The sequence below is a fragment of the Chenopodium quinoa genome, unplaced genomic scaffold (genome assembly GCF_001683475.1).
Source record: "Chenopodium quinoa cultivar QQ74 unplaced genomic scaffold, ASM168347v1, whole genome shotgun sequence".
In the NCBI taxonomy this organism is placed as follows: Eukaryota; Viridiplantae; Streptophyta; class Magnoliopsida; order Caryophyllales; family Amaranthaceae; genus Chenopodium; species Chenopodium quinoa.
In genome coordinates, this window is record NW_018743602.1 from 101340 (window position 1) to 173428 (window position 72089).

Here is a 72089-nt window from a genome sequence, read left to right on the forward strand (position 1 = left end):
CATAAGCTGTGAAAGTTAAGGTTTTTGCATAGAATCGATCACCTAATGGATATCCCTAAGTTACACTATCGTCATAACTTAGTTCAATCCACCCAATTACAACACATGATTGGCCATTCACATGGAGTAATTAGTAAAACATGGTTACAAGGTATATTTAATCACATATAACAAACATTTGTCTAGCCTAATACATTCAAGATTCACCACATGCTATCACCAATCCCTTAGTAAAGGGAATTACTCACTAATCATGAACAACTAACACAAAACCCAACAAGAAGAACAAAGAGAAGCAATTAAACTAAACAACTACTCTAATCAAGCAAGAAATTAAGAAAGAACAATAAATGAGATAGAGTTTAGAATGCTCATTGAAGTATTGAAAAGGAATCCAAAACAATGTCACTTTGCATCTTCATCTTCTTCAATCCACCATTGAAGCTCTTCACTTTCTCTCTCTAAAATACCCTAAATTACTCTTAATCTACATTGCAAAGTATAAAAACAAAGATTAAAACTAAATCTAAGCCTAATTTATGTGAAGATTGATGGAGAGATGTTAGGGTTTAACCCCTCAAAGAGGAGAGAGAAAACCCCAAAGAAACCCACCATCAAAACTTTTTTAAAAGAGGAGAGGAAGAAGCGTTTAAAAGACCCGTAGCTGCTCGTGCGCGCCCGCGATATTTGCCTGCGCGCCCGCGCACTGGGATTGGCCTGACAGCGACATTCATTTTCAAACGGCCATAACTTCTGTTCTAGGAGTCTTCTCTGGGCGTGCAACCTACCGTTGGAAAGCTCTTTAAGTCTAGTTTCCAATGCAACTTGAATCACCTCAATCCAATTTATAGATCAAAAGTTATGGCTAAAAGAGTGAACAAAGGTTAGTTTTGGAGTTCAGGCCCTTGAGCGCCCGCGCCTATCTTAGGAGCGCCCGCGCCTATCTTAGGCGCGCCCGCGCCTAAGCCGCGCCCAAATCGCGCCTACATTCTGCCTCCTTCAATATTTTCAACCCCAATGTTAGGCACGCCCGCGCTTGGTTTGGCGCGCCCGCGCCATTCTGAAAGCACGACCCGCGCTGTCCGTATGGCCTTGCTTGCTTGCTCCTTAACTTCCTTTGTAGCTCTTCAAATGAACTCCAATTCTCCAAGCTCTTCATTCTCTCAAAATCAACTCCAAAAGCCTATAAAACACGAGGAAAAGCACAAAAACATAATAAAGAGAGAAACGGAGCAAAAGGGGTACAAACAAGGGACAAACGTAGAAAAATACCGCGATTAGAGGATTTAAATAGTGGCATAAATGCCACTTATCAAATTCCCCCACACTTGCCTCTTGCTTGTCCTCAAGCAAGAACAAAAGCAGAAACAAAAAGAAAGATAAAGGATCTAATAACACTAAAAGGAGAGGGGTGAAAAAGAATATACACTAACTCACTTTCGTAGGAATCACGGTTGTTTTTAGCGTAAACAACAAGCCATTTAAACCTCAAAGTCGCCTTTGAGGACGAGTGTGCTCTCGTAAGGGTTTCCAAAGAGTTTAACCCATAACTCTACACATAAAGCAACACAAACAAGGCAATGCATAGACAAATAAAATAAACACAAAAACAAGACGTTCTTGGTGGACTTTTTGGAACGAAACAAGCACCAATGAATGCACAACTTTCTAAACAAATAAGGGTATGCACGTTCCAAGATGTTTAGGGTTGAAAGAAACATAGACTAAGCTAAGCATAGAGAACTAAGAGCCGTACAATTCACCTTTCATCCCAAACTAGCTAGCCGCGTTCTCTCCACTAGCTTCAAGTCAACCATTAGGTGGGCTTCTCATGGTTCCTCGAAGGAACCGGAAAAAGATAAAGAAATGAAAACGATGAGAAGGTTATCCCGACGTCTTGGCTATGCACTCTCTCTCTATAAGCTTGACAACTATCTTCCTCCATCGATAAAGACTAAACTCTATAGGGTCTAAAGGTCTTTTATTGGTTGTAAGGGTATGCTTGGGGTGTAAGGTGGGAAAAATTTTGAAAATTTTAAAAATTTGGTGGTATTCCCCCACACTTATTCAATAAACACACACTTACAAGACTAAGAAACAGGACTCCCCCACACTTGAACGGAGCATTGTCCTCAATGCTCAAACACGAGGGATATGAAGGTTTTTTTTTTTTGTTTTTTTTTTTTTGTTTTTTTTTTTTTTTAACACGAGGGATATGAAGGTTTTTTTTTTTTTTTTGGTCCTTACCTTATTTGAGTAAGGACGGCTTTTCATAAGCATTTGCTCTTATTTCACTGAATAGAATCACAGTTTACTCACTTGCTTGACCAAAGAACTACAACTTTCTCATTTGCGTTCAAAATCAACACAAAACAATTCTCAAACCAACATGCTTCACATAAACAAAAGGTTTAGGGGAAAAAAAGGTCATTCGGTTTGTAATGTGGCTCAAAATCAAGAAAGGGAAATAGGCTCAAAGGGTTAGCAAGAGGGGCAAATTTAAAAGAAAACCAATTTTCTAACAAAACAAAAAGAAGGATAAGAAAATGAAAAATGCCTATGTCCTCCCTTAAAGGGTTCGGTCACGATCTCGGGTAGATAGAAGTCAAACTCTGGATTTGAAAATGCATAACCAAGGATCCAAATATGCCACTCAACAAAGTTGATGAAGGCTAGAACAAATAAACCTCACACGGGATTTGTATAGCAATTACCGACCTAAGGGGTTCATATCCACCATGGAGAGCGACACCGTCTTACCACATCCATGGATTAAGGCTACAAGTATCCCAAAGTTCTTAAAACCGCTACCTTAGCATTAAAATATGTTTAACTCAACCCAAAACACTCTCAAACCGTGCATACCATTACCAATTAGGAAGGAAAACATTCAAGGACACAAGTTCAAAGTAGTAAGACCAAAACAAGAACGGATCAAAACACATATGCAAACTTGCCTTGTTTTCAAAGGAAAAGTCGCTATACAAACAAATATTCACAAAACGAGAACAACTTGAGAATGTATATACAAATTGCGCTAGAAAAGAGCATGATCAACGACAAAGCCATGCATACCAAAAGTCAAGTCAATAAGGCACTCATGGCCATCCAAATATAGAATAACCAAAGTCAAAAATAAACCTTGGTATGTATGGGGGGTAAATCAAGCAATCAAGAGACCAAGAAAGGGAAGAAGGAAACAACAAAACCACAAACATTTATCTTTCAAACCATATGAAAATAAAAGGGTAAAGCAACAAAAGAGAGGAGATGGAAAGAGTGAACCAAAATGTTAGGTGGGTGTAGAAACCCGCAAATTAAGTCATTTTCCTCATTTCCATTAAATTGCTCTTCTTTGATGCTTCAACTTCCATTTACAAATATTCCTTGGTTTTCTACTTCTTATGGTTCTCGGTCAAAGGTCATGCGCAAAAGTATAGACATCAAGTACCTATATACAAAGATAAACAAGAGGAAAACAAAATTAAAAGATATAAAAGAAAATTAAAAGCAATATAAACACGGGTTACTTCCCGAGAAAGTCTTGTTTAAGGTCCAAGATTGACCTTATTAGTAAATAACCGGACAAAGAACGCAAAAGCTTGTCATATGCATCGGAAAATATTTCATGAAAAAGAGCATAAGTGATGCTCATATGACAAGCAAGCACAAAGTTGAAAGAAACTCTATGCTTGAGGGGAGGGGGAAAAGAAAAATAAAAAGAATCAAAAGAAAAATCAAAAGAAAAATTAAAATAAGAAAAAGAAAAAGAGGGAACAAACTCATTTAGTTGCATTTTGGAAGGTGAAAGCTCATCATTGAAATCAAAAGTAAGGCCATGGTGGTATAGAGAGGCAAGGGGCTCCTCAATTGGTTTATTTTTGAGAAAATATGGTAGTGAGATGGGAAAAGAAGGAATATTGCTAAACTTCCTTGAAAAAGGGATGTAAGTTGAAGGGGTTTGAATTGGGATCGCACTCACCACCTCAATTACACCACCTAGCATTGAATCACAAGCTTTCTCTTCCAACTCATCTTCAATACCCTCAAAGATTTTCGATGTATTCTCAATCACCAATTGGGATATTTCACTCTCAACAAGAGCATGATCATCATTGTTAACATTCCCTAAGTCACCATGAATGAACATCGGTATCTCATCATCACCTAAACCAAACTTTTCTCTAAGCAACCTCAAATCAATGTTTAATTGCATCAATTTTGTATCGTCAATGGGTTGCGAAGAGTTTTGAGGCTCAAATTGGGTGGAGGGGTTGGTATTCACGAAGTCATGAAAAATCTCACCATCCATACTCCCTCTATCACTTTCAAAATCATCATCCTCAATCACATTCTCAAATTCCAAATGAGTTGTCTCACTCTCTTGATTACCTTAGGCTCACTCAAATGGGAGGAGGGAGAAGAAGGAAAGGCATCCTCTTGGGATGAGGCTAGTTGGGAAATTTTACTTTCCATCATTTTAATCCAAGCTTCCCTTTCATTCCTCTCTTCATCTTGTTTTCTCATAAACTCCTTAAGCATCTCCATACACTCTTCTTCCTTCGATCTCCCCACTGAATTACCCTCACAAAAAGGCTCATTAGACACATAGGGGAACTCATTAGGAATCGTGTATGAAAAAGGAAAGGAAGATGAAGAATTATGCATTTGAGAATTTTGGGTGTGTGAAGCATCATTGGAATTCATGCACATAATTGATGAACATTGAAAAATATCATGAACATTATCAACATTGGGATGCATCTCATTACAATTAGCATACAAAAGGGAAGGGTTGCCATCATGCATCAAGGGATCATCATGGGGAACATAAGAATCATCATTAGAGTTTATGCAAGAGTTAGAAAAATCACGACAATTATCATAATTATCTTGCTCATTGCTATCCCGAGCAAACCACAAATAGAAATCCCAAGCCTCATCCGAAGATGTGGCTCGAAATTCACCATTAAATTTGTTTTCAACCACCCCCCTAGTGTACTCATTCAAACCCCAATAAATTATCTCACAAGACTCCCATAAAGAACAACCAAGGTAATTAGAGAAGTCTTCAAACCTATTAAAGTATACCCAAAAGGGCTCATATTCAAATTGAGGCAAAGAAGGACATGACATTTCATTTTGGACAAATTGATCCATGACTCAATGAGGCAAAACAAATAGCAACCAAATAAGAAAGCTCAAATATTTTTGGAATTTCCCTTTTTTTTCTTTTTTTTTAAACAAAAAATAAACAAAAAGAAAAGAAAATATTCGCAAAGACCTAGACTTAATAAGGTAATACAACAATAATGGAAGCCGTCCCCGGCAACGGCGCCAATTTGACAGGCGGTATTTTAGGTCGTCACTAAGACACCTCTATCAAATGATATTTGTAGTCCTAAACATGCAACTAAAAGAGTATAGAGGCAAGTTAAGGGTCGAACACAGGGAAACGATTAAGCACCGCTATTTATCTCCTAATGTTAATCTAATTCGATCAAGAAGTGTGGTGGGTAAAGTAATGACTAAAGGGGATAGAACAACAATTAAAATAGGTACTAGGGGGAAGGATCAAACATGCTTTGATTTCAACGAAGTTAGGCATCGGAAAATAGGTTTACATGTAACCCAAGCGACTCATACAAGGCAATATCAAGAATACTCTCCAATCACCTATCGGGATTAAGAGCCTTCCTAGCTAACATACGCTCACACTATCGTCGTAAGGCATACAAGCTAAGGTCATGCAATAATCAATCACCTAATGACTATTCCTAAATCGCACTATCGTCACGATTTAGTTCACGTCATTCAACCACAACATGCATATGACCATAAACATGGAGTGACTAATAAGTATAAGCACAAGGAAGATTTAATCACAAATATTCCAAATTAACCTAGCCTAACATACATCAAACTCAAAGTATATCTTCACCAAACCCCTAGCAACAAGAAACTACTCACTAGTCATAACTACAACTACAATCATGCTAAGCAACATTATAACCAATGAAATGGTAAGAAAGACAAAGTTTTTATCAACTAAATTAACAAGAGTAGAAGCTTTAATCATAAAAGCAAGAGACAATAGAGAAATATACCAAAACCTTCATTGAAATCCAAATAAAGAGCCACACATCATTCAATCTTCAATCTCCAAGCTTGACCATACATCAATGTTGCAAAATTACTTCTTCAAAAACTAAAAGTAAAACTAATGTTGATAGACAATGAGAATTACACTAAAAGCTATATGATTGTTCAATACAAAATTTTTCTAAAACAAAGACCTAGGAATTGATATTTTTGAGCTCTCTCCTTGGGTTTCTATGCTAGTTTTTTTCTTTATCTTTTTTCTCTGCCCTTTTAACTTGGGCTGAAATTGGGATTTGAATCAGCAGCAGAGAGGCGCGCCCGCGCCCAACAGTGGCGCGCCCGCGCGTTATATGATGGCGCGGCCGCTCCTAGAAATGCGCGCCCGCTCCAAAGAGGGTATTTAATGGTTGATCCCGCTCATCAGCGCGCCCGCGCTCTATAGATGCGCGCCCGCTCCTTTGGTTGCGCGCCCGCGCCATTCGTCTGGTTTGGACTTCTTCCTGTTTTGCCCTTATCCCTTCCATCTCTGAATCAACAGCATACGCCTGCAATCATGGAACATGAAGGCAAGGCGTGATACAACGAAAGGGGAGGGGAGTATAGACTACCTAAACCACATGAATACACATTACGCGCCACAAAGGTAGAATACTCGAAATAGGAGGATCATAGCAAAAACATACTAAAATGAACTGAATTATTACTAAAACTACTAGAAAAGACTATCCTAAGAGCGACATAAATGTCACTCATCACAAGAACACATTTCTTGCGATTTAGCATGACCTGGTGCCCCCTGAGTGTGGCGAATGTTTCTCGGAGATATGTAAGATGGTCCGTTTGGAGTTTGGATTTAACAATCATATCATCAATATATGCCTCCACATTCCTTCCTATTTGATTAATGAAGACTGTATTAATCATTCTTTGGAAGGTAGCAGGCGCATTCTTCAAACCAAACGGCATCACAGTATAGCAGAATAAGCCTTGGTCAGCGACGAATGTCGTCTTTTCCTGATCTTTCTTCCACAAGGGTATCTAGTGGAAGCCTGAGTAGGCGTCCATGAAGCTCATCAAGGCATGGACGGCTGTAGAGTCGACCAAACTATCGATCTTTGGGAGAGGATAGCTATTCTTCAGACATGCCTTGTTCAAGTCTGTGTAGTCTGCACACATGCGCTAGGTTCCATTTGGCTTCTTTACAAGTACAACAGGGCTTCTTTCTTCACCATGGTTCCTCTTCTTTTGCCTTACTAGCTTCTTTTTAGGATCAACAGCAAGTTTATGGACGGCTAAATCTGGGCTGATGCCCGGCATCTCGTCCACTTCAAAGGCAAAGATGTCTTTGAATTCAGTCAACAAGTGGTGCAAGTCTGCACCGAGTTCAGCAAAAGCAGTCGTCCCGACCTTAACAGCCTGGTCGGGACGAGAGTCATCTAGGACGATGTCCATGTGTTCACTAGCCGGCTGGGGACGGAGCTCATCCGGCCTTTGACCGGTCAGTGATTGCTATTGCCTATCTCTTTTCTCGGCCATCATTTGGTTGGCCTTTCTCTTTTTGCCGGCTACTGTTGCAGCAGGCGCGGCTTCCTCGACGTGGTCAAGGTCAGTAGTTTCTCCACTAGGGTCGGCTGCGACCATAGTGGCTTGACATCAGAGAGGTAGCACTCCCTGGCCATCTTCTGATCTCCTCGTAGGGAGCCGACTGTTCCATCATCCCTCTCAAACTTGAGAAGCATAAGAGAAGGGATGATAACAGCTTGGATTCATTCAAGATAGGGCGCCCCAAGATCATGTTGTAGGCCGTCAATTCTTCAACAACTAAGAACCGGACCACCATGTGGCGTCCCTCCCCTTTCTCGCCCAGACGAATGGGTAAGTCTATTCGTCCTACCGGATGTACCACACCACCCCCAAATCCTACTAAGGGATGAGAGACCTGGTGCATACTCACGGGCTTGTACCTGAGCTTGGCCAGGCACTTGTGACTGATGAGATCAGACGAGCTCCCAGTGTCAATGAGGATCCGGCCAACTCTTTGGTTGGCCACTTTGCATTCGATGACAATAGGGTCATCATGCGGCCTCTTGATTTTGCCCTTGTCCTCCTCAGTAATAACGACGTTGGGGAAGTAGTCCTTAGACGCCTGTCCCTCATCGACTGAGTTAACATCGAGGCGCCTGACATAGTCTTTATTGCCCCGGATGGTAGGGCCGCCTCCAGCGAAGTTTCATCCGTATCCGAGCTATTAGCAGAGTGGGGCTTCTTCTTGGACGACTGTCTAGGGTTAGTCTGCAAGGTAACCTTGGACCTCATGATATAAGACTTGAGGACTCCTTTATCAGCCAGACGGTCCAACAGCCGCTTGAGGCTATAACATTCATTGGTGTCGTGGCCAATATCCTCATGGTAGTGGCAGTATTTGTTTTTGTTCCGATTTTTGGCGGAACCCTTCATAGGAGCCGGCTTGTCAATAGAGACCCGGTCCTTAATCTCCATGAGGATGGAGTAACATTCTTTATTGAATTCGTACTTTGGAGAGTACGTCTTCGCTTCTCTCTTTTTCTTCTAGGACGGCTGTTCAGAGGATTCAGCCACCCAGACTTGTTTTCTTTCCTTTTCTTCTTTCTTAGTCGGCCTTGATGGCCGACTCTCTTTTTTGTCAGACCTCTTTGAGTCCGATAGCTTACTGATGTTGCAGAGCTCGGTCGCCTGTATGTAGGCGTCCGCCTCCATCAGTGCCTCTTGGAGGGTAGCCACCCTCTTTCTGACGAGGTCGAACTTGAAGGCCGACCCGTCCTTCAGACCTTTGAAAAAGATCTGTGTAAGCTATCTCATCAGGCAACCCTTGAATCTGAATTTTCATCAGATTGAAGCGCATGATATATGAGCGCAGCCCCTCCTTCTCTCCGTGCTGTATGGCTCCCAAGTCAAGACTTGTCCTCTTTACAGGGATATTCATTGAGAAGTTTGACGCGAACAAGTATGCCAGCGTCTTAAAGTTATTGATGCATCCGGCGGGCAGGTTGCCGAACCATTGCTAGGCGACGCCTTTCAATGTGGCCGGGAAGAATCTACACCAAGTAGCATCATCCAACCCTTGTAGATACATAAGGTTGGTGTATGCCATCAGGTGATCTTCTGGGTTTGAGGTACCATCATAAGTGCCTAACAACACATTCTTCACCTTGGCCAGCTGTGCGGCCTCAGTTATTTCCTTAGAGAAAGCTGAAGGCTGTTCCCCAAGTTTTAGCAGTCGGAGCTGCCAATCCAAAGGCTGGATATTGGGTGCCGCCTGCCCCTCGAAAAGGGTAGGCTGCATATAAGGTGGTCCATAAGGCATGTGTGGCTGTTGAGGCACATACGGGGCCGCCTGGAACATCTGAGGACAAGAATGGGCGGACAGGTCGCCTGTCTGGTCTTCTTGGTTTGATGGAGAATACCTCAGCGAGGCATTCTAAAAACTGTCATTGAAGTTTGACGTGGAGGCCGACTCCGACAGTTGCATATTCTTCTTTTGCTGGATTATCATCCGAGTATCGGAATATGTTTTCTTGGAACCATCCGGTTGTATATGCCGGATGGCCTTCCTCTTCCCTGGCTCAAGGAACCGAAGTCCGGCCAAATTTAACAAGGGCTTCTGTCCCTCCCTCGGTTTAGGGTAAGGAGTGGCCTCTCGGTCTTTGACCGGCTTTTTCCTCCCAGAATAAGAGGGCTTCTTGGCCGACTGTTCCTTGGTAGGGACAGTCGTCCCTTTATCAATAAGATCCTTTATCTCCCCTTTGAAACTTGTCATGACGGTCATGATCTCGATTCTAGTGATGGGGGTGGATCCTTCGGCTTCCTGAGACTGACCTATCGACTGGCCGACTGTTTCACTAGGGCCTGCCTGGTCGGTGTTCTGTTCCGTCCTTTCGGTGGGTCGGATGCGGCGTGTCCTGAGGGACCCGTCAGGGGCCGTGTGGGTGGCAACTTCATAGTCGTCATCGGTATCTTGGTCTAAGAAGACCTGGACGTCGGTCGTAGGCCGTTTCTCATTAAGAGGTGGTACAGGTTCTTGTGAAGTCATCTTTGAAGTACTCTCCCCACAGACGGCGCCAAATATTTCGGGGTTTTTTTATGTCCTTTGGGAGGGTTACAATTGCAAGACTGACTTCTGGACGCCTGTACCTGCAAAACAACGGAGACTCCGATGGGTTGGAGCTCCGCCTCCAACGATCAAGTTAGAACGTGTATGAGGAGTAAAGTGCGGAAAGTAAAGGGTCTCTCTCGGATTCCAAGAGAGAATCTGCAATGTGTAATTGCTCAGTTCGAGGTATCAGATGTCTGACTTTCTCTAATGAAGAGTTAATGTGAATTGAATATGTTTTAATAGAATGTTTCTAAAAGGGAAACATCTCCCTTTTATAGGGTGTTGGAAAACGTGCCCAATACTAGGTTTCAGTAAACCTAGGGCTGATTGGGCTTTGCCTGGAACTTTGGGCCGTAAGAGGCCAGCTTTCCTGTTTGGCAATTTGTCTGCCACGTGTCGAGGCCTGATTGGTCCACCTTGGACCTCTCACGAGGTGACACGGGGCAGACTATGATTGGTCCACATGGATGACACGTGGCAGGACTTGAGTGGTCCACGTGGCGGGGAAAAATCCCCTAATCAATGGCCCCTCACGGGGGTGACGTGGCATGCCATGTGGCGCCTGTGATAGGTGTCACGCCATGATTGGCTAACGGTTTTTACCTTTTTTTTTTTTTTTTTTTTGGCTTTTACTGTGGCTTGTTCATGCTAACGTGATTGCAATTTTTACGCTTTTGATGATTATTGCTTTTTCCTTAGTTTTAATTTAATTGTTTTCTTTAATCTCATATTCTTGTTTTTATTATGTTTAATTTAATCGCTTAGATTAGTTTAGTTTTAATTATGCACGAGTAGTTTAATTCTAGGGTTCTTGGGGATCCATGATTAATACTAAGGATGATTTATTTTGTTGATTGTTAATGTTTTGGGTTAATTTCCTATTGATTGTTATAATGCTATGCAATTAGATTTGTGCAGGTTTAATTGTATGAGTTATGCAATATTGATTCGAGATTTGACAGATGAGAATCGATGTTTAGGCTTAGTTTCAATAGGCATTTTAATTTATAAATGGTTAAGTCAAGATTCGAGAGATGTGATTTAATACCAATAGATTAATTCTGTGATTATAATACGTAGCGAAAGCCCTTTATAATCTGGTTAATTTATGCATTGATAATTGATTGTTATGTTTTATCCCGGAGTATTAATTATTGGTGAACCTGTGACCCTAGAACTTTTATTATTGATTATTTCCCTTAGTTTAATTATTGTCATAGTATAATTCTCATAGTTCTTACTCGTTTCTTGATAATTTAGATTATAATAATTTATTAGGAATAAAGGAACATTGTTTTCTTGTGGATTCGACCCTACTTCCCTATCTATTTTAGTTAGTGGTTTTAGGAATTACTTTTGATTAGGTGATACGACTTTAGCCTGTCAAGTATAGGTGGAGATTGCCTTAAAGAAGATGAAGCCTAAGAAGACGGTTGGCCCCGATAGTATATCGATAGAGGTGTGAAGGTTTTTGGGTAAGATTGGTATTGATTGGTTAAAAGACCGGCGTCTCTAACAAGCTATGGGAACTACAAGCATCCCACAAGATTGAAGGAAGAGCACCTTGGTCTCGTTCTATAAAAAAAATTAAAGGAGACGCAAAATATTGTTCTAACTACTGAGCGATCAAGCTTATGAGCCACTCTATTAAGTTGTCAAAAAGAGTGATTGAGCATAGGTTGAGGGCTTGTACAAGCATACATTTTGGATAACCAATTTGGTTTTATGCCTACTATGGAAGCAGCCCATTTGATAAGATAAATGATGATGGAGTGTTATAAGGTAAAGAAGAAGGATCTTCATATGGTCTTTATTAATTTAGAGAAGGCATATTACAAGGTGCCAAGAGAGGTACTTTGGTGGGCAATGTTGAAGAAAGGTATCCCACGAAGGTACGTGGATTTGGTTAAGGATATATGTAACGGGATGTGTGGAGGGTTGACAAAGGATTTTCCTATAATAATTGGATTGCATCAAGGGTCTGCATTAAGCCCTTTTCATTTTGCAACGGTTCTAAATAAAGTAGTGAGACCAATTCAAGATGAGGTTCCATGGTGTATGATGTTTGTGGATGATATCATATTGGTGGATGAAACTAAAGATGGGGTTAATGAGGCAAATGTTGGAATCTAGCAGGTCCAAGCTAAGTTGGAGTTAGACTGAATATTTGATATGCCGCTTTGGTACTCAGAGGAGGACAAGCGATGATGTGGTGAGTTTGGATGGAAATGACGACTTGTCGAATCGGAGTAGCTCTTTTCGAACAAAGAAGAGACCATGAGTGAACCTTTTAAATATATTGGGTCGATCATCTAGAAAAATGGTGACATTAATCAAGACGTGGCCCACAGGATTAAGTTGGGATGACTTAAATGGAGAGCGGCCATGGGAGTGTTATGTGATCGAAGCATTCCCTTACAGTTGAAGGGGAAATTCTACAAGACTGCCATAAAACCAGTGTTGCTCTATGGTACAAAATGTTGGGCTTCTAAGAAGGTGTACATTACAAAGATGGAGGTTATGGAATACGCATGTTGAGGTGGATGTGCCGGAACACTCTGAAAGATAGATTCAGAAATGAGGTTATTCGCAAGAAAGTGGGTGTGGCAGGCATTGCAGACAAACTAAGGGAGACTCGCCTGTGTTGGTTTGGGCATGTAAGACGGAGACCCGAGGGTGCACCGGTATGAAGAGTGGTAGAGTGGGACCATGGAGGGGTTAAACGAGGGAGATAAAGATCGAAAATGTCTTGGTTGGAAAGAGTTAGGAAGGATATGAAGTATATGGATTTGCATGAGAATGAGGCATTTGGTCGTAAGGGATGGAGGAAGAAGATTTGTGTTGAATGACTACACATAATAATCACTTTTGGTTCATGTAGCCGAACCCACTTATGAGATTAAGATTCTGATTGATAGATTGATTAAGGTGTTGCTTTATGTAGTATTTTCTTTCTGTTGCTGATCCAATTCTGTGACTAGTTTTGGTTCTTTTGAATAGGAGAAAGAATAATATTCTAAGAAAATTCTAACTGAAATTGTAAAACTAAAAAAATGATGTAGTTGGGAATAATAGTACTCTAAAGAAAATTCAAATACAAATTTGATAATTATTATTTGAAAAACTATAATCCATACAGTGCTGTAGCAAATATGCATTCAAGGAACAATCTTAATTCCATCTGTTTTAGAGTCTTTATTTGGCTCTTGGGAAATGATACTAATGATGTATTCAAGTTCCTCTGTAACTTCTCTCATAGAAGGTCGATTCTTCCGTTGTTCATCCACACATGCTACAGCAAGAAGACCGAATGCTTTCATAGTTTCCAGTTCTAGGTTGTTGGCCTGCTTTGTAAGTCCTGCATCAACGGCATCAAACAGTTTCTCTTTGTCTGCCAACTTAGTTACATAAACAGCAAGGTTCACATCATCTTCCCTGTTAAAATCTATAGCCTTCTTGGAAGTAAGGAGCTCTAATAGAACAACCCCAAAGCTGTAAACATCACTTCTATCAGTTAATTGGTAATTCTGATAGTATTCTGGATCAAGGTAACCAAGTGTTCCTTGAGCACCGGTAGATATATGGGTTGCCTCAGTGTCGACCAGCCTTGAGAGGCCGAAATCTGAAACTTTGGCATCAAGTTTTTCGTCTAGTAATATGTTACTTGATTTGATATCCCGGTGGAAAATGGGTGGCTCAGCAGAGAAATGGAGGTATGCAAGACCATCAGCTGTTTGCTTAGCGATGAAGAGTCTTCTTTGCCAAGTTAGGGTCCCCCATTCGTTGGAGTAGCGCCCATGTAGGTGCTCAAAGAGTGTTCCGTTAGGAACATACTCATACACCAATACTGGCATGTCTAGGTCAAGACAGCAGCCAAGCAATCTGACAAGACTCCGATGATTTACTTGGCACAGGATGCAGACTTCATTTAGGACTTGGTCCATTCCTAGAGTCTTTCCGGGCTTTGCCTTTTTAATTGCAGCTAGTTTTCCATCGTCTAAATTACCCTTATAGACTTCACCAAATCCACCTACACCAAGAAGATTTTCCTTGGAGAAGTTGTTTGTTGATCTCCTCATCTCTTTACCAGAGAATAATTTAGCAGCTTTCCCATGGTTGTGGGCATTTAATACTTCTTCACGTTGCCTGACCAGTCTGCGATGAGCTTCTCTTTTGATGAGCTTCTTATGCTGCTGAACTAGTACAAAAAATATTACGATGATAGCGATTCCACATGCTGCAAATGTTAAACCTGAAGCAATAACATTCAGCACATAATCTTAAATATGACTTCACTGCAGGGAATGGAGAGTTGGAGAAGTAGGGAGAGGAGAGGTGGTGGTTGTAGGAGCATAATTATGTACCGTGATATATTTTCTTTCGGTTTATGTGATGAGGACAGCCTCTTTTCTTACACTTCCTGACTGAAATAGCAATGTGACCTGGTGTTAATTCATATCATTTAAGCAATAGAGATAGCATAACAGAGAAGCAAGTAGTAAATCATTAGTTCATGAAGAAGTTTTGAAGATGCTCGGGAAAAAAGGTAATATTGTTGAAACTATTAGCTAATGACTGTTCATTATGACTGTTTCCTCTTAATGTTATGTTAAAATCATTATGACTGTTTCCTCTTTATGTTATGATAAAATCATTCTAGATTACTGGTTGTTCCCTAATGTTTCGTATTAATCTGCAAAATACTACGGAGTAATGTTTTATTCAATGGTTTTTGTTTGAAGAGCCAACACCATCAAATAAGCAATTCTTGGAGGAATAAATCCCATATACAGAATGTGTTGTGGTAAACATAAGTTGTTTTCATAAATATGTAGCTAAAAAAAAATATGAAAGAAAAATGATGCAGCAAAATTACTCCTTTTCATTTGAAAGTTCAGGTCTAATTTTCTTTTAACTGAGAAGAAAAATGAAAGACTGTATGTTTACCGATTTTTCTTTTGCAGAAATTTAAGATACTTACCATCACAAGTTCCTTTGATCAGATTCCATTGAAGTCCTTTATTGCAGAAACACCTCTTCTTTGATCCTGCAACAACACGATCAGGCAAACACGTTGAATTTTCCAATCCATGGCAATCTAAAGACGATGTGCAGAGAGGTTCAACAGGTTCATCCCATTGTATCTGGACCCCAGATTCTGGCCACTTTTTTACAGGTAAAGTGGAATCCAATCTAACAAAGCTCTCATATGATGTACAACCAGTCAAACCAGTGTCTGAAATGTCAAGTCTGTAGGCTGTTTTGGAACCCCCAGTTGTGTATGAGCAACAAGGTAAACCTTTGCACCTTGTATTCTTGTTAGCATTGCACAGACTGCCTGACGTGCAATCCATAGACGATAATTTCACAGTTGAATTCGTGCAGTTCATCATCAGGATAGTATTAGTGTTACTAATACTAAAGGGCAGGCTTTGATTAAGCCAGATTCCCCCAGATTTTAAGTCCAGTCTTGCACACCTATTTCGGTAGTACTCCTGTGGACGTATCGTTAGTCGTTGGATCTTTGGGGAAATGGATGTGATAAGATACGATGATCCATTGAGAGTATCAAGCCATAGCTTTCCTGTGGTGCACCTTACTTTATACAATTGGTCACCACAACTTTGTGAAGTGCTAAGAGGATAAGGTACCGCAATTTTCCTACAATTTGGACACGAAAGTTTGGCTTCCACTTTTCGAGTAACAGAAATATCAGAAAATAGAAATACTGTAACTACCAGCTGCAACAATAACAGCTGTCTATAATTCTTCTCTGCATCCATCATCTGTGTTACAGTATCAACAGAGTGCTGAAAAATATTGTACTGCTTCTTCCGAGGTCATGATTTGAGATGTAAAACATGTTACAGTATGTTTTACTTTCTTTGGTGGATAATGGAGAAGGTTTATTGAAATTCTATGATTATTCTGTGTTTAGGCATTGTCAAAGGTGCTCGTTCGACTGATGGAGTTCAGACAAACAGACCTTATTTTTCCAATTTGAAGTTTACATATCTAATGTATCAGGATCAGAAGTTAAATTTTTACTAGTGTGATTAAATAAATAGTACATAGGGACTAGGAATCCAGAATCCTATTGATAACAGATTAGCTGTATCTTCCTAAGTATTAGTATTAATATATCCTTGGTATCATGATACTCGTATTAGATATAATTAAAATTTATTCTACAAAGAAACAAGGTTATCACCGATGCTTGTTGATCAAATCCATGTCTTGGTTTATGTTGTATTTTCATCTTCGCATTGAAATCAAAATTAATGCATAATATATTGTCCGAGGATTAGTTCTTGCCTTGGTACTAGCATATATTCTTACAGCTTCAATGTGTTTCTCTCGTTTAAAGAAAAGTTGTGACCCCAAGAATCTACTGTATGTTGGCCATTTCCTTCATCTTCTTTTTTCCTAAGTAAAGTTTTGGATCACGAGACACGTTGGAAGCTCCATGTCCTATGGGTGCAGGGGTGAGAACTAGCATTATTCCTGTAACCCAGGACTAAAATGCTTTGTTATAACTCTACCTCAGAGAACATAATTTTTGACAGTTCAAAAAGATTTGCACTCTCATTAAAAGAGAGCTTCTGTCTGCTTATGCTAACAAGATTTTGATTGTTAGCTTAAACTGCAAAACGTAAACAAGAGTATAGCAGATGACGGGATAAATTAAACGCGTTCAGTCACTTCGTCTGGAACTAATGATCAAAAAACCCTTTATAATCTTGAGTAAGATATTATACTGAAATTAAATATGTTTTTGACAAAAAAATAATTCAATTTTTTCAAGAACCTTGATTTAATTATAAAAGAGACTATATAATCGGACAATTCGTAAATGCTTCCCAGCAATCAATTTTTTCAAGAACCTTGATTTAATTATAAAAGACTATATAATCGGACAATTCGTAAATGCTTCCCAACAATCAATATGTTACATGCTAACAACATATTAAATTTTGCATATTGTATATTGAATTTCAGAGTAATCTTTATATCTTGAAATCCGAGAAAAACAACTGTATATATATCTGTTGAGCTATTTTATGTTGAGCGTTATATCAAGTATGAGCATTATACGTTTGATATTGTTTCAGTAACATCGGAACGCATTACCATGTTCAGTGGAATTTCAAGATCCAAGGCTAATTAACCTTTTTTTAACTTTCCCTTTTCTTGTAATACACTAACCAATGAAATCACACTTTCAAAGTACAAGTATTTGGATGAGTGAAGGCATTCTAGTTATAAATTTATGCGATGTGAATGTCATGCTATGTTTAACAGAAACATTGTCGCGGGGATTAGTTGTCAATTAGAATTTGAACTGTCATACCGACACCAAAGGCAAGATTAATTGTTAATGTAACACCAAATACTACATCAAATTCTTGACTACTATCTTACATTTTCACCTGTGAGTTCTCTAATGTAACAGCAAAAGTAGAAGTCATTTTATTTTGGATATATAACAAACGTGTCAAAAATGTGAAATACAGAGTTTACTTGGTAAACCGAGTTAAATTATTATAAATAATCGTTGGTTATGCTAATGAGATATGATCATATATGGATTATTTGTAGAAAACAGACAAAATCCATGTATTATTTAAGAGATTCTACTAAGCAAACATGATGCTTTGAGGCCTTTGACCCAAGTGTTCATCTTCTGAACTGAAAAAAGTATTCAGCAAGATCTGCTGTGTTCAATTTTATTTTGCACCTTTGTCTTCAATGATGTGAAGCATATACTCTATCTCGTCCGTGACCTCTCTCATTGAAGGACGATTGTGCCGTTGCTCGTCCAAACAAGAAATGGCCAGAATTCCAATCAACTTCATAGTTTCCAGCACTAATTTGCTGGCTCCTTTTTTCAGAAAGGAATCTACTGCATCCAGCAGTTTTTGCTGATTTACCATTTTCCTCATGTAGGAAACAAGGCTTACATTTTCAACCTCTCTGCTAAAATCAATAGCTTTCCGTGTTGTAAGTAGCTCTAGCAGAACAACACCAAAGCTATACACATCGCTCTTGTCTGTCAATTGCATGTCGCGATAGTACTGAGGATCAAGATACCCCAAAGTCCCCTGAGCACAAGTAGTCATATGTGTTGCTTCGTTATCCACTATTCTTGAGAGACCAAAATCTGAGATCTTGATATCTAGCTTTTCATTGAGTAAGATGTTGCTTGTCTTAATGTCTCGATGAATGATAGGAGGAACAGAAGAGAAATGCAGATATGTAAGGCCTTCAGCTATCTGACGTGCCATTGCCAATCTTTGTTTCCAATTCAAGGGTGCTTCAATGTGATCACTAGAACAAGATACGTGTAATCTATCATAAAGCGTTCCATTGGAGATGTATTCGTACACCAGAACTGGCTCCTCCAACTCAACACAACACCCAAGTAGCCTGACCAAACTCCGATGATTCACTTGGCATAATATCCGTACTTCATTTAGCACTTGATCATTACCTTTTGTGTTCCCAAATATAGCCCTTTTTACTGCTATTACAGTGCCATCTTGTAGGATGCCCTTGTAGACTTCACCAAATCCTCCCGAACCAAGGACATTTTCTTTTGAGAAATTTCCTGTTGATACTCTTATCTCTTTTGCTGAAAAGAGCTTAGCTGATCTCCCACTTGAATTGTTTGCATTTAAGATCTGTTGACGCTCTCTTACTAATTGCTCACGTGATTTTCGCTTGATTCGTTGAAGATGGATGTATACTAGGATTGCAAATGATCCTAGAATTGCTATAGTACCTCCTGTGTATGTTAAACCTGAAACAAAAACGCAAATTTTTTATCTTGAAATATAAACTGAACATGATTAGTCAAAGAAACTCCATGTATATTTATAATTCTAGTTGACGTATTTTGGTGTGTGTAAGTTATTTAGCACACATTGGCAAAACTCATAAGTTCATGTACCTGCAATCATCTTTTTTCGTTTTCTTTCTCCGCGACATTTGCTGGTTTCACACTTCACCTCTGCAATAGATCAAGAGTCCAATATCATTAGATGGACGTTTAAGGAAAATCTTGGAACAAATTCATCAAATGGTAGTACCTGACATAATTGACATTTCAGTTTCTTATTCATTAATTGAGAGTTATTGAATCTATTAAACGATTCCTATGTAGCACAATGGAGCTTCATCAATCAAAGCAAATATGATGCTTCTGTTGCAGCACGACATGTAATTAAATAATCGTAGTTTATACAAGGCTTACTGTGAAACTAACTTCAAAAGTCAAAGATTAGAATAAAATTTATACTCCTCCGGTATATATTCCGTAGATATATTACTTGATAGTGTCATAACTCCTAAATTTGACTTAGTTATGAAATTTGATTTAATTATGATTAATTTCATACTCTACATTGTACAACAAGTTGCATAATTTATACTCGAGCTCTGTTTCACCATATTAGAAGTTAAGAAAGATTATTTAACTTACTAGAACACGCTCCTTTAATGGGATCCCATTTATATGGCACTTTGCAGAGGCATCTCTTCGGTCCTTTTGCAGCGCTAGGCACACATGATGACTTTGGCAACTTCTTGCAGTCTATATCAGTTGAGCAGACTGGTTCAGGAGGCAGAACCCAGTTTATTGCTACTCCAGGCTTTGGCCATTTACTTACTGGCAGTGGAGTATTCAATGACAATCCTACGAAACTTGTGTACACAGCACATTTCTCCGGTGCTAACTTTATGTTGTGATCATTTTGGGAACCTCCTCCCGTAAAAGAGCAACATATATGTTTATCCTTACATCTTGATGCCACCTCTTTCTTTTCTTTCATATACCTGCAGAAAAATAATGAAGACTAATTTGTAACTACGACAAAAATGCCTAAATGATCAGAGAGGAAGTAGCAAGATCATGCCTGAAACAGATACTACTGGACGAACAGTTCATAGCTGATATAAAAGCAAGAGGTTGACAGTTCAGTTTAAGAACAGTGTTGTCGCTGCTGATATTAAAAGGAAGCTTCTCGTCGAGCCAGAGACCTCCAGCATGATAATCAGTGGTGATGCAGGTACTACCATTGAAGCTTGGAGGATGGATTATCAGCTGTTGGCTCTTTGGCGTTATCGAGGTTATCACGTAAGATGAACCATTTAAGGCATCAAACCATAATGTTCCTTTTGTGCATCGGACCTTATACAATGGACTGCCACAGTCTGGTGAAGTGCTGAGTGGAAATGGTACAGGCTTTGTGCCGCAGTTGGGGCAGCTTAGCGTCGCAGTGGCTGAGCTGGTGATGGGGAGAAGCAGTGCTAAGTTGAGCAGTAGGAGATGAATGGAAGAACTATTTTGCATTATGTGGATCGGAGCTGAAGAAGGATCGTGTGTATGAGTACTGCGCATAGTGATTGCTATTCGTAAACGGAGCTTGCAAGGCAAGTTGTCACTTGTAAGATTAGTGTACTCGGAAGTTGAAACAAAGTGCACAAGTTTCTTTGTTGTGTCAATCATTCTCTCTCCCTCTTTTATTGCTTTCGAAGCTTCTATCATAGTCATCAATTTCGGTAGAATATACGGAGTAATACCAAGAGTACTCCCTCACGCGAAGGGGTATTCACCGGTCCAAAACTGGATCGGACCTGGACCGGACCTGTTGGGATCGGGACATAAATTAGGGGATTTTGAGGACCGGAGACCGGACCTGATTCAACAGGTCCGGTTCTGGGTCAGACCTGAAAAATCAGGTTCGGTTCGGATTTGGACCTGAATAGACCTGTTTTGTTATTTTTTGTTTTTTTTTAATAAATAACCTATTGGACCTGCATATGGACCTGTTTTGTGATTTTAGATCTGTTGCATAATTTAATAATTACATACAATCCCAAATTATCAATTACAATTTTTTTTTCTGATTTTTAGACCTGTTGCATAGACCTGTATATGGACCTGAATAGACCTGTCTTTGATTTTTGAATTTTTTTTTTTCTTAAAAAAAATAAAATAAAATACAATTTTACCGAGTTTCAGGTCCGGACCTGAAAACCCCGGTTTTGGACCTGATCCGGACCGGAACCGGAAACCTTGAATTTCAAGGACCGGGACCAGACCTGAATCTACAGGTCCGTCCCAACAAGTTCGGTTAGGGTCGGTTTTCAGGTCCAGTGCTGTTTATGCACACCCCTACTCACGCGTGTTTTTTTAAGTGTTACACTTACCAAATGCGACCATATTTTTTTTAATACACATCCCTTTTTAGCAAAAAACTACATTCATTACTTTGTATATCTCTCTTCTGTTGGCTCTCACCTAAACCTACTACTACTAATTTTAATTTTTATTATTTCTTTCCTCTAACATTCACTATTTTCAATAAACTATTAACCACATTATCCTTGTACAATTTTTTTAATACTCCAACACCCCACTTACCTCTTACTCCCTCCGTCCCCGAATAATTGAGACGCGTGTTGGACTTTTTTACATTATTCATATATTAACTTTGAATATAGTTTTTTATTCACATAATAAAAATATATTTTATCATAAATTATGTCGTTAGATAGGTATTGATATGAAGTTTCATAATATAACTGTTTCAGGGTTTTCTGATGTCCTGCGGGAGAGTTACAATTCCGGGACTGGATCCGTGCGCCTGTACCTGCAAAACAACGGAGACTCCGGGTGGTGGGAGCTCCGCCTCCGACGGTCAAGTTAGTACTTGTTTGAGGAGTAATAAGTGCGGAAAAAGTAAAGGTTGGGCGATCGGGTTCCTCTAGGGGAGGAGTGATCAGTGTGTTTAGGTTCTCTAGTTGAGAGTAATTAATTGCAGAATCCCCCTTAATGTGGATTAATTAGAGTATTTATAACCTTAGGAAATGTGTCAAGTACTAGGTTTAGGCTAACTTAGGGCTAGCTGGGCTTCCCTTGGAAATTGGGCCTAGGTGGCCTGTTTGGCATACGGAGGCCACATGGCGTGACACAACTGGTCCATGGTGGACGGATCAGCGCCTGACACGTGGCAGGCTTCTATTGGCCCATGTAGCGGACACCTGGCAGAGCCTGAATGGTCCACTTGTCAGATAATGATTGGTAGGGAAAAATCCCCTAATCATTTGCCCCTCACAGGTGGCAAGTGACTGTTCACATGTCACCTGTGATAGGTTTCGGCCTGCAACAGGCGACAACCTGCTACAGGTGTCGCCCTATGACGGGCCGGACATTTTTCCCGCTCGCTTTTTGAATTTGGAGGCGACTCTTCGCATTCTACTTTGCCCTATATAAAGGCATGTTGACCAAGTTTTTTGTTTACATTTGCGAACTTTTTCAAGAGAACTCTCGGACCCCTGAACTTGAGCTCTGACACTTTGCAACTTTTGACCTGCCAGGACGACTGTTTTTGCTAGGCGCCTACTCGATCAAGCTCTTCTTCAGAACTTAAGTTTCAGGTAACCGTCTGTTTCTTTATTCTCTTTGCTTTTGCACTTTTTCTTTCTTTTTTGAAAATGAGACCTCAAAAGCATCCGGCACGACCTAGGTTAGCAATCAGCCGGTCACCGGGCACGGCTGAGTCTAGGACTAGGGGTGCCGACTGCCCTACGGTACTTCAAACTTTGCGCAAGTCTCGGAATCCAATGTCTTTGTATCTATGCAGGACAGTATGGCAAGAACAAAAAAGACCAAGAGAATTGAAAACTCTGATGGCTCCTCTTTCCGGGTTCAGATTAGTGAGTTGTCGGACCAGCCGCCTAATACCGCAGGGACCCAAGGTGGCCCTTCTGCCGAGAGCTCTGAGGAGGGAGCTAAGGTAGCCCCTTCCCATTTCACTGTTGACCTGGCAAGTCAGCAGACGGCCCCTGAAGAAGAAGATGGGTCGGCCCCCTCAGGGAGAGGGGAGGAGTCGGACTCTTCTGACTAGGGGTGTTTAGATCCGGGTACCTAGATCTTCAGGTAGTTAATAAGTCGGCCCGTGTCCCGTCCCGGATAATTCGGGTACCCGGTATTCGGGGACCCGAATTATCCGGGACGGGACACGGGTACCCGGATTTTATTTATCAAAGAAATCACCCCACCACCACCGCAATTCATCACCCACCACCACCGCAATTCACTCCACCACCACCAAAACCTCCCACCAACTCAGATCTACCACCGGCACCCAAACCCACAACGAACCAACAACCAACACGGCAACACCACCGATAGCCCTTGGTCGTTGGGGTTTCCTTTTCTTCAACCAATTCGGCCACAACCCACAATCGAAACCAACCTAACCAAACCCCACCCACACCAAACCAAAACTCTAATTCAAATTCCTTTTCTTCACCTTGAATTTGGTTTAAAACGGTTAAATTCGACCATGAAAACTCTAGATCTAGAGTTTTCATGGTCGAATTTAACCAATTAAAACCTTTGTTTTGGTCATATTTCGATTTTGCAACGAAACCTTCATTTTTACCATGAAAACCGAAAAAAAGAAAAAAAAAAAAAGAGGAGAAAGAGAGAGGCGTGAGAAAGAATAGAGGAAAGAGAAAGAAGGGAGGAGAGGAGAAGAGGAGAAAAGGAGAAAGAAAGAACAGAGAAATAACATAAAAAGAAAGAAGGAGAAGGAGAGAAGAGAGAAAGTAACATGGGGAAGAGGAGAGAGAAAGAGAAGGAAGAAGAAGCTGAAAAGGAAAAAAGAAGATGGGAGGGCTTGGTTTAGGTGGGTAGGGTAGTCCGTGACTTATTTTGAGGTTTTTAGTATCCGGGTACCCGAGAATAGCAAGATATGTCCCATGTCCCAGCCCACGAAAGTGTTATTTTATCGGGACGGGTACTTGTCCCGAAAAAAACAGAAAATTTTGAAAAATTCCCGTCAGGTTTTTTGCGGGTCGTCGGGAAATCGGGACGGGACAACCGGGTCGGGTTTTTTTTAACACCCCTACTTCTGACAGTGAGTCTGACTCTAGCTCTTCAAGCCGCCTCTCTATAAACTCAGAGGAAAGGCATGCTCGTTTGCATGAGGCGAGAATTTCTCATGCAGCTGAAAAGGGGGACGACTGGTCGGAACCATCCACCTCTCATAGGGAGTTGAATACTCCTTATTACTGTCATGTCCCAAAGGGCCGGATCAAGGCCATGAAAGAACGAATAGACACTTTTCTATCGGACCAAGTGATGGGTCCTGATTTTCAAGTATTCGTGCCGGATGGTGAGGATACAGTCGTCTGGCCCGCGGGGTCTAGCTATGGGGACGCCTATTTTGGCTGCTACGAGGCGGCCATCAAAGCTAGACTGCAATTTTTCTTGCATCCGGTCGTTCAACAAATCCTCGATGGATACGAGGTGGGGCTTTGGCAGTTAGCCCCGAACTCGTGGTTCAACATCCTTAGCTATGTAGCCGGATGTGAAATGCACGGGGTGGAGCCGAATTTTGAGGCGTTCACCCATATGAACTATCTCAGCCGGACCCCCAAGGCAAGCGGTACCGGCTGGTACCAAATAACGAGCCACAAGGGCTACCTAATGACCAAGGGCAAAGAAAATAAATGGAAGGATTGGAGAAACACCTTCCTCATCATTGCCAGCCCTGACCGGTTGCTGAACAAGCGCTACAATAGATGGAACAAGGATCCGCCTCTTTTAGCAGGCGGTTGCAGCATGCCGCCTGTCCTCCGTAAGGCTCGGGAAGAGATCCTTGACCGAGGACTCTTCAAAGTAGAGATTAGGGCAAACTCTACTACTGGGGTACGAGAGCAAGTACCCCTAAACTGCGTCCCAGAGTTTCAATGGCTCTATGACGAGTTTTTTTGGCCCTTGCGGCCTTAGCAGTCGGTCCTCCAGAGGTAGCCGACCTCTTGAATATATGTACCCTTCTTTTGATTTGTTTTCGAATTTTTTCTAACTCTTGTGGTTCTTATTTGTAGCTGAAGCTATGGACCAAATTTCCGCATCTAAGAAGGCGGTTGCCTTGCTGTGAGCCTCCATTATGCAGCAGAAGCGGACCTCTTCTGATTCTCCTGCCAAGGAGACGCCTATAGTGAGTTTCGAGCCTTTGAACTTGTCTTGAAAAGCTGCTTATATCAGTATTGACCACTCATCTTTTTCGCAGGCGGGCACTTCCAAACCCTCTTCCTCCCAACAGTCGGACTCAAAGATTCAGAAGACGACTGCTGGGAGTACGCCTGGATCTGCCAGGAAACAGTCGGCTGACAAGCAGCCAATAACCCCACAAAGTGTGGGGAACCCATCACAAGTCCTCAGTCGGCCGCCAAGAAGTATAAACTGCTCTGCTAGACTTAACTTATTTCTTCATCACTTTCTTCAGGCTTTTGATGTTTTTCTCTTTTTTGGATGCAGGCGGCCCTCAAGAACCGGACTTGGTCCAAATGGCCAAGTCTATGATTAAGGCCGTCCCTCAAGAGGAGAGGGATGCGGTCAAGGGAGTCGGCACCCTTGACCTAGACGACATCATGGGTCTCCTTTCTGAGGTAGACTTGGAATATTTTTTAAGTGTTGACTTTACGCGCCGCCTGTTATTCTTAAATCTGACGCCTGCTTTTCCTTTTTCCAGACCATGCTGAGAGTACACGGCCTTCGAAGGCCTATCAGCGCTAAGAACAAAGAGGTAAAGGCTGCTAAAGCTATGGCCGCCTCTGACGTTGATAAGGCAATGTTTCAAATTGCCCAAAATGAAATTTTGACAACTGATATTCTTTATTATCAGGCGCAGGCCACTTCCACTATTCGCGCTGAGTTGGAGGCGGCCAAAAAGAAGAATAATGAGCAGGAGGCGACGGTCAAGGGTCTCCGAGATGAGCTGAAGCCGCTTAGGCAGAAGATGACCCATTTGGAGGCCATGGAAAAATCCTTGGCGGCCGTTAAAGACCGCCTGCAAAAGCAGGAGAAGAGCCTTACTGACGAGCTCTCGGCCAAGGCCGAGAAAGAAAAAATGGAATAAGTCCAAGCTATGATGGACGACTCGGCTCAGATCATGAAGATGACTTGGACGACCCTCTTCCCAAAAGCTCACTATGCCGCCTGGGAGAAAAAGTTCAACGCTTGTACTGAATCGTACAACCAACAGATAATGAGGCAGGCGGCTAAGGAAGACAAGGCGGTTGAGTCTAGCTCAGAGGAGGAAGAGGAGGAGGTGGCCCTGCGGCCGATTGAGGTGGATGCGTCTAAAGAAGCTGCCCCTGATGTCGAGACAAGTAAGAAGGATGCCTCCCAGAACCAGGCTTCCCTTGCTGATCAGGCGGCAGTCAATACTGAAACCCTGCCTCAATCTTAAAGCTTTTATGTCTTTACTTTTTTCTTCGGCCTGTGCGCCGTTTGTTGTTGTATCACTTTACCCGGCCAGGGGGCCGGGGTATTAATATTTTGCTGGTCTTTATGGTCGGCTGTTTATATGAATTTGGCGACCATCTTTTGGTCGTCTTTGCTCATTGCATTCTGCTTTATGCTTTATTTCTGAATATTTTGCTAAGTGTCAAGGATCCTTGATATCCGCTTGCATGTCATACCGACTGTTTCGGCTAGCCATGTATTTAAAATTTGTAAGCCAAAGATTGCGAACAGGTACAAAGTACCGACTGCCTATGCCCCTGGACGACTGGTTGTCTTGGTTCCAGATTAGGCGATCAGTCGGTCATATACCCAGTCGGACCCCCAACATTTTTTAGGCAATACGTTAGGTTTGTTTAACTTTTTCAAGTTAGAAAGGAACAGGCCGCTTACAACTAGCCCACCTGTTTGTTAAGATAAGAATAGTTGTTGAGTCCTTGATTACCAAAAAGCAGTCGACCTACGAACCAGATTTTCAAACGTGTTTGGGTTGAAAAGAGATCATCTTAGGTAGGGTCGGGGTACGAGAGCTCTGGTTCGCCTTCAGGAAGGCGGACTCGTCATATCTTTTGAATCCTTACTAAGTATGAGAGAGTGACTTATGGGTAATCTTTTGAGGTTACCCCCTCGCCTTCAAGCTGGTCTCCTTGATTCACCAATTTTTGTTGGCTATTTACTCAAGAGGTACCAGCTGTACTTATCCGAAGTAATACAGACGGTTATCCGACGAGGATGTTAACTGCTAACACTTGTTTGGTTTAGTGTTAGAGTTATCCTTGTCTCAAAAACGGCTTCGCGGTTGCCCTTGGGGACAGTCGTCTGGGTGCCGTGTAATTAGTTTATAGAACAATGTTCCACCCAAAAGGGAGCTACTCTCTGCGACGAATTTCATTCGAATGGATGTCGCCGGACGCCTGCTATGATGTTGGGACAGGTCGTATTAGTTTAAAGATTGGATCAGTTGGCTGGGCGCCTGGTCTGATCATTTGGCCATAGGCCTTAGGTAGTTCATGGCGAATAAAGTATAGTAGAGTAGCCGACTGTATATCTACAGGCGGCGTGCCCCTCTTAATTGAATGCATATTTGAGTGAAATGGAGAGTAGCCGACTATTCTACCAGTTGGCATGCCCCTCAATTGATAAGAAGATGGAGGGTAGCCGGCTGCTAATGGAGCAGGCGGCATGCCCCTCATAATACAAAATAGATGAAGCAAAATCGCAAACTTTTTATTAGTAGCTCTTGGCTATTTACATCATTCAAAAATAATACTTCTTTAAATTATCTACATTCCAGGTCGGAGGCAAAGGTTGGCCGTCTAGTGTTTCCAGGCGGTAGGTGCCGTCCCGAACCTCTTCATAGATTCGATAGGGTACTTCCCAGTTGGGAGTTAATTTTCCTGACTCATTTGCCCTACCGACTGCTTCCATCTTTCTTAGTACAAAGTCCCCCACTTTGAGTGGACGCCTGTGCACTCATTTGTTATATGACCTTTTCATTCTCAGGCGGTAGATTTCATGGCGCAGGGCTGCATTGCCCCTTCGTTCTAGAAGTGAGTCCAGTGCCAGGCGCATGGACTCCCAATTCGCCTCTTCGTCATACAACATTATTCGAAGAGTCGGCTCGTAGTGTTCAATTGGAAGAACAACTTCTGCACCATAAGTTAGGAGGAACGAAGTTTCTCCGGTCGACCCTTTTTCAGTCGTCCTAATGGCCCAGAGAACATGTGGTAGTTCGTTTGCCCATAGGCCGCCTGCTCGTTCAATCTTCTTCTTAAGTCCGTCTGAGATGATCTTATTGAAAGCTTCTACTTGGCCGTTTGCTTGAGGACGGTCGACTGATGCAAAGCAGTGTGAGATGCCTTGGTCTCCCAGCCAATTTTTAAGAATAGGCGTCTCAAATTGGGGACCATTATCAAAAACCATAGACATGGGCACCCCAAACCGAGTGATGACATTTTTCCAGATGAATGAGATCACATCCTTCGTCTTGATTCCCTTAACAGCCTCAGCCTCAACCCTTTTGGTGAAGTAATCGACTGCAACAAGTATGTACTTCCTGCCGCCTATAGCAGGCGTATAGGGACCTAGGATATCCATGCCCCACTTAGCAAACGGTAGTGGGCTATGGATGGCAGTGATATCAGTAACCGGACGGTGAATTAATTTGCCAAACCTTTGACACTTGTCACATTTTTTCACCATCTCCATGGCGTCTGCTTCTAAGGTAGGCCAAAAGTAACCCTGCCGCCTTGCTCGTTGAGCAAGCGATCTGCCGCCTACATGAGAGGCGTAGTATCCAGAATGCAGATCTTCTAAGACCTCTCGTCTTTTTTCTGGGGTAACACATTTCAAGAGGGGTTGAAGGTACCCTTTCCTGAAGAGTTCCCCCTTTCGTATCTCAAAACTAGACGCTCGCTTTTTCAGTAAAGCCGCCTGGTAATGATCATCCGGCAAGGTGTCGTCTGTTAAGTATGCCCTGATTGGGTCCATCCAGGTTGAACTTCGATTTAGAATTCCAATAGGATCTTCTTCAATACTTCTCTTCTCCATAACTTCCCAGAAGACGGTTCTTGGAGTATCACAGGAGGCCGAGGAGGCCAACTTTGAGAGAGCATCCGCCTGGTTATTTTCAGATCTTGGCACCTGAGTCAGATGAAACTCTTTAAGTGACCCGACCGCTTGTCGTACCGCCTGCAAATATTTAATCATGGCCGGATAGGTTGCTTCGTATTCGCCATTATACTGACTCACTATCAATTGTGAGTCAGAGCAGGCGTCTATTCTTCTTGCCCCAACCGCCTTGCACATGCAGATACCGGCCAGTAAAGCTTCATATTCTGCCTCGTTGTTCGAGGCTTGGAAGTTAAAATGTAGAGCATACTCATACCTGTCGCCTTCTGGCAATTGGCGTATGACGCCTACTCCACAACCATTTGAGGTGGAGCTCCCATCCACATAGACCTTCCAGACTTGGTCTGGAATTTGAGAATCAGAGGGCCGAGTAATTTCTACAATAAAATCAGCAAATGCTTGCCCCTTTACTGCTTTTCTTGGCTCGAATGTGATTTCAAGGCTCTGAATCTCTATTGCCCATTTGATCATTCGGCCAGACGACTCCACGGTTGTGAGTGGCCGCTTGATTGGCTGATCTGTGTATATGACGAATGAATGTGCCAAGAAATAAGGCTTTAATTTTCTAACGGCCATGAAGAGAGCAAGACCAAAATTTTCCACTAGGGGGTACCTCAACTCGGCATTTTTCAATCCGTGTCTGACAAAGTAGAACGGGAGCTGACAGCCGTCTCTTTCAGCAAGGAGGACGACGCTTAGAGCATGGTCAGATACTGTAAGATACATGTAGAGCACTTCTTTGGGCAAGGGACTGACCAGCCTTGGTAAAGAATGTAGATGGACTTTCAGTTTTTGGAAGGTCGCTTCAGCATCTGGCCCCCATTCAAACCTTGCTTTCTTCTTTATTGCCTGAAAAAAGTAAAGGCACTTGTCGCCTGACCGGCTGAGAAATCTTCCCAAGGCCGCCAGACAACCTGTTAACTTCTGAACCTCTCGGATGGTGCGAGGCGACTGCATGTCAATGACCGCCTGCACTTTCTCAGGGTGCGCCTCTATACCTCTCTGATTAATGAGGAATCCAAGAAACTTCCCAGACTCAACCCCAAAAACACATTTCTTGGGATTAAGCATGACATGGTGCCGCCTGAGTGTGGTGAATGTTTCTCGGAGGTCCGCCAGATGATCCGTCTGAAGTTTGGACTTAACAATCATATCATCTATGTATGCCTCGACATTCCTTCCAATTTGGTCAAAGAAGACCGTGTTTATCATTCTTTGGAAGGTGGTCGGGGCGTTCTTCAAACCAAACGGCATGACCGTGTAGCAATACAACCCTTGATTAGTGACGAAGGCCGTCTTCTCCTGATCTTTCTTCCACAACGGAATTTGATGGAAGCCAGAGTAGGCGTCCATGAAGCTCATTAAAGCGTGGCCAGCTGTTGAGTCGACCAGACTGTCTATCTTAGGCAGTGGGTAGCTGTCTTTTGGGCATGCTTTGTTTAAATCAGTGTAGTCCACACACATGCACCTGGTACCATTTGGCTTTTTAACTAGTACAACATTTGCAACCTAGTCAGGAAAGTAGCATTGCCGAATGAACCCTACATCAAGCAGCTTTTTAACCTCGGCGGCAGCCGCCTGACTTCTTTCTTCACCATGGTTCCGCTTCTTTTGCCTGACCGGCTTCTTTTTCGGATCCACGGCCAATTTATGTACAGTCAGGTCAGGACTGATACCTGGCATTTCGTGAACTTCGAATGCAAAGATAGCTTTGAATTCCTTCAAGAGTTGGTGAAAATCTTCACCCAATACTTCAAGAGCATTCGTCCCTACTTTGACTGTTCGGTCAGGACGTGAGTCGTCCAAGACAACATCCATTTGTTCGCCAGCCAGCTGAGGGCGGAATTCGTCCGACCGCTCCTCTGCCAGTGATTGCTATCTTTTTTCTTTTCTCTCGGCCCCTAGTTGGGTAACCTTTCTTTTCTTGCCGCCTGCTACTTGGGCAGGCGCATCCTCCTTGATGAGCTCAAGGTCAATTTTTTCACCACTTGGGCCAGCAGTCGCCACAGTGGGTTTGATATCCGAGAGGTAACACTCTCGTGCCATCTTCTGATCTCCCCTTAGGAAGCCGACTGTTCCATCATCCCTCTCAAATTTGAGCAGCATAAGAGAGGGAATAATGAAAGCTTTAGAGTTGTTCAGGGTGGGTCGTCCCAAGATCATATTGTAGGCCGACAACTCTTCAACCACTAAGAACCGAACCACCATGTGACGGCCCTCCCCTTTCTCACCTAGACGGATAGGTAGATCCACTCGTCCAACTGGGTGTACAACACTTCCTCCAAACCCTACTAAAGGGTGAGATACTGGATGTATGCAGTCAGTTTTGTACTTAAGCTTTGCCAAGAACTTGTTGTTGATGAGATCAGAGGAACTGCCGGTATCTATGAGGATCCGGCCAACCCTTTGGTTGGCCACCTTACATTCAATGACGATGGGGTCATCATGTTGCCCCCTAACTCCTCCCAAATCTTCTTCTGTGATGACAATTTCTGGGAATGAACTCTTGGCGGTCCGTCCTTGGTGAACGGAATTAACATCTAACTGCCTGATATTGTCTTTGTTGCCCCTGATAGTGGGGCCGCCTCCTGAGAAGCCGCCTGCTATAGTGTAAACGACGTCATCGTCAGTATCTGAATTGTCGGCCTGCCGATGATTCTTCTTGGCCGACTGCTTGTGCTTGGGGGGAGCATTCCCCTTGGACTTCTTGACATAGGAGTCAAGGTCGCCTTTTTCAGCCAAGCGGTCCAGGTAGCGCATGAGGCTAATACATTCATTGGTTTCATGACCAATATCCTCATGAAAATGACAGAATTTATCTTGGTTCTGATTGCTTGTAGAACCCTTCATGGGGGCCGGCTTCTCGATTGAGATCCGACTCTTGATTTCTTTGAGGATAGCTTGGCTATCCTTGTTGAACGCATACTTGGGAGAGTATGGTTTGAATTCTTTCTTCTTTTTCTGGGCTGGCTGTGCAGAGGAGTCGGCCGCCCAGACTTCTTTTCGCTTTTTCTCATCTTTATTTGCCAACTGCTTTGGTCGGCTTTCTTTCTTGTCAGACCTCCTTCCATCCGACTGTTTTCCAGTGTCACAGAGATCAGTCGCTTGTATATAGGCTTCTGCTCCAATCAATGCTTCTTGGAGAGTCGCAACTCTCTTTCGGACCAAGTCGAACTTGAAAGTCGACCCATCCTTAAGACCTCTGAAAAATTCAGTGTAGGCTATCTCATCCGGCAGCCCTTGTATTTGAATCCTCATCAGGTTAAACCGCCTGATGTAGGAACGGAGTCCCTCCTTCTCACCCTGCTGAATAGTCCCTAAGTCAAGGGTCGTCTTTTTACAGGAATGTTCATAGAAAAATTGGAGGTGAACAAGTAGGCAAGTGTCTTGAAATTATTCACACAACCAGTTGGCAGGTTGCCGAACCATTGTTGTGCGATTCCCTTGAGAGTCGCTGGGAAACACTTGCACCAAGTGGGATCATCCAACCCTTGGAGGTACATTAGGTTGGTGAACGCCATTAGGTGATCTTCTGGGTTAGTAGTGCCATCATAGGCGCCTACTAACACATTCTTCACTTTGGCCGGCTGGGTGGCCTTAATAATTTCCTTGGAGAAGGCGGACGGTTATTCTCCAAGTCTGAGCAACCGGAGTTGCCAATCCAATGGTTGGACGTTCCTTCCTGCCTGCCCTCCAAACAAAGGAGGCTGCAAGAAGTATTGTTGTTGCGGTACGAAGGGCACATTCGGTACCGGCTGTTCTTTATGAGATCCGGACCGACGGGAGGTGCCGCCTGTCTGACTCTCATAGTTTGATTGGGAGTACCTCATGGAGGTATTATGAAGACTGTCTTGAAAATCGGACGTAGAGGCCGACTCTCACAGTCGGTCATTCTTCTTCTGCTCTAGCAACAGTCGAGCATCCGAGTAAGTTTTCTTTGACCCATCCGCTTGAACATGACGAATGGGCTTTCTCTTCCCTGGTGAGGGAAAGAGATACTTTGTTAAGTCGATCACAGGCGGCTCCCACTTCCTAGAATTAGGGTGAGGAGTCGCCTCTCGACCCTGTACAGGCTTCCTTCTTCCAGACTGGGAAGGTTTTCTAGCCGACTGCTCCTTAGAGGGAGCAGGCGTCTTCTTATTAATGAGATCTTGGATCTCCCTTTTGAAGTTATTCATGAAAGTCATGAGTTCACTTCTAGTGATGGGAACAGATCCCTCGGCCGCCTGTTGATGATCAAGCGGCTGGCCGGCAGGTATACTAGATCCAACCTGGCAATCTTTTCGTTCCTTCTTTTAAGAGGAACGGGTTCGTCGAGCTCGTAAGGTCCCGTCTGGGGCCGTATGAGTCTCAACCTCGACCTCATTTTCCATATCCTGGTCGCTATAGACCTGAGGGTCGTCCATAGGACGCCTCTCGCTCTGAGTCGGTACAGACTGTGATGCCATCTCGAAAGTACTCTCCCCACAGACGGCGCCAAAATGTTTCGAAGTTTTCTGATGTCCTGCGGGAGAGTTACAATTCCGGGACTGGATCCGTGCACCTGTACCTGCAAAACAACGGAGACTCCGAGTGGTGGGAGCTCCGCCTCCTACGGTCAAGTTAGTACTTGGTTGAGGAGTAATAAGTGCGGAAAAAGTAAAGGTTGGGCGATCGGGTTCCTCTAGGGGAGGAGTGATCAGTGTGTTTAGGTTCTCTAGTTGAGAGTAATTAATTGCTGAATCCCCCTTAATGAGGATTAATTAGAGTATTTATAACCTTGGGAAACGTGTCAAGTAGTAGGTTTAGGCTAACCTAGGGCTGACTGGGCTTCCCTTGGAAATTGGGCCTAGGTGGCCTGTTTGACATACGGAGGCCACATGGCGTGACACAACTGGTCCATGGTGGACGGATCAACGCCTGACACGTGGCAGGCTTCTATTGGCCCATGTAGCGGACACTTGACAGAGCCTGAATGGTCCACTTGTCAGATAATGATTGGTAGGGAAAAATCCCCTAATCAATAACTTTTTTTTTTTATAATTTTCATTAATATTTACTTATGCAAATATAAGGTCAAATTAGTGTATCGGCATATATGCAAAGTTTGACTGTGTCCATTATTCTTGAAAAGAGGGATTATTTTATTTAAGTCAATTAAATTGCCTAAAATTATGTGCCGGTCAAAAAGAATGGAGGGAGTATTATTTTTTTTGAAGGGAAAAGTAATTTTAATAATAATTAGTCATACGACATCTATAATTATAAATTTGTAAACAACAAATTTAGAGAAAAAACATAACATTTACAATCAAAATCAATTTTTTTTTCCACATTCAGCATAGCTAATACTCCAGTGCTTCTAACTTGATGTGGCAATGAATTTTGATATCTTTGCATCTTTTCAAGTAAAGACTTTCACATTATGCGCTGATGTTTGTCATTTTGATTATAAAGTTGATGACATGACTTAATCCCATGTAAATTTGGATCACCATCCCAGTTATTAATTAAAACCCTAATTAATAGTATAATTCTCATCCATAGATGAGAATCAAAATCCCAAAAAATTGGAAAGAAGACTCTTACAGATGGCGAGAACAAAAAACTTAACTGTATTAAAGAAATACATTCGAAAATTAGATTATTTTCCGGCCTAAGCCTATATGATGAGAGAGAAAGAGAGGCAAAAAGACAAGTTTGAGCACAAATTTTTATATGTGGCTGGTCACAGGTTGTGACCAGTCATCACAAGGGTTACTTGTTAGTATTATAGGGGTTACTCGGTCAGTGTTGTAAAGGTTACGTAGTCAATATTATAGGGGTTACTTTGTTCTTTTAAAGTTGGTGTGACTGGCCGCACACAAGATGTGCTGATGTTGGAGAGCCTTTAAGAGTTTTGACATTTATAAATAAACTATAACACCATAATTAAAATTATGCATTAAATGTGTTTGCAATGAATCTTATAAGTCGTTTATCTTTTTGGAGAAAAAAAAAAAACCTTCATCTTGACACATTTAGCAATAGACTTTTTATTAAAAATGGACCTCACAATAGTTGATTTATTTAAATGTATGTCATGATGACAAGAAAATGGATCCACAATAATTGATTTATTTACAAATATGTCATGATAACTAGGAAAAATTGTTGATTTATTTTCAATTTTGCCATTTGATGAACGAATTTTGTTTATCAAGGAGATAAACTAGGACTTCCTTGATAAGTAGTATCAATCTAATCTAATTCCATTATTTTGACACTTGAATCGAAAGCGAAAAATGAAGTCTAATTATTAGGAATTGTTCACCATCCATTAGGAAATTCTAGTTTTATTCCTTTTGATCCATTAACTTGCTTCCATTTTCTTTGAGCCGGCCAAATGCCGACTTTGATATTCGGAAATATATATCTATTGCCCAGAAAGACAAGTCTTACAAATGAAACTTCGCCAACTATAAGATAATCCATATCAATAAAAAGCTTTAAAAACAATCAATTTGTAGGCTTTCGACTCTTTGAAGTAATATAAATATGTTGGAATAATAAATTAATTAAGGCAGTTATACCTAATGCTAATTGTTATTTAGTTACACTGACTAGTCCTACATCAGCCTAAGAAGCATAAGGCTCTCACAATAGCTTTCGTGCTAAAGTGTCTATACCATTATTGATAAAGATATATTTTAATATAATTTCTTAGTTATACAATCTAATTAACAAATAATTACATTCATATTAGAGAGTTATTAATACTCCCTTCAATGGTTCAAAAAAAAAATAAAAAAAAAATAATACCCCCTCTAATTTCAATTTATTAATTTTTTTAGTTTAAAATCTTAGCATAATTCTTAAAGAGTTTTCAAAGAACTGTCAATATATAAAATATAATAGTCAATCATATTGTCTTATTTGATTCATCTCAGTGAGTAGTTGATTAATATTCAACTATTATATTTTTTAATAATACAAAACTAAAATATTTATGATCAAGATAATGCGTCAACAAACATATGTAGTTAAAATGGGAATAACATTAAGGATCAGAGGTTGAATTACTGGTGTCTTTGCTACACAATGAGGAAATGAAAATAGACAAATTTCTAATCCCTCCGATCACTTTATTTAGTACTTCAATTCCTCATTAGAAGATTTTTAAGAGACAATAAAAGTCAATAATAACGAAGGAATAAATAGGATCTAATACATAAAAGGAATAAGAGAGTATTAATCTAAAACACCATAAATATCATAACATTGCAAATAATATTAAGATCACATATAAATTACAGTTAAAGAAGGGTAATATAAATTAATAGACCATTAAGAAACAAATGGAATATATATGGTACATCAGCCCCTTGTGGCCATTAGTAACCATATCACACCAAATACATAAAAGGAAATCCAGGGCATGGCTGCATATTTTGCTTTTCCATACTCTCATTCCTATAGAATATACTTCGATAATCATTTATAACACCACAAATTGAAATAATATTTGGTGCATCACCTTTGTCATGCACCATTATATTATTAATGCATCAAGATTGCTCGATGATCATGAACATTAATCCCATGCCGAGAAGTCAAACACTGACTTGGCGATCGAGTTTCGGATGATATTATAACTTGACAACTACTTGATGTTGTAGACGATGATGATACGTTGACATCGGATACCGGTTGGAATCGGCCTGAATCACCGCTCGAAAGCCTTGTGTAGGAGGCGGAAGGTGACGATCCATAAAGCCATGACTCGGTTGTACCGTGCTGAGCTTCTTTGTGGTGTACTATAGCTTTGTAGAGATAAGGAATTAGCCCCTCCATTTTTGAAGTAAAATAGAAATTTTTAGGGTGACAAAGTTGGGGTTGTTAGAACTTATATATTACATGAAGGAAGATATTGGGCTTAATGACGTGGCGTGGTGGGTCAATAATCAACGTTTGCACGTAAAGACACCAAGATAAGTATATTGTAGAGATAAAAGAGTAGACTTGAACGCAAATCCACAAGAACAAGGGTGAAAGCTCTATCTAAACAAAATTAATATATTTATAAATTAACCCATCTTACCTTGTAATTCATTTACATATTGGAATTAAAAAAATGACCAAAGTGAGCTTGTATTAGAAACAATGTTCCATAGTAAACGCGTGGCAAAACTATTTATCAAACTAAGCTTTTGGGTAAAACGCCATCCAGGTTGGCGTTTTTACCCTGGCCAATTCTTTTAAAAAATTTCAGTCAAAGGCAAAAGCGCCATCCAGGGTGGCTTTTTACCCTGATTGAAATTTTTTAAAAATTTTGGCCAAGGTAAAAACGCCAGTCTGGTTGGCATTTTACTCTTATCCATTAAGCGCCAGCCTGGTTGGCGTTTTTCCTGCAACACCCAGCCTGCAAACTGTAGGCACCACACCAGCCACAAACACAGCAACAACACCCACAACAACAACAAAAGCAACAACCACAGCAACCACAACAACAACAACAACAGCAACCACAACAATAACAACAACCACAACAACAACAATATCAGCAACAGCAGCAACAACAACAACAACAACAACAACAACAACAACAACAACAACAACAACAACAACAACAACAACAACAACAACAACAACAGCAACAACAACAACAACCACTTCAATGAAAAGAATGAATGCGTATGGTGAAGTTGATAAGGACAGAAAATCAATTAAAAAAATCAGTAATATTGATAATATTTGTTTGGATATAACGTACTAGAGAATCCGATTACAACAAACTAACAAAAGAAATTCTAAGATCCTGATTCATCTATTCGACGTAATTGTTGTCTATCAACTCGCGGTCTCCGACGACGATAGTACTGAGATACCGTTGTGAAAGGATCTGGGGCAGAAGTCTGAGGAGGAGTCTGTTGGTCGGATGATGTTCCCTCCTGTGAAGAGTATGGCGCAGACATGGGTACAGCGAAATCCTCCTAAATGTCAAAAAACTGCGAGGACGCTGTAGGGGACGTGTGAGTGTGTCCCCTACTACTCTTGTCTACCTCACGGTGTGAATGCTGTTGTGATTGGTCCCACTCCTGGATAAGATGACCATGACCATGTCTCTATAAGCTACTCACGGTCATTGCCTGAATTTCATCTATCTGCGGTATGGTGGGATATGATCTGCTCAAGACTCCAAGTGCATCATGTATAGCCAGCATATCAAACGCCTGCATAAGCCAACAATCAGTCAATTTAATAATATCAGAAATTATAAATTGATAATAAAAAATCCATCTAAAACTCACATATCCACTGATGTCTCCAAAAGCTGGCTGATAATGAGTTGAGGGTAGGGTGTAGTTAGGGTTGATGAAGCGTCGGGTAATGCTCCTGTACCATACCATGTATGGATCGTGATACTCCATCCGGCCTTGGAAAGGCGCACCATCCACAACGTGCTGTAACCGCTGATCCCACATGTCAATGAAAGGGGCATGCTGAACTGCCCAGCTCACGTCCCCCTTTCCTCGTCGTTCTATCCCGTGCAAGTGGACATTCGTGTCACACGTGGCGGGGACGGCTTGACGAAAGCCGAGCTGTCGCATGACTCTATCGGAGAGGTGAGCCTCCACTACCTCAAAACAGATGAGGATTGTCATTGCACGCCACTCCATCTGATGATCACAAAGATATGGGGGCATGAGATCGACTAAGTCAGCGACGTACGGATCCCACGTCATCTGCATTAACACGTCGTCAGTAACATCATAATTAAATGATTGAAACAATGAAAGGGGTGTTAAATTAGTTTTTATAATGTAATTGATCACCTGAGACTCGCTCAGTCTATCGAATGCGTCTCTGTAATACGATAGATCCCTCGCTGCATGCACACGAGTAAGTCTCCGCACCAACCACCTAATTATATATAATAATAGCGTTCATGAGAAATTATTAGCAAAATAAATTGGTATGTGGAAAACTTAACAATAAGTCATACATACCTGCAACCGTATGCCACGTCTGGTGGAGGGAGTGGCGCAGCCTCATATGCATGCTCCTATTCGTCTTCCTCCTCCTCGCCATCCTGCCGTCGACGGCTAGCAGCCCTAGCTGGCCTACCAACGTGGATGTGCTCCCAAGCCCATAACTGTAATAAAAAACACAAGTTTAGTCACCGTTAAGTACGTAATAGTTAAAAAATGGTATGAAATTAAATGGCTACCTGAAGCACAATCAAGGGACCGCCGATCTCCCATCTATCTCGCTCGGATGCTCTACAAAGATGGCGATTCAAGGTCGCCAGGCACGCACTACCCCAGCTGTAGTCACGTATCCGCTCCCAGTTGTTCTCTAACAGCTGTATGTGGCTACCACTTTTGTTACTAAATGACGATCCTATCAACATAAACAGGTACGCTCAAGCGTATCTCTGAACGCCTCCATCATCAACATCAGGAGGCAACACCCCAAATGTCTCTCGTAACCACATGTGTCTCAGCCTTGTGCCTCTAATATCGGCGACCTCAGGCCTCACCCCTAACACCCTCTCAACAAGGCCACGAGGGTCCTGTGTAATGGGCCCTGTCACTGCCCTACTACATATTAGGAGTCGTGTCAGTATCGCCACATCTCGGAGCGTGACGGTGGCCTTCTTAACTGGTAGATGGAAGGAGTGTGATTAGGGGATTTTTGCTCCCACCAATCGGAATGCGCCACGTGGGCCAATCAGGACCTGCCAAGTGTCCCCTAGTTGGAACTGTCAGGGCTTGCCACGTGGCACGCGCTTATTCGTCCACCTTGGACCTGTTATGTCACGACATGTGGCATACTCCATGCCTAATGGAGAAACCGGCCACCCAGGCCCAACTTCCGAGGGAAGCCCAATCGGCCCTAGGTTTACCTAAACCTAGGATGGGCACGTTTCCCAAGGTTATAAATACCTCCCTTAATCCTCATTAAGGGGGAGGACAAAAGAACATAAACATTACGGAACACACTAATAACCGGCTGATCTCGCTAACAAAGCAGATTACCTACATTAAACACTCTCACCTAGAGAGACCTTATTACTTTAATTTCCGCATTAATTACTCCTTAATCAGGTACTAACTTGACCGTTGGAGGCGGAGCTCACAGGAGTCTCCGTTATTTTGCAGGTACAGGCGTCCAGTTCTAGTCTCGGAATTGTAACTCTCCCGCAGGACATCAGAAAACCCCGAAACATTTGGCGCCGTCTGTGGGGAGAGTACTTCAGAGATGGCATCCAAGTCTGTACCGACTCCTGAAGAGAGGCGTCCCCTAGACGACCCTCAAGTTCAGTCGGACCATGACACCGAAAGTGAATTTGAAGTTGAAACTCATACAGCTTCAGACGGGACCCTAAGGGCCCGACGTACCCGTCATACCGAAAGGAGGGAACGGGAGCATCTTCAAACAGGAAGCGAGCCAGCAGGCGCACCGCCTGTTCGGCAACAGCCGACTGATGGGTCTGCTCCCATCACAAGGAACGAACTCATGACCTTCATGAGGGACTTCAAGGGAGAGATTCAAGAGTTGATCAACAAGAAGCCGCCTGCTTCAGTCAAGGAGCAGTCGGCCAAGAAACCCTCCACTTCACTGAAGAGGAAGCCAGTTCAAGGGCGAGAGGCGACTCCTCATCCTAAATCTAGGAAGCGGAAGCCACCTGCCCTTGATTTCACAAAATTCCGTTATCCTACAGGAAATAGGAAACCGGTTCGTCATATTCAGGCGGACGGGTCAAAGCAAACATTCACAGATGCTCGGCTACTGCTAGAGCAGAAGAAGAGTGACCGATTGTCAGAGTCGGCTTCTACTTCAAACTTTCAAGACAGTTTGCGAAATGCCTCGATGAGGCATACTCAGTCGTACCATGAGAGTCAGTCAGGCGGCACCTCCCGTCAGTCCGGCTTTCATAGTGCCCAGGCGGTACCAAACTTACCATTTGTGCCGCAACAACAGTATTTTATGCAGCCACCTCCATTTGGTGGACCTACAGCAAAAAACGTCCAACCTATGGACTGGCAGCTACGGTTGCCTAGACTTGGTGAACAGCCGTCGGCCTTCTCCAAGGAAATTACTGAAGCCGCTCAGCCGGCCAAAGTGAAAAATGTACTAGTAGGCGCCTATGACGGCACTACTAACCCAGAAGACCATCTGATGGCATTCACCAACCTGATGTACCTTCAAGGGTTTGATGATCCCACTTGGTGCAAGTGTTTCCCAGCGACTCTCAAAGGAATCGCACAGCAATGGTTCGGCAACCTGCCGACTGGTTGTGTAAATAGCTTCAGGACGCTTGCTTACTTATTTGCCTCCAACTTCGCCATGAACATCCCTGCGAAGAAAACGACCCTTGATTTGGGAACAATTCAGCAGGGCGAGGAGGAGGGGCTTCGTTCTTACATCAGGCGGTTTAACCTGATGAGAATACAGATTCAAGGGTTACCGGATGAGGTAGCTTATACCGACTTTTTTAGAGGTCTCAAAGACGGGTCTACCTTCAAATTTGATTTGGTTCGAAAAAGGGTGGCGACTCTTCAAGAGGCCTTAATTGAAGCAGAAGCCTATATACAGGCGACTGATCTTTGTACGATAAAACAGTCGGACGGGAAAAGGTTCGACAAAAGAGAAGGACGACAGAAACAGTCGTCAAACAAAGATGAGAAAAGAAAAGAGGTCTGGGCGGCTGATTCCTCTAAACAGCCGGCCCAGAAAAAGAAAAAAGAATTCAAACCATACTCCCCAAAGTATGCGTTTAACAAGGATAACCAGTTTATCCTAAAAGAAATCAAGGGACGGATCTCAATTGAGAAGCCGGTCCCCATGAAGGGTTCTGCAAACAACCGGAACCAAGATAAAATCTGCGTTTATCATGATGACGTTGGTCATCACACCAATGACTGCATCAGTCTTATGCGGTACCTAGACCGCCTGGCTGAGCAAGGTGATCTTGACACTTATGTCAAGAAATCTACGGGGAACACTTCCTCAAAAAAGTTGTCGGCCAAAAAGAATCAACAGGCCGACAGCTCCGATACAGATGATGCAGTCGTCTACACCATTGCAGGCGGCTTCTCAGGAGGCGGCCCCACTATTAGGGGCAACAAAGATAATATAAGGCGGTTAGATGTAAATTCCGTTCACCAAGAACGGCCGTCCAAATATACATTTCCTGAGATTGTCATCACTGAAGAGGATCTAGGAGGGGTAAGGGGGCCGCATGACGACCCTCTCGTTATTGAATGTAAAGTGGCCAACCAGAGAGTTGGCCGAATCCTCATAGATACCGGGAGCTCCTCAGATCTCATCAGCAGCAAATGTCTGTCGAAACTGAAATATCAGACTGACTGCATACATCCGGCCTCCCACCCATTAGTAGGGTTTGGAGGAGGAGTCGTCCACCCACTGGGACGAGTAGATTTACCCATTCGCCTGGGCGAAAAAGGGGAAGGACGACACATGGTAGTCCGGTTCCTAGTAGTAGAGGAACTCTCGGCCTACAACATGACTCTGGGTCGACCAACCCTGAATAATTCCAAGGCTGTTATAATCCCGTCTCTTATGTTTCTCAAGTTTGAGAGGGATAATGGAACAGTCGGCTCCCTAAGGGGAAATCAGAGGATGGCCCGAGAGTGCTATCTCATGGATGTCAAGCCCACTGTTATGGCCACTGGGTCAAGTGGAGAAAAAACAGACCTTGACAATGTCAAGGAGAGTGCGCCTGTTCAAGAAGCAGGCGGCAAAAAGAGAAAGGCGTCCCAGACAGAGTCCGCAAGAAAAGCAAGAAAATAGCAATCATTGGCAGAGGAGCGGCCGGATGAGTTCCGCCCTCAGCCGGCTGGTGAGCATGCGGACCTGATCTTAGACGACTCACGTCCTGACCGAACAGTCAAAGTTGGGACGACTGCTCTGAGAAACCTTGGTGACGACTTTCACAACCTATTGAAAGAATACAAGGACATCTTTGCATTTGAAGTCCATGAAATGCCAGGCATTAGTCCTGATCTGGCGGTACATAAACTCGCCGTGGATCCGAAAAAGAAGCCGGTACGGCAAAAGAAGCGGAACCATGGCGAAGAAAGAAGTCAGGCAGCAGCCGCCGAAGTTAAAAAATTACTTGATGCAGGGTTCATTCGGCAATGTTACTTCCCAGACTGGGTTGCAAATGTGGTGCTTGTTAAAAAGCCGAATGGCACCTGGCGAATGTGTGTAGACTACACAGACTTAAACAAGGCGTGCCCCAAAGACAGTTACCCTCTGCCTAAAATTGATAACCTGGTCGACTCAACAGCCGGCCATGCCTTGATGAGTTTCATGGACGCCTATTCTGGTTTCCATCAAATTCCCTTATGGAAGAAAGATCAGGAGAAGACGGCCTTCGTCACTGATCAGGGGTTATACTGTTACACGGTCATGCCGTTTGGTCTTAAGAATGCCCCGGCTACCTTCCAACGAATGATAAACACTGTGGTCTTTGATCAGATTGGGAGAAACGTCGAGGCATATATTGATGATATGATTGTCAAGACGAAACTTCAGAAAGATCATCTGTCGGACCTCCGAGAAACTTTCGCCACACTCAGGCGGCACCATGTCATGCTCAATCCCAAGAAATGTGTATTTGGAGTTGAGTCTGGGAAATTTCTCGGATTCCTTATCAATCAGAGAGGAATAGAAGCGAACCCTGAGAAGGTGCAGGCGGTCATTGACATGCAGTCGCCTCGTACCATCCGAGAGGTTCAGAAGTTAACAGGTTGTCTGGCGGCCTTGGGAAGATTTCTAAGCCGATCAGGCGACAAATGCCTATACTTTTTCCAGGCAATTAAGAAAAAGGCAAGGTTTAAATGGGGGCCGGATGCTGAGGCCGCCTTCCAGAAATTAAAAGTTCACTTGCATTCCTTGCCGAGGCTGGTCAGCCCTTTGCCCAAAGAGGTTCTCTACATGTACCTGGCCGTCTCTGATCATGCGTGAAGCGCTGTTCTCCTTGCTGAAAGGGACGGCTGTCAGCTCCCGGTCTACTTTGTCAGTCACGTACTGAAAAATGCCGAGTTGAGGTATCCCCTAGTGGAGAAATTTGGTCTTGCACTCTTCATGGCTGTTAAAAAATTTAAGCCCTACTTTTTGGCACATACAGTCGTCGTGTATACAGACCAACCTATCAAGCGGCCGCTGACCATCATGGAGTCGTCAGGCCGAATGATCAAATGGGCCATAGAAATACAGAGCCTCGAAGTTACTTTCGAGCCTAGAAAAGCAGTGAAGAGGCAAGCCTTTGCTGACTTTATTGTAGAGATGACTCGTCCTCCTGACTCTCAAGTTCCAGACCAAGTATGGAAGGTATATGTTGACAGAAGCTCTACTTCAAATGGTTGTGGAGCAGGCGTCATATGTCAGTCGCCAGAGGGCGACAGGTTCGAGTATGCTCTACGCTTCAGTTTTCAGGCTTCAAACAATGAGGCAGAATATGAAGCTTTACTAGCCGGGATCCGCATGTGCAAGGCGGCAGGGGCAAGAAAAATAGACGCCTGTTCCGATTCACAATTGATAGTGAGTTAGTACAATGGCGAATACGAAGCAACCCATCCGGCCATGATCAAGTATTTACAGGCGGTCCGACAAGCAGTCGGCTCCCTTGAGAATTTCCATCTGATCCAAGTGCCGAGATCAGAAAACAACCAGGCGGATGCACTGTCAAAATTAGCATCATCCGCCTCCTCTGATACTCCTCGAACTGTTTTTTGGGAAGTAATGGAGAAGAGAAGCATCGAGGAAAACCCTATTGGAATCCTAGACAGAAGCTCAACCTGGATGGATTCAATCAGGGCATATCTGATAAACGGTACACTGCCGGATGATCCTCAACAGGCGGCAGCACTGAAAAAACGAGCCACCTGTTTTGAAATGATTAAGGGAGAACTTCACAAGAGGGGGTACCTTCAACCCTTCTTAAAGTGTGTTACTCCAAAAAAGGGACGAGAGATACTAGATGATCTTCACTCTGGTTACTGTGCTTCTCATATAGGTGGTAGGATGCTTGCTCAAAGGCCAAGGCGGCAGGGCTACTTTTGGCCTACTTTGGAAGCAGATGCAATGGAGATGGTGAAAAAATGTGACAAGTGCCAAAGGTTTGGAAAACTAATTCACCGTCCGGCTACTGACCTCACTACCATTCACAGCCCACTACCGTTTGCTAAGTGGGGCATGGACATTCTGGGTCCATATACGCCTGCTACAGGCGGAAGGAGGTACATACTTGTTGCCGTCGACTACTTCACTAAATGGGTAGAGGCGGAGGCTGTAAAGGGAATCAAGACGAAAGATGTAATTTCATTCATTTGGAAAAATGTCATCACTCGGTTCGGGGTTCCCATGTCTATGGTTTTTGATAATGGTCCCCAATTTGAGACGCCTGTTCTCAAAAGCTGGTTGGGTGACCAAGGAATTGCAAACTACTTTGCATCTGTCGGCCGTCCACAAGCAAACGGCCAGGTAGAAGCCTTTAATAAAATCATCTCAGACGATCTCAAGAAAAAGATTGAACGAGCAGGCGGCCTGTGGGCGGATGAACTACCACATGTTCTCTGGGCCATTAGGACGACTGAAAAAGGGGCGACTGGAGAAACTACATTCCTCCTAACTTACGGCGCGGAAGCTGTTCTTCCAATAGAACACTACGAGCCGACTCTTCGAGTGATGCTATATGACGAAGAGGCAAACTGGGAAGCCATGCGCCTGGCATTAGACCCACTTCCTGAAAAGAGGGGCAATGCTGTCTTGCGCCATGAGATCTATCGCCTGAGAATGACTAGATCATACAACAAAAAAGTACACAGGCGTCCACTCAAAGTAAGGGACTTTGTACTTAGAAAAATGGAAGCAGTTGGTAGGGCTAATGAGTCTGGCAAACTAACTCCCAACTGGGAAGGACCCTACCGAATCTATGAGGAAGTCAGGGACGGTACCTACCGTCTGGAAACACCAGACGGACAACCGTTGCCTCGAACTTTGAATGTAGATAATCTTAAGAAATATTTCTTTTGAATGATGTAAAGTAAAGAGCTACTTAATAAAAGTTTGCACTTACTATTCAATTTTGTATTACGAGGGGCATGCCGTCTGTACCTTTACAGTCGGCTACTCTCCATTGAGTTTTACACTCTATCTTCAGAGGGGCATGCCATCTGTACCTTTACAGTCGGCTACTCTCCATTGAGTATTTCACTCACAATAGGGGCATGTCGCCTGGGCATATAGTCGGCTACTCTCCATAAGAAGATGGCCGACTGGTTCCAAACACATATCCACACCCCTAATACTTAGCTAAAAAGATTAGGGCCTGGCCGACCCTGTGCCTAACAGGCGGCTACCCTCCTTTTATTTAGCACCTACTTTCACCAAGAACTTACCAAGGCCACAGGCCGAATGATCAGACCAGGCGCCCAGCCAACTGATCAAATCTACAAAACTAATACGACCTGTCCCAACATCATAGCAGGCGTCCGACGGCATCCCTCCGGATGAAATTCGTCGCAGAGAGCAGCTCCCTTTTGGGTGGAACATTGTTCTATAAACTAATTACACGGCACCTATACGACTGTCCCCAAGGGCAACCACGTAGCCGTTTTTGAGACAAGGATAACTCTATCACTAACCAAACCAGTGGTAGCAGTTGACATCTGAGTCAGATGACCGCCTGTATTACTTGGGATAAATGTAGGGGGTACCTATTGAGTTAATAGCCAACAAACATTGGCAAATCAAGGGGTCTAGCCGGCCTACGCCGCCTGGTACCTCTACTTCTCAAACAAAAGTGACGGCGACTGAGTAACTCCAACGTTAACTCATAGTCACTCCCTCAAATTTGGTATGGAACCTAAAAGGTTTGAGTCGTCCGCCTGTTTTTAACAAACAGTGGCACTCAAACCCCTATTCCTACTAGGTAACCTATTGAGTTAATAGCCAACAAACATTGGCAAATCAAGGGGATCAGCCGGCCTCCGCCGCCTGGTACCTCTACTACTCAATCTAGATTGTGACGAAGACTAAGTAACTCCTATGTTAACTTAATAGTCACTCAAACTTAGTATGGAGCCTAAAAGGTATGAGTCGTCCGCCTGTTTTTAACAAACAGGGGCTCTCAACCACTACTCTTGCTAGGTTAACAAATTATGAGTTAAAAGCCAACAACATTGGCAATAAAGGGAAACAACCGGTACCCGCCGCTTGTTATCTCTACTACTCAATTCCTTGGCGACTAGGTAATACTCTATTTACTTGGTCAGACCACTTTCCTACTTGGTTAAATTTACAAATGACAGGCCCGCCTGCCTAAAAAGGATCCAGACAAAATAGTTCGAATATCGATTGGATAAATGGCCGACTGATCGTCTACCCTGGAAACAGACAACCAGTCGTCCAGGGGCATAGGCGGCGTACTAACTATCCGTACCTGTCTGCAACGTTCGACCATGTAAAACAGTCGGTCTAGTAAACAATTGGATATTAGATATGGAATACTTAGACAAATTTGAAGCAAAACAAAAATTCATTAAAAATAAGCCGGTCATTAAAGACCAGCAAAATATTCAAAGCCCCGGCCTCCTGGCCGGGTAAATACAAAGCAAACGGCACGCAGGCCGTGGAAAGAATACATAAAGCTTAAGAAGGGGGCAGTTCAGTATTAGCAGCTGCCGCCTGGTCAGCACTCTTCTTGCTGGACTCGGCTTCAGCTGCATCCTTTTTTGATGCCTTACCCCCAAGCGGCACAAGCGCCACTACCGGCTCCTCCTCCTCCTCCAACGCTTCTCCCAACGCCTCTTCTTCAGCAGCCGCCAGGATCTCTTGATTATATGATTCCGAACACTGGCGGTACGTTCTTTCCCAAGAGGCAAAGTCGGCACTGGGGAAGAGGCGGCCCCAGGTCATGCGCTGGATTTGAGCGGAGTCTTCCATCATCTCCCGGAGCAGCTCTTTCATCTCGTGCTCGGCCTTTTCCAAGAGCTCTTGGGTAAGACTCTTCTCTTGGCTCACCAGGCGTTCTTTTACGCTGGCCAAGGATTTCTCCATGGCTTCGTAAGAGTACATTTTTAGGCGAAGAGGTTTCAGCTCGGCCTTAAGATTTGTGATGGTCGCCTCCAGCTCGTCATTCTTCTCCTGGGCCGCCTCTAACTGAGCCCGAACAGCGGCGGTAGCCTGCGCCTGATAATAAAGAATATCAATGGTCAGTACTTCATTTTAAGCAATTTGAAACATTGCCTTATCACAGTCAGAGGCGGCCATAGCTTTTGCAGCCTTTACCTCTTTGTTCTTCCGATCAAGCGGCTTGCGAAGGCCGTTAACTCGGAGCAGGGCCTAAGTACAAAAAAAACAGGCGTCAGTTTCCAAACAGAAAAGAAAACAGGCGTCCAGAAATTTAAATACTCAAAATTATGCTAAGTATACCTCAGCAAGGACCCCTGCAATCCCGTCAAGGTCAAGGGTGCCGACACCCCTGACCGCCTCCCTTTCAGCCGGAGGAACTGCCCTGATCATAGACTTGGCCATCTCTACCAAGTCAGGCCCCTGGGGGCCGGCTGCATCAAGCATAAACAAACGGATTAGACTTAGTAACAAAGGGAGCAAGTCTAAAATTTACAAGGACAACTTCATACCTCTAGGCGGTCCAGTTGGAGCTTTAGAAGAAGTGGCCGGCTGTTTCTCAGCCGCCACCTGTTTCCTGGCAGAACCAGGAGAGCTCCCAACAGTCGTCTTCCGGGCCTTGGGGTCCGGTTGTTGGGAAGATGAAGCTCTTGGAGCACCCGTCTAAAACAGAAGAAAAAAGTCAGTATATGCATAAACACTCCAAAAAGAGGGTGAAAGGTTCGGAGCTCACCAAGGGTGCCCCCTTTTTGGGGGAGTCGGTTGAAGTTTGTTGCATAATAGAGGCCCGTAACATGGCCGCCGCGGTCTTGGAGGCGGTGATTTTGCTCATGGCGTCAGCTGCAAAAACAAACGGCAAAGTTAATAAAAGATAAACAGCAAATGTATGAAACAACAGAGTATTCGACAGGCCGACTACCTCTTGAGCACCGACTGCTGAGGCCACAGGCGACCAAGTACTCGTCATAGAGCCACTTGAAGCTCGGGACGCAGTGCAGGGGTACTTGCTCTCGTACCCCTGAAGTAGAGTCGACCCTCGACTCTACTTTAAAGAGTCCTTTGTCAAGGATCTCTTTCTTAGCCTTGGGGGGAACAGGCGGCATGCTACGGCCGCCTGCAAGAAGGGGCGGATTCCTGTTCCACCTATTGAAGCGCTTGTTCAGCTCAATGTCTGAACTCTCAATGATGAGGAAGGTACTCCGCCAGTCCTTCCACTTGTTTGCTTTACCTCTCGTCATGAGGTAGCCCCTGTGGCTTGTTAATTGATACCAGCCGGTACCGCCTGTCTTAGGGGTCCGGCTGAGATAGTTCATATGGGCGAAAGCCTCGAAGCTCGGCTCCACCCCGTGCAGTTCGCACCCGGCCACATAGCCGAGTACGTTGACCTAGGAGTTTGGGGCTAACTGCCATAACCCCAACTCATACCCATCCAAAATCCGCTGAACAGCCGGATGTAATGGGAAGCGCAACCCTGCCTTGATGGCCGCCTCGTAGCAGCCAAAGCAGGCGCTATCATAACTGGAACCAGTCGGGGCCCATGGTGTGGTTTGCAATAAAGCTCTCCACTTTCTCTTGCATGGCTGTGATTCGGCCCCGAGGTACCGTGCAGTAGTAGGGGGTATTTAGCTCTCGGTAAGAGGCGGATGGTTCCGCCCAATTGTCCCCCTTCTCAACTGTGTGAGAAAGTCTCGCCTCTTGCAGGCGGCTGTTTTTCTCTTCTGTACCCAAAGAAGCATGGCCAGAAGAGCTTGACGAGGAATCGTCCTCGGACGAGTCTGAAGAGGACGACTCCTCCCCTCTCCCGGAGGGGCCCGCCTCCTCTCTTTGAAAAGGAGCAGATTTGTTAACTGTTAAATTGGAAGGGGTCACTATGACTCCCCCCACAGAATTGCCGGCATCCAGGCCGCCTTGTCTCACTTCAACATCTGGCGCCTGGTCAGATGTTTCACTAATCGGCACCCTGTGGGAGGAGCCGTCTGAATTTGAGATCCTAGCTGTCTTTTTCGTTCTGGCCATCCTGCTCTGCATAGACACAGATACAGTCGGACTTTGTATAAAGGGCAAAGATGGGTCCGAAAAAGGGCAGGCGGCACTCCTAGTCCTAGATTCAGCCGTCCCCGGTGACCGGCTGATCACTAACCTAGGTCGTGTCGTGTGCTTCCGTGGTGCCATTTCAGAAAATAAAAAGAAAATTAAGAGTAAGAGAACTGAGTTACCTGAACGAGTGACGGTTGATGAAGTTCTGGAAATCCGGTGCAGTCGGCTTGTCAGAACAGGCGGTAGGCAGAAAAGGTCCAAAATGTCAGAGCAAGTTCAGGGGTCCGAATGTTCTCAAATAGTTCTCAAAGTGTGAAAATCACTTGAGACAACTCTCCCTTATATAGGCGAAGTGAGAAGGCGAAGGGTCACTTTCAGAATTCAAAATTTGGGCGGGAAAATCTCTCGTCCTTTTGCCGACTAACACCTGTAGCAGGTCGTCGCCCGTTATTGTGCGACACCTGTCACAGGTAACACGTGACCAGTCACGTGCCACCTATGAGGGGCAAATGATTAGGGGATTTTTGCTCCCACCAATCGGAATGCGCCACGTGGGCCAATCAGGACCTGCCAAGTGTCCCCTAGTTGGAACTGTCAGGGCTTGCCACGTGGCACTCGCTTATTCGTCCACCTTGGACCTGTTATGTCACGACATGTGGCATACTCCATGCCTAATGGAGAAACCGGCCACCCAGGCCCAACTTCCGAGGGAAGCCCAATCGGCCCTAGGTTTACCTAAACCTAGGATGGGCACGTTTCCCAAGGTTATAAATACCTCCCTTAATCCTCATTAAGGGGGAGGACAAAAGAACAGAAACATTACGGAACACACTAATAACCGGCTGATCTCGCTAACAAAGCAGATTACCTACATTAAACACTCTCACCTAGAGAGACCTTATTACTTTAATTTCCGCATTAATTACTCCTTAATCAGGTACTAACTTGACCGTTGGAGGCGGAGCTCACAGGAGTCTCCGTTATTTTGCAGGTACAGGCGTCCGGTTCCAGTCTCGGAATTGTAACTCTCCCGCAGGACATCAGAAAACCCCGAAACAGAGTGAGTCTCTTGTCTCCATCTCTCAACGAGCGCAGTAATTAGCGCTCGAGCTATAGGTGTGAAGGCCATCCTATGAAATCCGCAAAAACCCACAAAATCGATGTAATGTAGTACACGCGGGTCGACGACCCAATCTTCCACCGCCCTGCCAACGTGGTACCTGCAAAGCAAGCACTGTGCTAGATCAACCTGTACAACCCACAAAATTACATTGCTAGATCAAGTAACATAAAAATTGCCAAAAACATTAAAGATTTGGTAGATAAAAACTTACTGACTGCTCCCATATGTCACGCCTTCGATGGGTGGCCTGAAGTGTCAAGACAGAAGGGTCAGCTAGTCCTGGGTCAGCTCGTGGCGGTCCCTGATCGTGTCCCTCCATGATCTCTGTTCATTGCATAATGTAAAACAAGAAATCAGCTGCATCTTAAGTGAAAACATACACACAACATGTTATTAAATTAAGACATAAACTAAGACCAATACTAGTCACAGCTCGTTCGTAATGGACAAGTTCTCTTATTGTGTCCTTCCTGATGACAACGACCACATTTGCTTGGTGGACGGTTAGTCTCATCCATTTCATTTCGTATACGCTTCGACTTTGGTCGACCATGTCCTCGGACCATGCTCTCATCATGAATGATTTTAGGCCTTCTGTATGTCCTCCACGTCGTCTCACAAGGAGTAGGCCAGAACTGTGGGGCATAAGTATTCGCATACGCCTCTGATCGTAGGAAATTGTTCACCCATGGTTCCTCAGAAACTGAATACTTAAGACACACGGCTAGAAGATGAGAACACGGTAGGTGAAATATCATAGGCTTTTTGCATTTACATGTTCTCAAATTGAAGTTGACGGTATGCTTATGACCTCCTTTTCTACCTATCCTGTTTCCCCGGTGTGTTTTTTACTTGGTATATACCAAGCTGACGGCTATAAACATCCATTGTATGGTATTTTGCTTTTCCGTTATTCTTCTCCAAAATGGAAGTGACCTTAGGTGAGTATGCATATCCGTCGACACGCCTAGCAAGTGAACTATTGTTGGGTTTTGTAGCGTCCAACGCTACGCAGAAGAGAAACCCGCCCAAGACCCGCTCACTAATTAAAGCAACTAAATATTTAATCACATAATTAACAACATAAAAGAGAGAAAGGGAAAAGACATTCTTACCCTTGACGCGTGCTTCGCTCGATTCACGAGCTCTTAAATTACTTCAGAGCTCAAGGCTCGAAAGTGCGACGGCCTCCTACGGCTCGCACCCTCGACCCGACCCAAATGGTCTTAGTCCCGAAAGTTAGTCGGGATTGACCAATAAAAACTAGAGTATTACGAACTTAAGGTTTTCTCACTTTACTAAGGAGATGCCTTTTTAGTTCCACTCAAGTGTTCTTCCAAAAACCCAAAACTTGGGTATTTATAGGGAATGGAGACTTGATCTCCATTTTCCCATCAATGTGGGAGATTTGCAATTTCCTCTATTTTATTTTAATCAAAACAAAATAAAATTGCAACTCAATCAACAAGCTACAAGTGGCACAAGGAGGGAGAGAGGGTAGGTGAGGACCACCAAGGGGGGACCAACTCACCTTGCTCCCCAAGCCAAGCACCAACCATTGGTCCCCACACAAAAACCGGACCACTCCACCACTTGGCTGGCTGGCAGCCTGCCTTGGCTGCCAAGGTTGCCAGCTGGCCCCTAGCACCAGGGCTGGGCTGTTCAGCCAGCACGCCTATGCATGCGTGCTGCTAGCAAGCCACGCATGCTAGGTTGATGCCAATGCACTGCTATGCGAGGTGCTGGGCTGCTGCTATGCGAGCTGCTGGGCTGCTGCTATGCGAGGCCTAGCACACATAGCGTGCTGCTGCTTGGTGCCCCTACGCTTCCACGCAAGCACAACATGCAGCGATGCCTGACCCAGTTTGGCTAGCAAGCACGCACAGCCTAGCACTTGCATGCGCAGCACGCTACTAGCATGTGTGATGCTTGGTGCTAGCGATGGCTCGGTGCTTGGCCTAGAATGCTAGCAAGCACGCAACGCACCATGCTTGCGGGCTGTGCTTGCCCATGCCTAGCACGATGCGATGGTTAGCACTGCTATGCTACCACGCCTAGCCATGCATGCACAACCACACCACACACACGAATGCACGCATCTTGCGATGCTTGTGCCATGCGATATGCGTGTGCTAGGGGATGCTAGGCACCCATGATGCGCATGGGTTGGTGACCTCGCCTAGCCTAGCACTTGCACGACTAGGCCAATGCGAGGCTACGGCTAGGCTCAAACTTGTCGCTTGCTTGATTTCACGTCTCGTCGAATTCTAAATTCGACTCGACTTACGTCGCTCGATCTCAACGCTCTAAGCTCGATATCCGACGTCTTTGTTCGTTAATACTCTAATGACTCATCTAATCCTTCAGATTGATTCGTCGATTCGGATCGGTTATTCTATTGGGATGCGACCTGAAGGGTTCAGTCAAGATTAAGCCATAATATTAATTATGCATTAATATTACTGATCGGAAGCGGCCTCCACCTAGGCATTCCGATCACTTGACCTCACTGAAGAATTAGCTTCCTATGTCGCTTAATGTCTCTTCATGAACTATAAGGTAAGATTCTTCGTCATCCTTATTACGTCCAGAAGTGTTTCTCGTTTCCCGAGTTTGACTGTCAATAAACAGATGATTTCTAAAATCCATCTGAGCACGGCCATGCATTTTCACAGTCTCGCTCTTCGAGAGGCCTTGTAAAAAATAAAGACATATTCTCTATTGTTAATAGGGGGATATTCCCAGTCTTGTACTGTAAGCATCCCTTACTAAGAGGACCTAGTCGCCTGAGTGTTTTCGTTATAATCCCCATTTACGACAGACGTTTAACAACATCAAAATGACTAATACTCAAACAAGAACTTGCAATACTCATGGTCAAGGAAAAAGGTTCTGATAGCTATAATAAGAATTGTACTTATGACGGTTTTTAAATCTCTTAAAGTACTCTCATAGGTCGATCCGGTACAGTTCCAAACTAGTACCTGTGCAAATGATTTATGACAATCATGTCTTCGTAGCACAAGAAATGGTGCTATAAATCATACTACACACTAATCTCAAGTGGTCATTAATCGTCCATCATTTAAATGACCTTGATTAGGGATAATTTTCGATTAAAGTATTCAATGTTCACTTAACAGGTGTTTTTTTATCCAAGACATGGTCTTGATACCCTGTTTTGAATATTCTCAGTAATCGAATGGACTCATTATTTAATTCTAAACCACAATTAAATAGAAATGGAGTAATAATAAATTTGCTGAAAATTTAATTACTCCAAAACTGAATGGTTCAACATAGTGTTTTACATTAAGACATCAAGTTTAATTAAAACACATATACAGGGAATTCAAAGCCAATTTCCAATATGCTTGATTCCCATTGCCTCAACGTGCTTGTTGTGCTTCACTTGAGGCAAAGGTTTAGTCAATGGATCGGCTACATTGTCGTCCGTTCCAATCTTACAAATTCTGATTTCACCCTCGAACTTCCATTCCCATATCATGTGAAATCGCCGCTTGACATGTTTTACCTTCTGGTGTTCCCTTGGCTCCCTGGCTTGAGCAATAGCTCCAGTGTTATTACAAAAGAGGTCTATCGGACCCTTGATGGAGGGCACAGCACCAAGTTCACTAATGAACTTACGAATCCAAACTGCCTCCTTAGCTGCTTCCGAAGCTGCCAAGTATTTTGCTTCAGTTGTAAAATCTATAGTGGTGCTCTACTTAGCACTTTTTCAACTAAACGCTCCTCCATTTAGGCAAAATATGTACCCCAACCGCAACTTGGAGTCGTCTCTGTTAGTCTTGAAGCTCGCGTCAGTATAACCTTCAACAACCAAATCATTACAGCCACCATAGACCAGAAACTTATCCTTGTTCCTTTTCAGGTACTTTAGGATATTCTTGGCCGCAGTCCAATGCGCCTCTCCTGGGTCTGATTGGTGTCGGCTTGTAGCACTCAAGGCATACGATACATCTGGCCTAATACATATCATGGCATACATAATCGATCCAATAAGCGAAGCATATGGAATATGACTCATCCTCTCTCGCTCATCAGGTGTCTGTGGACACTGCTTCTTACTGAGAGTTATGCCATGGGACATGGGTAGGTGCCCCCTCTTGGCCCCTTCCATGTTGAATCGTGCCAGTACCTTATCAATATAAGTACTTTGGCTCAATCCAATCATCCTCTTAGATCTATCCCTACAGATCTTGATGCCCAATATGTACTGTGCCTCTCCCAAGTCCTTCATTGAAAAGCAATTACCAAGCCAGCCCTTTACGGACTCTAACAGTTTAGTGCTGTTTCCAATGAGTAATATGTCATCGACATATACGACTAGGAATGCGATGTCACTCCCACTGACCTTCTTTTAAACACAAGACTCATCTGGATTCTTGATAAAACCAAACTTACTAACGGCTTCATCGAATCGCAGATTCCAACTTCTCCTTACTTGCTTTAGTCCATAAATGGACTTCTTAAGCTTGCATACCTTCCCAACATTGCTTGGATCAACAAAACCTTCTTGCTGTGTCATATACACAGTTTCTTCCAAAATCCCATTAAGGAAGCCGGTTTTGACATCCATTTGCCATATTACAAATCGTAATATGCAGCAATCGCTAGGATAATCCGAACGGACTTAAGCATTACGACTGGCGAAAAGGTTTCATAATAATCAACTCCGTGAATTTGCCTGTAACCATTTGCCACCAGTCTAGCTTTGTATACAGATACATTTCCATCTTTGTCTGTTTTCAACTTGAAAATCAATTTGTAACCTTCGGGCAAATTATCCAAGTCCCAGACTTGATTTTCAGACATGAAGTCTGATTAGGGGATTTTGCTCCCACCAATCGGAATGCGCCACGTGGGCCAATCAGGACCTGCCAAGTGTCCCCTAGTTGGAACTGTCAGGGCTTGCCACGTGGCACGCGCTTATTCGTCCACCTTGGACCTGTTATGTCACGACATGTGGCATACTCCATGCCTAATGGAGAAACCGGCCACCCAGGCCCAACTTCCGAGGGAAGCCCAATCGGCCCTAGGTTTACCTAAACCTAGGATGGGCACGTTTCCCAAGGTTATAAATACCTCCCTTAATCCTCATTAAGGGGGATTACAGAAACAACACGCGAAAAACATTACGGAACACACTAATAACCGACTGATCTCGCTAACAAAGCAGATTACCTACATTAAACACTCTCACCTAGAGAGACCTTATTACTTTAATTTCCGCATTAATTACTCCTTAATCAGGTACTAACTTGACCGTTGGAGGCGGAGCTCACATGAGTCTCCGTTATTTTGCAGGTACAGGCGTCCGGTTCCAGTCTCGGAATTGTAACTCTCCCGCAGGACATCAGAAAACCCCGAAACATTTGGCGCCGTCTGTGGGGAGAGTACTTCAGAGATGGCATCCAAGTCTGTACCGACTCCTGAAGAGAGGCGTCCCCTAGACGACCCTCAAGTTCAGTCGGACCATGACAGCGAAAGTGAATTTGAAGTTGAAACTCATACAGCTTCAGACGGGACCCTAAGGGCCCGACGTACCCGTCATACCGAAAGGAGGTAACGGGAGCATCTTCAAACAGGAAGCGAGCCAGCAGGCGCACCGCCTGTTCGGCAACAGCCGACTGATGGGTCTGCTCCCATCACAAGGAACGAACTCATGATCTTCATGAGGGACTTCAAGGGAGAGATTCAAGAGTTGATCAACAAGAAGTCGACTGCTCCAGTCAAGGAGCAGTCGGCCAAGAAACCCTCCACTTCACTGAAGAGGAAACCAGTTCAAGGGCGAGAGGCGACTCCTCATCCTAAATCTAGAAAGCGGGAGCCACCTGCCCTTGATTTCACAAAATTCCGTTATCCTACAGGAAATAGGAAACCGGTTCGTCATATTCAGGCGGACGGGTCGAATCAAACATTCACAGATGCTCGGCTACTGCTAGAGCAGAAGAAGAGTGACCGATTGTCAGAGTCGGCTTCTACTTCAAACTTTCAAGACAGTTTGCGAAATGCCTCGATGAGGCATACTCAGTCGTACCATGAGAGTCAGTCAGGCGGCACCTCCCGTCAGTCCGGCTTTCATAGTGCCCAGGCGGTACCAAACTTACCATTTGTGCCGCAACAACTTGCCGAGTGGTTGTGTTAATAGCTTCAGGACGCTTGCTTACTTATTTGCCTCAAACTTCGCCATGAACATCCCTGCGAAGAAAACGACCCTTGATTTGGGAACAATTCAGCAGGGCGAGAAGGAGGGGCTTCGTTCTTACATCAGGCGGTTTAACCTGATGAGAATACAGATTCAAGGGTTACCGGATGAGGTAGCTTATACCGACTTTTTTAGAGGTCTCAAAGACGGGTCTACCTTCAAATTTGATTTGGTTCGAAAAAGGGTGGCGACTCTTCAAGAGGCCTTGATTGAAGCAAAAGCCTATATACAGGCCACTGATCTTTGTACGATAAAACAGTCGGACGGGAAAAGGTTTGACAAAAGAGAAGGACGACAGAAACAGTCGTCAAACAAAGATGAGAAAAGAAAAGAGGTCTGGGCGGCTGATTCCTCTAAACAGCCGGCCCAGAAAAAGAAAAAAGAATTCAAACCATACTCCCCAAAGTATGCGTTTAACAAGGATAACCAGTTTATCCTAAAAGAAATCAAGGGACGGATCTCAATTGAGAAGCCGGTCCCCATGAAGGGTTCTGCAAACAACCGGAACCAAGATAAAATTTGTGCTTATCATGATGACGTTGGTCATCACACCAATGACTGCATCAGTCTTATGCGGTACCTAGACCGCCTGGCTGAGCAAGGTGATCTTGACACTTATGTCAAGAAATCTACGGGGAACACTTCCTCAAAAAAGCTGTCGGCCAAAAAGAATCAACAGGCCGACAGCTCCGATACAGATGATGCAGTCGTCTACACCATTGCAGGCGGCTTCTCAGGAGGCGGCCCCACTATTAGGGGCAACAAAGATAATATAAGGCGGTTAGATGTAAATTCCGTTCACCAAGAACGGCCGTCCAAATATACATTTCCTGAGATTGTCATCACTGAAGAGGATCTAGGAGGGGTAAGGGGGCCGCATGACGACCCTCTCGTTATTGAATGTAAAGTGGCCAACCAGACAGTTGGCCGAATCCTCATAGATACCGGGAGCTCCTCAGATCTCATCAGCAGCAAATGTCTGTCGAAACTGAAATATCAGACTGACTGCATACATCCGGCCTCCCACCCTTTAGTAGGGTTTGGAGGAGGAGTCGTCCACCCACTGGGACGAGTAGATTTACCCATTCGCCTGGGCAAAAAAGGGGAAGGACGACACATGGTAGTCCGGTTCCTAGTAGTAGAGGAACTCTCGGCCTACAACATGATTCTGGGTCGACCAACCCTGAATAATTCCAAGGCTGTTATAATCCCATCTCTTATGTTGCTCAAGTTTGAGAGGGATAATGGAACAGTCGGCTCCCTAAGGGAAGATCAGAGGATGGCCCGAGAGTGCTATCTCTTGGATGTCAAGCCCACTGTTATGGCCACTGGGTCAAGTGGTGAAAAAACAGACCTTGACAATGTCAAGGAGAGTGCGCCTGTTCAAGAAGCAGGCGGCAAAAAGAGAAAGGCGTCCCAGACAGAGTCCGCAAGAAAAGCAAGAAAATAGCAATCATTGGCAGAGGAGCGGCCGGATGAGTTCCGCCCTCAGCCGGCTGGTGAGCATGCGGACCTGATCTTAGACGACTCACGTCCTGACCGAACAGTCAAAGTTGGGACGACTGCTCTGAGAAACCTTGGTGACGACTTTCACAACCTATTGAAAGAATACAAGGACATCTTTGCATTTGAAGTCCATGAAATGCCAGGCATTAGTCCTGATCTGGCGGTACGTAAACTGGCCGTGGATCCGAAAAAGAAGCCGGTACGGCAAAAGAAGCGGAACCATGGCGAAGAAAGAAGTCAGGCGGCAGCCGGCGAAGTTAAAAAATTACTTGATGCAGGGTTCATTCGGCAATGTTACTTCCCAGACTGGGTTGCAAATGTGGTGCTTGTTAAAAAGCCAAATGGCACCTGGCGAATGTGTGTAGACTACACAGACTTAAACAAGGCGTGCCCCAAAGATAGTTACCCTCTGCCTAAAATTGATAACCTGGTCGACTCAACAGCCGGCCATGCCTTGATGAGTTTCATGGACGCCTATTCTGGTTTCCATCAAATTCCTTTATGGAAGAAAGATCAGGAGAAGACGGCCTTCGTCACTGATCAGGGGTTATACTGTTACACGGTCATGCCGTTTGGTCTTAAGAATGCCCCGGCTACCTTCCAACGAATGATAAACACTGTGTTCTTTGATCAGATTGGGAGAAACGTCGAGGCATATATTGATGATATGATTGTCAAGACTAAACTTCAGAAAGATCATCTGTCGGACCTCCGAGAAACTTTCGCCACACTCAGGCGGCACCATGTCATGCTCAATCCCAAGAAATGTGTATTTGGAGTTGAGTCTGGGAAATTTCTCGAATTCCTTATCAATTAGAGAGGAATAGAAGCGAACCCTGAGAAGGTGCAGGCGGTCATTGACATGCAGTCGCCTCGTACCATCCGAGAGGTTCAGAAGTTAACAGGTTGTCTGGCGGCCTTGGGAAGATTTCTAAGCCGATCAGGCGACAAATGCCTATACTTTTTCCAGGCAATTAAGAAAAAGGCAAGGTTTGAATGGGGGCCGGATGCTGAGGCCGCCTTCCAGAAATTAAAAGTTCACTTGCATTCCTTGCCGAGGCTGGTCAGCCCTTTGCCCAAAGAGGTTCTCTACATGTACCTGGCCGTCTCTGATCATGCGTTAAGCGCTGTTCTCCTTGCTGAAAGGGACGGCTGTCAGCTCCCGGTCTACTTTGTCAGTCACGTACTGAAAAATGCCGAGTTAAGGTATCCCCTAGTGGAGAAATTTGGTCTTGCACTCTTCATGGCTGTTAAAAAATTGAAGCCCTACTTTTTGGCACATACAGTTGTCGTGTATACAGACCAACCTATCAAGCGGCCGCTGACCATCATGGAGTCGTCAGGCCGAATGATCAAATGGGCCATAGAAATACAGAGCCTCGAAGTTACTTTCGAGCCTAGAAAAGCAGTGAAGGGGCAAGCTTTTGCTGACTTTATTGTAGAGATGACTCGTCCTCCTGACTCTCAAGTTCCAGACCAAGTATGGAAGGTATATGTGGACGGAAGCTCTACTTCAAATGGTTGTGGAGCAGGCGTCATATGTCAGTCGCCAGAGGGCGACAGGTTCGAGTATGCTCTACGCTTCAGTTTTCAGGCTTCAAACAATGAGGCAGAATATGAAGCTTTACTAGCCGGGATCCGCATGTGCAAGGCGGCAGGGGCAAGAAAAATAGACGCCTGTTCCGATTCACAATTGATAGTGAGTCAGTACAATGGCGAATACAAAGCAACCCATCCGGCCATGATCAAGTATTTACAGGCGGTCCGACAAGCAGTCGGCTCCCTTGAGGATTTCCATCTGATCCAAGTGCCGAGATCAGAAAACAACCAGGCGGATGCACTTTCAAAATTAGCATCATCCGCCTCCTCTGATACTCCTCGAACTGTTTTTTTGGGAAGTAATGGAGAAGAGAAGCATCGAGGAAAACCCTATTGGAATCCTAGACAGAAACTAAACCTGGATGGATTCAATCAGGGCATATCTGACAAACGGTACACTGCCGGATGATCCTCAACAGGCGGCAGCACTGAAAAAACGAGCCACCTGTTTTGAAATGATAAAGGGAGAACTTCACAAGAGGGGGTACCTTCAACCCTTCTTAAAGTGTGTTACTCCAAAAAAGGGACGAGAGATACTAGATGATCTTCACTCTGGTTACTGTGCTTCTCATATAGGTGGAAGGATGCTTGCTCAAAGGGCAAGGCGGCAGGGCTACTTTTGGCCTACTTTGGAAGCAGATGCAATGGAGATGGTGAAAAAATGTGACAAGTGCCAAAGGTTTGGCAAACTAATTCACCGTCAGGCTACTGACCTCACTACCATTCACAGCCCACTACCGTTTGCTAAGTGGGGCATGGACATTCTGGGTCCATATACGCCTGCTACAGGCGGAAGGAGGTACATACTTGTTGCCGTCGACTACTTCACTAAATGGGTAGAGGCGGAGGCTGTAAAGGGAATCAAGACGAAAGATGTAATTTCATTCATTTGGAAAAACGTCATCACTCGGTTCGGGGTTCCCATGTGTATGGTTTTTGATAATGGTCCCCAATTTGAGACGCCTGTTCTCAAAAACTGGTTGGGTGATCAAGGAATTGCAAACTACTTTGCATCTGTCGGCCGTCCACAAGCAAACGGCCAGGTAAAAGCCTTTAATAAAATCATCTCAGACGGTCTCAAGAAAAAGATTGAACGAGCAGGCGGCCTATGGGCGGATGAACTACCACATGTTCTCTGGGCCATTAGGACGACTGAAAAAGGGGCGACTGGAGAAACTCCATTCCTCCTAACTTACGGTGCGGAAGCTGTTCTTCCAATAGAACACTACGAACCGACTCTTCGAGTGATGCTATATGACGAAGAGGCAAACTGGGAAGCCATGCGCCTGGCATTAGACTCACTTCCTGAAAAGAGGGGCAATGCTGTCTTGCGCCATGAGATCTATCGCCTGAGAATGACTAGATCATACAACAAAAAAGTACACCGGCGTCCACTCAAAGTAGGGGACTTTTACTTAGAAAAATGGAAGCAGTTGGTAGGGCTAATGAGTCTGGCAAACTAACTCCCAACTGGGAAGGTCCCTACCGAATCTATGAGGAAGTCAGGAACGGTACCTACCGTCTGGAGACACCAGACGGACAACCGTTGCCTCGAACTTGGAATATAGATAATCTTAAGAAATATTTCTTTTGAATGATGTAAATAGTCAAGAGCTACTTAATAAAAGTGCACTTGCTATTCAATTTGTACTAAGAGGGGCACGCTTACTAACAAACAGTCGGCTACTCTCCATTGAGTTTTTCACTCTATCTTCAGAGGGGCATGTCGTCTGTACCTTTACAGTCGGCTACTCTCCATTGAGTATTTTACTCACAATACTTGGCTAAAAAGATTAGGGCCTGGCCGACCCTGTGCCTAACAGGCGGCTACCCTCCTTTTACTTAGCACCTACGTTCACAAAGAACTTACCAAGGCCACAGGCCGAATGATCAGACCAGGCGCCAAGCCAACTGATCAAATCTACAAAACTAATACGACCTGTCCCAACATCATAGCAGGCGTCCGACGGCATCCATTCGGATGAAATTCGTCGCAGAGAGCAGCTCCCTTTTGGGTGGAACATTGTTCTATAAACTAATTACACGGCACCTATACGACTGTCCCCAAGGGCAACCACGTAGCCGTTTTGAGACAAGGATAACTCTATCACTAACCAAACCAGTGGTAGCAGTTGACATCTGAGTCAGATGACCGCCTGTATTACTTGGGATAAATACAGGGGGTACCTATTGAGTTAATATCCAACAAACATTGGCGAATCAAGGGGTCTAGCCGGCCTTCGCCGCCTGCTACCTCTACTTCTCAAACAAAAGTGACGGCGACTGAGTAACTCCAACGTTATCTCATAAGTCACTCCCTCAAATTTGGTATGGAACCTGAAAGGTTTGAGTCGTCCGCCTGTTTTTAACAAACAGCGGCACTCAAACCCCTATTCCTACTAGGTAACCTATTGAGTTAATAGCCAACAAACATTGGCAAATCAAGGGGATCAGCCGTCCTCCGCCGCCTGGTACCTCTACTACTCAATCTAGATTGTGACGAAGACTAAGTAACTCCTATGTTAACTTAATAGTCACTCAAACTTAGTATGGAGCCTAAAAGGTATGAGTCGTCCGCCTGTTTTAACAAGCAGAGGCCCTCAATCACTACTCTTGCTAGGTTAAAAAATTATGAGTTAAAATCCAACAACATTGGCAATAAAGGGAAACAACCGGTGCCCGCCGCTTGTTTTCTCTACTACTCAATTCCTTGACGACTAGGTAATACTTTATTTACTTGGTCAGACCACTTTCCTACTTGGTTAAAATTACAAAAAGACAGGCTCGCCTGCCTAAAAAGGATCCAGACAAAATAGTTCTAATACCGATTGGATAAATGGCCGACGGATCGTCTATCCTGGAAACAGACATCCAGTCGTCCAGGGGCATAGGCGGCGTACTAACTATCTGTACCTGTCTGCAACGTTCGGCCATGTAAAACAGTCGGTCTAGTAAACAATTGGATATTAGATATGGTATACTTAGACAAATTTGAAGCAAAACAAAAATTCATTAAAAATAAGCCGGTCATTAAAGACCAGCAAAATATTCAAAGCCCCGGCCCCCTGGCCGGGTAAATACAAAGCAAACGGCACGCAGGCCGTGGAAAGAATACATAAAGCTTAAGAAGGGGGCAGTTCAGTATTAGCAGCTGCCGCCTGGTCAGCACTCTTCTTGCTGGACTCGGCTTCAGCTGCATCCTTTTTTGATGCCTTACCCCAAGCGGCACAAGCGCCACTACCGGCTCCTCCTCCTCTAACGCTTTCCCCAACGCCTCTTCTTCAGCAGCCGCCAGGATCTCTTGATTATATGTATCCGAACACTGGCGGTACGTTCTTTCCCAAGAGGCAAAGTCGGCACTGGGGAAGAGGCGGCCCCAGGTCATGCGCTGGATTTGAGCGGAGTCTTCCATCATCTCCCGGACCAGCTCTTTCTTCTCTTGCTCGGCCTTTTTCGAGAGCTCTTGGGTAAGACTCTTCTCCTAGGTCACCAGGCGTTCCTTTACGCTGGCCAAGGATTTCTCCATGGCTTCGTAAGAGTACATTTTCAGGCGAAGAGGTTTCAGCTCGGCCTTAAGATTTGTGATGGTCGCCTCCAGCTCGTCATTCTTCTTCTGGGCCGCCTCTAACTGAGCCCGAACAGCGGCGGTAGCCTGCGCCTGATAATAAAGAATATCAATGGTCAGTACTTCATTTTGGGCAATTTGAAACATTGCCTTATCACAGTCAGAGGCGGCCATAGCTTTTGCAGCCTTTACCTCTTTGTTTTTCCGATCAAGCGGCTTGCGAAGGCCGTTAACTCGGAGCAGGGCCTAAGTAAAAAACAAAAAAAAACAGGCGTCAGTTTCCAAACAAAAAAGAAAACTGGCGTCCAGAAAATTCAAATACTCAAAAATATGCTAAGTATACCTCAGCAAGGACCCCTGCAATCCCGTCAAGGTCAAGGGTGCCGACACCCCTGACCGCCTCCCTTTCAGCCGGAGGAACTGCCCTGATCATAGACTTGGCCATCTCTACCAAGTCAGGCCCCTGGGGCCGGCTGCATCAAGCATAAACAAACGGATTAGACTTAGTAAAAAAGGAGCAAGTCTAAAATTTACAAGGACAACTTCATACCTCTAGGCGGCCCAGTTGGAGCTTTAGAAGAAGTGGCTTGCTGTTTCTCAGCCGCCACCTGTTTCCTGGCAGAACCAGGAGAGCTCCCAACAGTCGTCTTCCGGGCCTTGGGGTCCGGCTGTTGGGAAGATGAAGCTCTTGGAGCACCCGTTTAAAAAAGAAGAAAAAAGTCAGTATATGCACAAACACTCTAAAAATAGGGTGAAAGGTTCGGAGCTCACCAAGGGTGCCCCCTTCTTGGGGGAGTCGGTTGAAGCTTGTTGCATAATAGAGGCCCGCAACATGGCCGCCGCAGTCTTGGAGGCGGTGATTTTGCTCATGCGTCAGCTGCAAAAACAAACGGCAAAGTTAATAAAAGATAAACAACAAATGTATGAAACAACAGAGTATTCGACAGGCCGACTACCTCTTGAGCACCGACTGCTGAGGCCACAGGCGGCCAAAAAGTACTTGTCATAGAGCCACTTGAAGCTCGGGACGCAGTGCAGGGGTACTTGCTCTCGTACCCCTGAAGTAGAGTCGACCCTCGACTCTACTTTAAAGAGTCCTTTGTCAAGGATCTCTTTCTTAGCCTTGGGGGGAACAGGCGGCATGCTACGGCCGCCTGCAAGAAGGGGCGGATTCCTGTTCCACCTATTGAAGCGCTTGTTCTGCTCAATGTCAGAACTCTCAATGATGAGGAAGGTGCTCCGCCAGTCCTTCCACTTGTTTGCTTTACCTCTCGTCATGAGGTAGCCCCTGTGGCTTGTCAATTGATACCAGCCGGTACCGCCTGACTTAGGGGTCCGGCTGAGATAGTTCATGTGGGCGAAAGCCTCGAAGCTCGGCTCCACCCCGTGCAGTTCGCACCCGGCAACATAGCCGAGTACGTTGACCCAGGAGTTTGGGGCTAACTGCCATAACCCCAACTCATACCCATCCAAAATCCGCTGAACAGCCGGATGTAATGGGAAGCGAAGCCCTGCCTTGATGGCCGCCTCGTAGCAGCCAAAGCAGGAGCTTTCGCAACTAGAACCAGCCGGCCAGACGACTGTGTCTTCTGGATCCGGCACAAACACTAGAAAATCGGGGCCCATGGTGTGGTTGGCAATAAAGCTCTCCACTTTCTCTTGCATGGCTGTGATTCGGCCCCGAGGTACCGTGCAGTAGTAGGGGGTATTTAGCTCTCGGTAAGAGGCGGATGGTTCCGCCCAACCCCCTTCTCAACTGTGTGAGAAAGTCTCACCTCTTGCAGGCGGCTGTTTTTCTCTTCTGTACCCAAAGAAGCATGGCCAGAAGAGCTTGACGAGGAATCGTCCTCGGACGAGTCTGAAGAGGACGACTCCTCCCCTCTCCCGGAGGGGCCCGCCTCCTCTCTTTGAAAAGGAGCAGATTTGTTAACTGTTAAATTGGAAGGGGTCACTATGACTCCCCCCCACAGAATTGCCGGCATCCAGGCCGCCTTGTCTCACTTCAACATCTGGCGCCTGGTCAGATGTTTCACTAATCGGCACCATGTGGGAGGAGCCGTCTGAATTTGAGATCCTAGCTGTCTTTTTCGTTCTGGCCATCCTGCTCTGCATAGACACAGATACAGTCGGACTTTGTATAAAGGGCAAAGATGGGTCCGGAAAAAGGGCAGGCGGCACTCCTAGTCCTAGATTCAGCCGTCCCCGGTGACCGGCTGATCACTAACCTAGGTCGTGTCGTGTGCTTCCGTGGTGCCATTTCAGAAAATAAAAAGAAAATTAAGAGTAAGAGAACTGAGTTACCTGAACGAGTGACGGTTGATGAAGTTCTGAAAATCCTGTGTAGTCGGCTTGTCAGAACAGGCGGTAGGCAGAGAAAGTCCAAAATGTCAGAGCAAGTTCAGGGGTCCGAATGTTCTCAAATAGTTCTCAAAGTGTGAAAATGACTCAAGGCAACTCTCCCTTATATAGGCGAAGTGAGAAGGCGAAGGGTCACTTCCAGAATTCAAAATTTGGGCGGGAAAATCCCTCGTCCTTTCGCTGACTGACACCTGTAGCAGGCCGTCGCCCGTTACTGTGCGACACCTGTCACAGGTAACACGTGACCAGTCACGTGCCACCTGTGAGGGGCAAATGATTAGGGGATTTTTCTCCCACCAATCAGAATGCGCCACGTGGGCCAATCAGGACCTGCCAAGTGTCCCCTAGTTGGAACTGTCAGGGCTTGCCACGTGGCACGCGCTTATTCGTCCACCTTGGACCTGTTATGTCACGACATGTGGCATACTCCATGCCTAATGGAGAACCCGGCCACCCAGGCCCAACTTCCGAGGGAAGCCCAATCGGCCCTAGGTTTACCTAAACCTAGGATGGGCACGTTTCCCAAGGTTATAAATACCTCCCTTAATCCTCATTAAGGGGGATTATAGAAACAACACGCGAAAAACATTACGGAACACACTAATAACCGACTGATCTCGCTAACAAAGCAGATTACCTACATTAAACACTCTCACCTAGAGAGACCTTATTACTTTAATTTCCGCATTAATTACTCCTTAATCAGGTACTAACTTGACCGTTGAAGGCGGAGCTCACAGGAGTCTCCGTTATTTTGCAGGTACATGCGTCCGGTTCCAGTCTCGGAATTGTAACTCTCCCGCAGGACATCAGAAAACCCCAAAACAAAGTCCATCTCGGATTTCATGGCATCTTGCCATTTTGCAGAGTCGGGGCTTGTCATAGCATTTTTGTAAGTCGCTGGCTCATCTCCATCCATAACTAGGATGTCTTGATCTTCGGTTAAGACAATACTAAGGTATTTGTCTGGTTGAGATCTTGGCCGTTGCGACCTACGCAGGGTAATAGGTTGAGCATTTGCATTGTCGGTTTGACTCTGAACAATGTCATTAGCTGCTTCTAAAGCACTTTGATTGTTAGCTTTGTCAGGTTGACTTTGTTGCTCGACCTCTCGAACTTCGTCGAGTTCGATTTTCCTCCCACTTGTCATTTTAGAAAGGTGTTCTTTCTCCAAAAAGACACCATCACGAGCAACAAACACTTTGTTCTCGGATTTGTTGTAGAAGTAATACCCCTTGGTTTCTTTTGGGTAGCCCACAAAGAAACACTTGTCAGATTTGGGTGAAGTTTGTCAGAAATTAATCTCTTGACATATGCTTCGCAACCCCAAATCTTAAGAAAAGACAACCGTGGAGGTTTCTTCGTCCATAGTTCATATAGAGTCTTTTCGACAGCTTTTGACGGAGCACGGTTCAGAGTTAGTGCCGCAATTAGAAGTGCGTGTCCCTAGAAAGAGATAGGAATTTCACTAAGACCCATCATTGATAGAACCATGTCTAACAAGGTTCGATTCCTGTCGGACACTCCGTTCCATTGTGGAGTTCCAAGAGGTGTCAACTCTGAAAGAATACCATTTTCTTTCAAGTGATTGTCGAATTTATGGCTCAGATACTCGCCACTTCGATCCGATTGAAGTGCTTTTGATTTTCTTGCTAAGCTGATTTTCAACTTCACTCTAAAACTCTTTGAATTTCTCAAAAGATTCAGATTTGTTTGACATAAGGTAGACATAACCATATCTACTATAGTCGTCCGTGAAGGTAATGAAATATCTATAACCATGCCTTGCGGGTGTACTCATTGGTCCACATACATCTGTATGTATTAGACCCAATAAGTCACTTGCCCTTTCTCCTAACTTGGAGAATGGTTACTTTATCATCTTGCCTAATAGACATCCTTTGCAATTTTCAATCGACTCTAAGTCGAATGAGTCAAGAACACCTTCTTGGTGAAGTTTCTTGATGCGTTTTATGTTCATGTGGCCAATACGACAATGCCACAAGTAGGTTTGATTCGACTTAATGGTCTTAGCTCTTTTGGCGGTATCATCAATGTTATAAACTTGTTTGTCTAGAGAAAGCACATAAAGACCATTTTCTGAATATGCCTTACCATATAAAACATTATCGAAATAAAATGAACAACTATTGTTCTTAATTCGAAATTTAAATCCCTTGGCATCCAATGCCGAAATTGAAATAATGTTTTTTGGTAACTCTTGGAACATGATAACAATTGTCAAGTTCTAAAATAAGCCCAGAGGGCAAAGAAAAACTGAGAGTTCCAACGAATACGGCAGACATCCTTGCTCCATTGTCGACCCGAAGCTCGACCTCTCCCTTCTCTAACCTTCTATTTATCCTTAGTCCTTGATCATTGGAACAAAGGTGTGATCCACATCCGATATCTAATACCCATGATGTTTTGCTAGAGAAGTTTAAGTCTATAAAAAAAATACCTGATGAAGAAGCAATGGTGTCGTTCTTCCTATCTTCCTTGAATTTTAGGCAATCCCGCTTCCAATGTCCCTTCTTCTTGCAATAGAAATATTCGGAATCGGATTTAGAAGAGGCTACCTTCTTGTCCTTGCTGCTCTTAGTAGCACTTGACTAAGGCGAAAAATTCTTCTTCTTTTTCCCTTTAAAGCTTCTCTTCTTGACCGAGCGCTTAAACGGCTTGCCCTTTCTCACCATGAGCATGTCATGATTTCCCTCATCCTTGAGGGTTTACTCGGCCTGCTTCAACATACCATGAAGCTCGGTGAGAGTTCTCTCCATGCTGTGCATATTATTGTTCATCTTGAACTGATCATAGCCCTTTATGCAGCGAGTGGAGAATGATGTCAATTGCCATCTCGGTTGAATACCCAGCATCAAGCCTTTCCATGTTCTCAAATAATCCAATCATTTTAAGAACATGTGGGCTGACTGGCTCTCCTTTCTTGAGCTTGCTCTCAAGGATCTGCCTGTGGGTTTCGAACCTCTCGGTTCGGGCCTACTCTTGGAACATATTCTGAAGTTCAGAAATGATCTCATAAGCCGTCTCCTTTTCAAAGAAAGTCTTTTGAAGGTCTGGAGACATAGTGGCCAGCATGATGCACTTGACATCCCGATTGACACTTTGCCATCGGTTAAGGGAAGCCTAAGTGACCTCCTCATTGGAAGTGTGGGGAATTTCCTCATGAAGGACGTATTACTCTTGCATGAGAACGATACGCAAGTTCCTTTGCCAATCAAGAAAATTTGGCCCACTCAACTTCTCCTTGTCGAGAATTGAGCGTAATGAAAACTGGTTGTTTAAGTTATTTGCAAACATGTTTCTACAATTGAAAGAATTTGAAATGAAAAACCATTCATAAACCAATAAGTTTGAAATTTAAAGCGTTCATGCAAATTTTCAATCTTATTGAGCATTTTATCCACGCATTAACATTACTCCCTTTTAGGCGAGAATAAAATGATTCCAAGATCCCAAAAATCAAAAAAGTGATTAAGCATGCTTTGGCTTGTCTTAACACTTAATATTTTAGGGTAAGCAATCCAATTGCTAATAGCTCCAAGCTAGCGATGGCTGGGTGCTTGGCTTAGCATGCTAGCAACCACGCAACGCACCATGCTTGCGGGTTGTGCTTGCCCATTCCTAGCATGATGTGATGGCTAGCGCTGCTATGCTACCACGCCTAGCCATGCATGCACAACCACACCACACACAAGCATGCACGCATCTAGCGATGCTTGTGCCATACGATGTGCGTGTGCTTGGGGATGCTAGGCACCATGATGCGCATGGGTTGGTGACCTCGCCTAGCCTAGCACTTGCATGGCTAGGCCAATGCGAGGCTACGGCTAGGCTCAAACTTGTCGCTTGCTTGATTTCACGTCTCGTCGAATTCTAAATTCGACTCGACTTGCGTCGCTCGATCTCGACGCTCTAAGCTCGATATCTGACGTCTTTGTTCGTAATACTCTAATGACTCATCTAATCCTTCGGATTGATTCGTCGATTCGAATTGGTTATTCTATTGGGATGCGACCCGAAGGGTTCAGTCAAGATTAAGCCATAATATTAATTATGCATTAATATTACTGATCGGAAGCGACCTCCACCTAGGCATTCCGATCACTAGACCTCATTGAAGAATTAGCTTTCTAATAATTCTGAACCCTCTATTGGAATAATACACTTGCTGGAAGGACATCATTCCTTTCAACTATCCCTTCTTATATTAAAATACTTGTTAACTCTGTGGAAAGTTAACTGAACTAGGGACATGATCGACAGAAAACGAGCTCCCTTCAACACATTGTTAAATGTTTCTGAGAAATTTTTATTACATATTCCATAACTACGACCAGCGTTATGAAACAAGGACCACCTACGAGACGGCACATCCATAATGTACTCTAGGGACTTGACACAAGATTCACCGATAGAACGCGTATCTTCATCAAAAAAAAATTCTTGGCGTTGGTAAACAGCAGCCTTGAACCTATCTCTTATGTTGTTGTTCTTCACATGAGTCCTCAAGTTAGAGGCCATGTGTCGAACGCAAAACCTGCGAAAGGCCCGTGGCTCATGAAATCCAACAATCAGGTCAGTCATTGCAGCAATAATCCCAGCATGTCGGTCAGATATAACACATAGATCAGTACATAAACCCGAATGCAGCTTAGAAACCAAGACCAACTGGAGGTGTTTTCCCTTTCAACTATTGCAAATGCTAGAGGAAATACCTGAAAATTAGCATCAACACTTGTAAAAACCAAAAGTGTGCCTTTATATTCCCATACAAGTGTGTCTCATCGATAGAGAGAACAGGCATGCAATGTTTAAACCCATCGATGCAAGGCTTGAAGGCCCAAAACACTCGTTCAAAACACCTCCATGTTGCTGTAGTAAAAGCCTTCAGCAATAGTTTTGTATTTCCATAAAACTATGGTTGCCCGGGTTTGACTCTTGGAGGGCTTGCATGAAAAAAGGAAGTCTGTTGTACGAACTCTCCCAATTCCCAAAAATTTCCGCAATAGCTTTCTGTTTGGGATACCACGCTCTTCGATAGGGAACATCGAATTGAAATTTGTTGGAGATGTGATCTTATATGAATTCAACTCTTAAACATGGATCTTTTTGCACAAACGACTTCACATAATCACATATTATGGAGGAGTCCAAGTGTCGGTGATTGCTGGGTGGAACTTCATTCACGTAATTCTCACGATGTGGGCCCTTGTAAGATACGATCTTAAAGGCATGTGTGTTCAAATTTGTTTTTGTACCACGTAGTGACCAACCACACTTCCTCTTGTATTTAAGATGAAGAACATTCTCATTCGATGTCACCGTGGTGTAGAACTGATT

At 44.1% G+C, this 72089-nt stretch overlaps 1 protein-coding gene and 1 pseudogene across 1 annotated transcript; both read right to left on the reverse strand.

The window, feature by feature from the left end:
• Positions 1 to 13392: 13392 nt before the first annotated feature.
• On the reverse strand, positions 13393 to 16020 carry LOC110682858 (wall-associated receptor kinase-like 20). Its single transcript, XM_021859201.1, has 3 exons — positions 15216 to 16020; positions 14599 to 14658; positions 13393 to 14486 (listed from the first exon to the last, which is right to left on the reverse strand). The coding sequence occupies exons 1-3, from the start codon at positions 16018 to 16020 to the stop codon at positions 13393 to 13395; spliced, it is 1959 nt and encodes a 652-aa protein (XP_021714893.1).
• A 1882-nt stretch (positions 16021 to 17902) lies between these two features.
• Positions 17903 to 20635, reverse strand: LOC110682856 (annotated as a pseudogene).
• Between the last annotated feature and the right edge of the window lie 51454 nt (positions 20636 to 72089).

Coding starts and splice junctions, on each gene's coding strand:
- LOC110682858 (XM_021859201.1), bottom strand. CDS start 16,020: ATGATGGATGCAGAGAAGAATTATAGACAGCTGTTATTGTTGCAGCTG. Junction 14,659..15,215: donor GATCAAAGGAACTTGTGATG/GTAAGTATCTTA, acceptor TTGCTATTTCAG/TCAGGAAGTGTAAGAAAAGA. Junction 14,487..14,598: donor CCGAAAGAAAATATATCACG/GTACATAATTAT, acceptor TTATTGCTTCAG/GTTTAACATTTGCAGCATGT.